The sequence below is a fragment of the Phoenix dactylifera genome, chromosome 7, assembly GCF_051530095.1.
Source record: "Phoenix dactylifera cultivar Ajwa chromosome 7, Ajwa_hap1_PhDact_Kaust_v1.1, whole genome shotgun sequence".
Taxonomy (NCBI): Eukaryota; Viridiplantae; Streptophyta; class Magnoliopsida; order Arecales; family Arecaceae; genus Phoenix; species Phoenix dactylifera.
In genome coordinates, this window is record NC_143196.1 from 21,525,861 (window position 1) to 21,597,949 (window position 72,089).

General features: G+C 41.9%; 2 protein-coding genes and 1 pseudogene across 3 annotated transcripts; all 3 read left to right on the forward strand.

Moving 5' to 3' along the window:
• Positions 1-32,805: 32,805 nt before the first annotated feature.
• Positions 32,806-43,662, forward strand: SCO2 (protein disulfide isomerase). Of its 2 annotated transcripts, XM_088701282.2 has the most exons (4): positions 32,806-33,353; positions 33,435-33,561; positions 43,259-43,381; positions 43,524-43,662. In XM_088701282.2, exons 1-3 carry the CDS (start codon positions 32,961-32,963, stop codon positions 43,330-43,332), a joined length of 594 nt encoding a protein of 197 aa, XP_088557408.2. In that variant the 5' UTR covers positions 32,806-32,960; the 3' UTR covers positions 43,333-43,381; positions 43,524-43,662. The 2 variants fall into 2 exon arrangements, with proteins under 2 accessions (XP_088557408.2, XP_089780439.1); XM_089924313.1 differs by having other exon boundaries at positions 32,808-33,353; positions 43,259-43,662.
• A 321-nt stretch (positions 43,663-43,983) lies between these two features.
• On the forward strand, positions 43,984-44,529 carry LOC103718387 (calmodulin-like protein 30 pseudogene; annotated as a pseudogene).
• An 11,859-nt stretch (positions 44,530-56,388) lies between these two features.
• Positions 56,389-57,348, forward strand: LOC148702961 (uncharacterized). The gene has a single exon (XM_088724336.2). It carries the CDS (start codon positions 56,389-56,391, stop codon positions 57,346-57,348), a length of 960 nt encoding a protein of 319 aa, XP_088580462.2.
• Positions 57,349-72,089: the final 14,741 nt, after the last annotated feature.

Sequence of the window (72,089 nt, forward strand, 5' to 3'; positions counted from 1 at the left end):
ATATTCGGAGATTAGCTGAATCCTACACAAGAACAAATTGACAGATTTTCCCTCTAAATACAAAAAATTCAGTTCAAAAACTTCAAAGCATTAAAAGAAAATTCAGAGAATCAAAACATAGTTGAATGCATATGTTGAGGGGGAGAATCTGAATTTTAATCAAACTAAATCATTAATGACATATAAGCCAAACAATTGATTGCATAATATGAAGGCTTATATAATTCCAAATGAAAGGGGGAGCTTTAACTCCGAAATTTATTGTTTCACTCCTTTCAAGCTTGGATAAATTGAATTACCAGACATTTGAATTCATTTATGGATTTTATTTCATTATTTATTGAGCAATTCATTTTACATATACTCAAAGTTTTGTCATCATCAAAAAGGGGGAGATTGTGGAGTGATTGATTAAAACCCCATTTGATTTTGATGAGCTCAAAGCATTTGAGTATATCTTTTGATTACTAATGAATTCAATTGAGTGTTTCAGTGAAAATCCTGTCTAAGTGTCCCAAGACTTGGTTCATAATTTTTGGATAAGTTAAGGAGTCTGTTTGAACCAATGTCTGAGACTCGAGTCGACTCCCGAGTATCACGAGTCGACTCCAAGCGTATCAAGTTCACTGGCACGAGCTCGAGTCGACTCCAGATAAGTACGAGTCGACTCCGACTGAGAACAGACAGAAGGACAGAAAGCTTCAACTCAGAACCTGTCAGCGAGTCGACTCCCGAAGTGCGCAAGTCGACTCCGATGTTTACCGAGTCGACTCCAAGGAAGTAAGAGTCGACTCCAAGCAGTCACAGGCAGAAAAGTCAGAGAACAGTTTTCGGGTCTGAGATTCGAGTCGACTCCAGTGGAACGCGAGTCGACTCCGATAGGTGGCAAGTCGACTCCAGAGAAAGCAAGAGTCGACTCTTAGCGGTACACAAAGAAAAAGTCAGAGAGCATTTTATGGACTCTGAGATTCGAGTCGACTCCCGCAATACGCGAGTCGACTCTAAGACACCGCGACCCCAAGACAGACAGAAAACCAAGTTACTGCCTCTGAGATTCGAGTCGACTCCCAGACAGCTCGAGTCGACTCCAAGACAGCTTCACGTCAAAAGGCAGAAGACCATCTTTCGGAAACTGAGAGCCGAGTCGACTCCAAGGAAGTTCGAGTCGACTCCAAGACTGGACGAGCCAAAAGACAGAGGATCGGAAGTTCGGGCTCTGAGATTCGAGTCGACTCCCAGGACAGTCGAGTCGACTCGAGTGGACAAAATTCAAAATTGGATCCACGGACTTCAGTGGATGAGCCGACTCCAAAATTGCCAAGTCAGCTCCAGAAGTTGACGAGTCGACTCCAGGTCAAGACGAGTCGACTCCCAGTCGTGAAGGCAACTTTAATTCAAATTTAGAACAGTTGCCGAGTCGACTCCGGAAAAGCTTGAGTCGACTCCCGCTACAGCCGAGTCGACTCCTGATCGCGCGAGTCGACTCCAACCCACCAACGGTCATATTGTCAGGCTGCGCAGAGTGTTCAGAACGAGCAGAAAAAGTACTCTAACGGCTAGTTTCCGTGGGGGTTGGCTTAAATAGCCACAGAGGACTGTAGCAAAGCAGAGAACAACCATTCCACTCCAACTAATCAAGCATTCAAGCTCTGCAACGTGCTCTTCAACGAAAAAGAGGAAGATCTGCATTTACTGCTTCCAACTACATCTTCCCAGCAATTAAAGCCTCCTTCTCCTGCATTCAAGTCGACTACTCTTTCAAGAGGAGACCAGAAGTTTAAGAAGCCATTCCTCATCTCCAATCTAAAAGCGTTTGAGGCTTCTTAACTTCATTTATTGTTCATATTGTTTTCATCTGCTTTTTGAGAAGCTCATTTTCTGTTTTCTTTCTACAACTTGTATTTACTTGGTTCAATCGGGGATTGAATCAAGGGGATTGAGGTTGGTTGGTGAGCCGAGTTAAAACCAACGTGTGTAAGGGTTTGATTGTGATCCCGGAAAAACAATCGGGGCGGTTCTAGTCGGTGAGCCTGGGAAAACCGACCGAGTTCGTTGTGAGCTCGTAAAACAACAAGTTTGGTTGTGAGCTTGGAAAACAACCGGCTGTAATCCAAGGGGGTTATAGTGAATTTCCAAGTGAGACTTGGGGAGTGGACGTAGGAGCAAGGGTTAGCTCCGAACCACTATAAAACCTTGTGTTTGTGTTGGATTGTCTCTCTTCTTCTTCCCCTCACATCACTCACAGCACTTAGCATTAATTAAATAACTTGCAATAGTTTTTAATTAGTCAACCACATCGTTTTAATTATTCATATTATTTTAAAACCCAATTCACCCCCCCCCCCCTCTTGGGTTGTCTATCTGGGCAACAAAGAGAATGTTGAGGAATCATGACCATGCATCCTTTTACTCTTATATGCTTAGCAATGCTAAAGATTACCTTTAGATTGATTAGATTTCTTGGAATTTGTGTATAACCTATGGTAGAAATTTTAATTTTATAATGATTGGCATTAATAAAATCTACATTACTAGGTTTGACATAATATGGGATGAAAAAACTTTGTGCCTAGTAAAATGGCATTAATTTTAAATAAATGGTGGACCCTTAAATTGAGATTATGCTTTTTCTTGATAGATCAGGGTTAAATGGTACATTCAGTTCCTTTAAAATCTCTAAGTCTCTAGAACCTTAATTGAACCAACTTTATATTGTTTGATGTAGCCTTTTGGATAAATATAATAATAAATTATTATTGTAATTAGGTGATGAATTTTATATAGCATTAGGTTGGTTTACAGTAGTGTAGGTTTTGTTAGACCTTAGTCAAGGATCTTGGATAATCCTCTGTAACATTTAAAATCTTCTAGAGGCTCAAATAGATTTGGTAAAGTGAATTGAAGTACAAGATTTTAGAAATTTATCCTCGAAAAATGATGTAGCACTATGATAATATACGTGTGATTTTGGACTATTAGGCTCTAGAGGGATTCTTATGAAGTAGTTAAATCCATCCAACTATTGGTGTTTGTAAGGAAAGTAATCTCAACCTAAGTAGAGTATTTTAATTATATATTTTTAGATATATAATTATGATAATTATTATAAAATTCTTTGAAAATTTTATAATTTGTATTATATTCTTTATTTACATGTAAATTGGATTAAGAAAGGGATTGTCCTATTATTGAAACTCTTTGATTCTTATGTATAATCAAGGATTTTATAAACTACTGAGCTATCTACGTAAACTGGAAATGATATTAGCTAGACTCTCATCTAGCTACATAGTGGACCATACCAATGGGTGTTATATGGTAGAACTTTAATTGTTCCAAAGCTTAATTATAGTAGATATATTCCATAAGGATTAAATGTTGTATATTGGATTTTGTCACAAGGATAATGTGACCATAGTCTCATAGACTGATGAGTTGTTAAATAATGATTTTAAAAATAATGTATGAATTGCTTAATGGAATTATATATCAAATATTGATTTAGAACATTGTTTATTATTCATTAGAAATATTTGCATAAGTATTATGTAGATTTTGGAAATTGATTTATAAATTATCCTTAGAATTCATATGTGGAATATTGCTTGCAGAAAATAATTTGTATATAGTTATTTGGAAATAATTATGCATGAGATATTGGTCATAAAATCCCACCTTTGCTAATGACATTATATGTTTTATGCATCAATAATTTGTTAATATAAGATATTGATAAGCTTTTTTATATTGCACTTGTTCGATCCCACTAGCTATGGCTTTTGGTTACTTTTTAGGCTTTTTAACTCACCCTCCTTCTTTATCTTTTTCATAGCCCAAAGTTTAGGAGATGATTGGTTTTGATTGGGATGTGAGCATAAAGTTTTATATTTAACCTCTTCATACTATGGTTTTGTTAGAATTATTGGAACTTGAAGAATTTGATTGTTTAGTAGGGTTATTTGTAAATTGCCTTATTGAGTTGTTGTGGTATTGTGAGTTGTTGTGGTATTGTCAGTTGTTATTGTTTTGATACTAGCATGTTGTAAGTTCAACCTTTGAAAAATTTAGTGAGTTGTACAAAAGCTTATTTTGATTGTATTAAATTTATTTGTTTGAGTGATTGATAAGTTGTCGCCTTTATAGTCGTGGAGCCTAGCCTTACATGTGTATGGTGGTTCGCCACATCGTGTGGCATGTGCTTTTGGGTTAGAAGTGTAACAAAAAAATTAGGAAAGTAGAAAAAAAGGTAAAAGTAGGGAGAGCAGCCTCGTATTCGATCTCTTCATAAGAACTTTAGGATAGGAGAAATATTTAGAATAGATGACAACTTTATTTTTTATTAGCAAAAGGAGAAACAACCCAATCCATTTGGGACCTTCAAAGAAATAAAAAACAAACTTTTAATGTATCTCACTTTTTCAAAATATGTGCATAATCTCCGATAAATATCATCCACCATCTACCATTGATGGTTATGGATAGTGTTGTATCGGGGTCAATATCATTCGTATGAGCAATGATAGATATAGTTGGTGATGGTGGCTGGTGTAAAGATCATTGACACTGGTGGATATATTGGAGATTGTTATCGGTGGTAGGTGGTGGTAGAAATCATTATTGGGTGTGGTAGTAATCATCAATGTTAGTGGTTGTAGTAGACATCAAAATAATAATGTGCCTAAATATTTTATTTGTTTCTTCAAGAAAGTGAATATCTCTATAAAAGATTTGTGATTCAATACATGTACATTGGCAATTTAGAATATTTGCATTGCATATTTAAAATATGTGCATCATCCTTGATGGCAAGTATCCACCACCCACCATTGATGGATATGAATGGTGGCAAAGATCTTGGTAGTTGCGAGTACTGGTGTGGTGAGCGGTGCTAAAGATTGTTGGCAATGCTGGATAGTAATAAATATTATCGGTAGTGGTGGGTACTAGTCGTATCATTAATATGAGTAATGTGGCTAGAGAGAAGAGGGTTCTCTTTCTCTTTTCCTTTCTTCTCTTTTAAGCAATCCTTTTCCTCATATATAGTGTATATTTTTGTTCCACTTTCTCCCTTTCTTTTCATATATTAAAATAAATGTTGAGGGGTATTTTGATAAAAAAAGTATAAAAAGCCATTTCTATAAATATGAAAATTATCTAAACCAATTATGGGTGAAAATTCGATAGTTATCTTTGCAAAATACCCACTCTACTAACTCCAAGTAAAATTGATCATCTCACTGATTGCTAGTTCTATTTTAGGATTCAGATTTTCTGCGGTACATAATTTGCACGACAAAGTGTTGTGCTATAGTTGATTGGTACTACATGAAATCTTTTTGATCCAACGATTTTGATAATAAGAACTAATTCGAGCCCACTAAGAAAGTAACAAAGTTAATCTTAGCAAGTTCCATCCCTCTTGCCTCCTCCCTTTCTTTTTTGAGTTCTCCAATAGTCCGAGCTATATTCTTCTCAACTGTCCTCCCCCCGATCTTTCTTTCTCTCTTAATGGTGCTCCTTATCCATAGCTTCCTAGAAAAGTTTGGATCCAAGCTACGTCTGTATCTTCTTCCCGTCTTTGAATCTCTCCGCCTCCAATTCTAAAAAGAGTCCAACAAATCCAAGCCCAAATCCTTATCAACCCTCAACCAAGCCACCTTCACCACCCTTCATCATTACTTACCTGCTCTCTCTAAATTCCACTATAAACTTATATTGCCAAATCATCAAACTAAACTGTGATACAGATCAATTCTAACTCACTAGTTTGTTGATTTATACTCTAAAGTTGGCTGCTTCAATGATAGAGGGCAACTATTTGTAGAGATGCTTGAGAGGGATGCCACTATATATAGCAACAACAGTCTGATTTAAATGGAGGATTGAAGATTTTAAATCATGTACGATGTGCCCTTGTTTATTATGACATTCTTGGTATGAAGTGGGAGCCGAGTGTGATATTCTTCTTTTTCAGATGGGTTAGCTGCTGGGAGTAGGGATTTGGCCGTTCTGCACTAGCAAAACAAAGCCAACATCAATGAAAGAAGATATATGATAAATTGATGGAGGCTTTTTAAGGAGTTTAGTGGTGTCAAAAATGGTAGCTTTTTGGTGTTTTTTGAGATTTTTTAGAAATTTGACCTTCGTGGCGTTGCACAATAGTGCCCGAAAGTGGAGCAAGTTTCCTCCGTGGTAACTGTTGGAACAAGATTTAAAGTTGATGGGATAGGGTCATGAATGAAGTAAGAGATATTTTTCATTCATAGTTTTCTTATGCCTCTTACAATCTTGCTAAAGCCATTCTTATATAGAACGACACTTTAAGTAACATTTAATGCCCTTGGAATACTAAAATGACTCTTTGAAATACAAGTACTTCTGAGATTTCCAAAGTGACACTTTGGATTACAAAATGACTCTTTGGATTACTAAGTTGACTCTTTGGAATAACAGAGTTGTATCAACACCGAAGAGTCATGTGCATTGATTGCAAATTACTTCCTAATACTCCTCCTTAATTTGCAATTGATTCTTAACCTTTCTGAATTTTTCTATGGTGACAGCTTTGGTAAGAAAATCTGCAGCTTGCTCATACATACTTCAAAATAATTTCTTCTTTGTTGACCAAATCCCGAATGAAATGATGTCGAAGTTCAATATGCTTAGACCTTGCATGGAAGATTGGATTTTTAGACAAAGCAATTGCTGACATGTTGTCACAATAAATGATAGTTGGTTGAACTTGAGTTTGTTGTAGGTCTAAGAGAACTCTTCTTAACCAAACTGCTTCACATGCAGCATCTGTAGTTGCGATGTACTCTGCTTCTGCTAAAGATAAAGCAATTGATTTTTGTTTCTTTGAACTCCATGAAATCATCTTTGAACCAAGACAAAAAATATAGCCAGACGTGTTTTTTCTATCATCAATTGAACCAGCCCAATCACTATCGGAATAACCAACAAGATTGTTATTTTCTTCTTTAGCATATTTTATGCCTTGCCTTTGACTTCCTTAAAGATATCTCAGTATGCGTTTTGCAGCAGCATAATGTAGTTTGCTTGGTTTTTGCATAAATCTTGAAACAACATTCACAGCATAAATAATGTCAGGCCGTGTGTTGGCTAGATATATTAATGAACCGACTAGACTTCTATAGAGCTGTGCATTAGCTTTTTTAGCATCATTATCTTGTTTTAACTTTTCATTCAATGCCATTGGAGTTGAAACTGGTTTGCTCTTGTCCATTTGAAATTTCTGTAACATATCTTTAATGTATTTCTCTTGTGAGATAAAAATTTCTCCTTTGGCTTGCTTTACTTGGATTCCAAGAAAATACTTCACTAATCCGAGATCTGTCATCTCGAATTCCTTCATTATGCTTTGCTTGAATTCTTCTACAACTTGTATGTTAGTACCCATGTAGATAAGATCATCAACATAGATACATGCAACAAGAAAGTTAGTAGCATCAGATCTCTTTACATAAAGAAATGGTTCACTTGGGCTTCTTTGGAATCCATTTAAACAAAAATATTTATCAATCATGTTGTTCCAAGCTCATGGAGCTTGCTTCAAGCCATATAGAGCTTTATGAAGTTTATAGACTTTGTGTTCCATACTTGCCACTTCATAGCCTTGAGGTTGTTTGACGTATACCTCCTCCTTCAGTTCGCCATTGAGGAAAGCAGATTTGACGTCAAGTTGGAGGACTTGAAGCTCAAGTTGTGCAGCAATAGCAAGAACAATACGGATTGTCTCCATTCTTGCAACCGGTGCAAATGTTTCGGTAAAATCGATGCCAGGCTGCTGTGAGTATCCCTTGGCGACAAGTCAAGATTTATGCTTTTGAATAGATCCATCTTCTTTATACTTGATTTTGTAGATCCATTTTAGTCCGATCACATCCTTCCCTTTTGGCAGGTTGACGAGCTCCCAAGTTTTATTCCTTTGAATTGTTGCAATCTCATCATCTATTGCCTTTTTCCATTCTTCCTTTACGACAGCTTCCTCAAAATTCTGAGGTTCATAACCAAAGAAAGCAAAGTGAGAAGTGTTATAAATATCTTGCACAGATCGAACTTTCTTTGGTAAAGAATCTGTATCCATGGTTTCTGAGGGAGAATGGATTGAACTTGATGAAGAAGAGGAAGTTTGTGAAATAGATGGTGAAGTTTGTATTGGTGATGAAGGAGGAGAATGAATTGAACTTGGTGAAGAAATTGATGTTGGTGTAGAAGGAGGTTGTTGATGCTCTTCTTGTTTAGCTTGTGGCTCCATGAATTCATATGAGTTTGGCATTTGAGATGAGTTCTGTGTCCAATTCCAGTTAGATGCTTCATAAAAAATTACATCTCTTGAGACGACAAGCTTCTTGGTTTTTGGATTGAACAACTTGTAACCTTTGGATTCATCACTGTAACCAATAAATATTAGTTTTTCTCCTTTTTCATCAAATTTCTTCTGGTATCGTGATGGAATGTGAGAATAGGCAATACAACCAAATACTTTAAGATGATGTACTGTTGGTTTTCTTTTGTGCCATGCTTCAAATGGAGTTTTGTTAAACACTGCTTTTGTAGGAGATATATTAAGAATGTAAATAGCAGTATGCACACCTTCAGCCCAAAAAATATTTGGTAAGCCTTTTCCTTTCAACATGCTTCAGGCCATTTCAACAATGGTGCGATTCCTTCTTTCAGCAACTCCGTTTTGTTGAGGATTCATACGAACTGTGAGTTGTCTTTGGATACCATTATGTTTGCAATACTCCATAAATGGTTTGTAGATAAACTCTCCTCCTCGATCAGTTCGAAGAGTCTTGATTTAGAATCCACTTTGTTTCTCAACTAGTGCTTTGAATTGTAGAAACATAGAGAAGGCTTCGGACTTGGCATGCAAGAAGTAAACCCACATCATTCTAGTATAATCATCAACAAACAGAATGAAGTACCTTCGGTTGTTGTGTGATGGAGTTGCTGTGGGTCCACATATATCAGCATGAACAAGTTCAAGAGGTGCTTTGGTTCTCCATGAAGACTTTGGAAATGGTAGCTTATGCATTTTTCCATATATGCAGCCTTCACATACTTGACTTCTTCCTTCGATTGAAGGGAGACCAATCATCATATTTTTCTGCTTGAGTAGATGCAACCCCTTCATATTCAAATGTCCATATCGAAGATGCCATAAAGTTGACATATTGATAGTTTCACTTTTGAATACGACATCTTGTGATAACATGGTTAGAGGAAAAACCTTGTTTGTGCTTATAGGAATAGTAGCAACTAGATAGTTATTCTTTTTATCAAAAATTTTGCTGCTACTGTTATTGAAGTTGATAGCATATCCTTTTTGAGTAAGTTGCCCAACGCTTAGAAGGTTATGAGATAAATTTGGCACATAAAGAACATCATTAATAAGCCTTTTGTTACCTCCTTTGGTGAGAACTTCAATAGATCCTTTGCCTTCAATAGTTTGGAGTTTACTGTCTCCGAGCATAACTTGAGAAGAATAATTTTTGTCAAGTTGGATGAAAATCTTTTGGTTCGCCGTCATGTGGTTGCTACACCCACTATCCAAATACCATACATTTTGAGAATCTTCTTGAACATTCATGCAAGAGAAGAGTTGTTGAGTTTCTGCTTCATTTTTAGTGAAGTTGGCTTCTTCATTTCCATTCTTCTTTTGGTACCAACAGTCCCTTTGTGAATGGTTGGGGATCTTGCACTTATTGCATCTGTATCGACAATCTTTTGAGTCATGGTTTTTCTTCTTGCAAACTCGGCATCGAGGATTGAAACCACCTGATTGTTGTTGGTTTGCTCCTCCTTGATAGTTGCCTTTTTCCTTCTTTTGGAATGGTCCTCCTCTGTATTTCTGTTTAAAATTCTTTTTCTCTGAGGTGTTGAGCTTGGTTTGAAAAGCTTGCTCAAGAGGTTGAGTAGAAGACCTATTCATTCTTTCCTCATGAACTTGTAAAGAACTCATTAGTTCATTAAGACTGTAGATAAAGAGATCTTTTGATTCTTCTATTGCAGTGATAATATGATCATAATTTGTAGGAAGACTTCTAAGAACCTTTTGAACAACTTTTCTATCTTCAATAGTATCTCCAAGACTTCTAATTTGATTAACAACTTCAACGACTTTGGTAAGAAAACTTTGCATACCTTGGCCTTCTTTCATTTGCATGTTGTCAAAATCTCTCCACAGTGATTGTAACTTTAATGAGATGACTTTCTCATTATCTTGGAAACCTTTTTTGAGTATTTCCCATGCTTGCTTGGCTTTGCTTGCTCCAAAAATTCTGGGATAGATAGTTTTGCTTATTCCTTGTTGAATGTATCGAAGAGCACATGCATCTTTCTTCACATTCTCCTTGTACTCTCCTTGTTGTTCTGTTGTCCAATTTTTTGTAACTTCTTGTGGTTGAGGTGGCTCTGCATATGAACCTTCGACTATGTCCCAAAGGTCTTGGAAGATAAATATGGTTTGCATTTGACTACTCCAATAGTCATAATGCTCACCATCAAAGATGGGAACTTGGTTTGAAGTGTAGGAGAACATGGTAGTTGATGAAGATGCCATCTTGACAAGTATTTTTTTTCAGGCTCTGATACCAAATTTGTTGGAACAAGATGTAAAGTTGATGGGATAGGGTTATGAATGAAGCAAGAGATATTTTTCATTCATAGTTTTCTTCTGCCTTTTACAATCTTGTTAAAGCCATTCTTATATAGAACGACACTTTAAGTAACATTTAATGCCCTTGGAATACTAAAATGACTCTTTGAAATACAAGTACTTCTGAGATTTCCAAAGTGACACTTTGGATTACAAAATGACTCTTTGGATTACTAAGTTGACTCTTTGGAATAACAGAGTTGTATCAACACCGAAGAGTCATGTGCATTGATTGCAAATTACTTCCTAATAGAAAGGAGTTTGCTTTTTAAGGAGTTTGGTGGTGTCAACAATGGTAGCTTTTTGGTGTTTTCTGAGATTTTTTAGAAATTTGACCTTCGTGGCATTGCAGAATAGTGCCTGGAAGTGGAGCAAGCTTCCTCCGTGGTAACATACTGAAGTGAGTTTCTTACTTTGATTAAATTATAATATATTTTGGTATAGCATTTGCTTTCTATTTTGTTTTCAAAAATAACTTATAAAAGGTAATATAAAATAGTATCTATGAGGGCTATGCATCCTATGTAGAACAATAATCATTGTCGTATAAACTATAAGATCGTCTTGCATATGTCTGGGATATACTCACTTTTGTTGCTTGCCATTACTAATATTTAATTAATTTATGGTGATATGTAGGAAGTTTCTTATGGTAGAGAATCAAGTTGATGAAAGCATAGTTGATTCTCATGATTTCATTAGCATATTTTAAGAGGTTATCGAATTTAAATTTGGAAATGATGCATATGATCGTTTCAATCGTTATGGATGGAGAACTGGATTTAGTATTTGAAGAGACTATATGAACAAACACTACCAGAAGACTGGTCAAGTAACTTCAAAGAAAAATGTAATGATCAAGTAAAGACTTATCGTGCTAAAACGGGGACAGATTGTAAGGCACACATAATTATTAAGTTTGACAAGAGTAGTGAAAATTTTCAGATTGATAGCTTTGTAGGGGAGTATAACCATCGTCTTCACATTCCATCATGCATCCATATGATGCCATCCCAATGCAAATTCTTAAAAGCCAAATGTATGAAATTGAGCTAGGAGATGATGCCGGCAATGCGTTCATGAGTTCGCATGCAATCATGAGCAAGCATGCTGGCGATAGGGTAAATATAGGATACACTGAATATGATCATAAAATATCCTTTGGACTAGATGCCAAATGGAACATGGAGAAGCAAGAGCACTAATGAAGTAATTTCAAGAGCAATTGTTGAAGAATCAACTAAAATTTAGGTTATATTATGTAGATAATGTTGTTATTCTAATTTTTCATATAAGGTAAGAAGTATTGGAAACTATCAACTGCCAAGGAGTTCAAGTACTCAATTCTGAGAAGAATGACAATTTAAAAGATCTTTTGACATGAGCTAAAAGACCTTTAATTATTTCTTCATCACAAGTTTAGGTTGCTTAACAACTCGTTCAAGTGAAGTTTTTTTTCATCAAGGAACTCATCTGAACCATATTTGTAGTCAAAATATTTTGTAGGATAGTCGTCTGAGTAAAATCTTTTCTCATATATCTACAGGAATTATAAGTGGACATAAGGAACGGGTCACAAGCAGTTAAGGAGGTCTTGATAGTGGCTGAGGTCAAGTTATTTTTAGATGACAAGTACAGGTTATCCATGATCATCACTTGAATCTCAATCACTTGGTGGTTATGGGTCATCTAAATTGGGAGGGTATGGTGCATATAAGCTTTAAACTGAGACAATCCTCTTGTTTTACCGTTAGACGTTATGCTACTTTTTGAGTGTATCAATAGGCAAACTACATCAGATCTAAAATTTGCTTTCGTAAGAGAATGACAAAAATTTGAAGAAATTTCATTGGTTGATGGATGTAATATGACCAAGGATACCTACCTATTCTCTATCAAAAACAGAAACCTAGACCACTTTGGAGTTTGTAGTGAGTAGGTTCTATATTTGTAGACTCCGGTCCACTAATCAAGGCATCAAAATTTGTTCAAAAGCCTGTTAATTCTATACCGTGATGCTTGATCCTTCATAACTCTAGAAAAATCTTATTGAATTTAACATCAATTTTTTCTCAAGAGAGGAATGTGAATTTTATTTCGGACTAGTCTAGGATCCATGCTCTCTAGGAGCTTCAGCTCATTCCAGCTGTTGCAGCTTTGCCATCAAGAGCATGTGTTGTTTAAAGAGCGTGCAAATGATCGCAATTATGAGTAATTTTTTTAGAAGCAATCCAACCCCCACTCCCATTTGACCCACTGAAAAAGAATATCACACTCAGCTCCCACTTCATATCAGATGTATCATGATAAACAAGAGCCCATTGTACCTGATCTAAAAACTTTGATTCTCCATTCAAATCAGACTATTGTTGTTATATACGATAACTTCTTTTTTTTGCATATGCTTGCACCAATTATCTCATGAACAAACGCATTTAGAGGCAACATCAAGTTTAACATCATTATCAAATGCCCAAATGTTAGAATTGTATGGAAACAGCTGCAATATCATTTCAAATTGTGGAATGTTTATCATAGATATGGAAATGGAAGTGAATAAAACCCACATATAGTTAATGATATTGAAAACCGAAGAATAATAACGATGATATTAATAATAATTTTATATTACATCAATAATAGGTAGATATGGATTCTTGGATTATTGTTGATAATGTTCAAGTTGTATTATCAGTAACAATTCTTTTAGGAATTTTCACAAAAAAATTGATCTATAGCATTCAAGTAGCCCAGCTTTAGGCCCCGTTTGGGAGAGCTTTTGAAGGGCCAAGAAGCACTTTGTAGCTCTCCAAAAGTATTTTTGGATGAAAAAGGGTGTTTGGTAAAAATTTCGGAAAGCTGCTTTAGCTTTTTCAGAAAACCAAAAACAACTTTTTATAAGAATCTCTATTTTGGAGCTTTTCGAAAAAGCTATTTTGAGCTTTGTCGGAAAACTGTTTTTTTACCAAAATATCCATAATAAGATGTAACAATTACATACTTTTTCTCTTTATAAATCTAAAAATCTGCTGGAGCCCTAACAAAGAATCATAACCATGGATCAGACTCCCTTCCGTGCAAAAAAAGCTATTCTTGTTTTCTATTATTATTTTATACCTTTATTATTATATTATACTATAAATATAATATTATATTATACTATAAATATAATATTATATTATATTTTATCATAATACATTAATATGTTATGTTAAATAATTTAATATTATGTTATATTATGAAAAATTAATTTACATTAATAATTGTAATATTTTATACCTTTATTACTTTATTATACTATAAATATAATATTATATTACATTATATCATAATACATTAATATATTATGTTAAATAATTTAATATTATGTTATCTTATAAAAAATTAATGTACACTAATAATTATAATATTTTATACATTTATTATTGTATTATACTATAAATATATTATTATATTACATTATATCATAATACATTGATATGTTATGTTTAATAATTTAATATTATATTAAATTATTATGCTATAGCATACAATGTTTATTACTATATTATGATAATATTATATTATATATATTACTGTTGCTGGAAATTGGACCCGGGGGTGATCGCTCGGCTGAGGAGGAGGAGTTCTGGTGCGGATGGTACGTCGGTGGGCTGCGTTCTCTGGAGGACCTACAAAAAGCCGATGGCTGAGATTTTCGGTGCCGGCTCTCCGATGCTTAAGTCAGAAGAGGGCTTAATTTGGAGAAGGAGATGTACTATATGCCGGAGTGAAAAGTCCGACCCCCATCAGGATGAGAGTCTTTTTCTTTTATAGGAGGGATACAGGGTTACCTGTGATGTGACCGGTTGAATTAAATGGGTTACCGTCATGATTGAGCACGATCGTGTGAATCAATGCACTGCTGTGGAGGGCTAGACTGAAGCCAATAAGTTGTTGTGGGTGACCGGACGTGGTTGAGTGAGTCAACAGATTCCTGTGGCGGGCCTGAGATTCGTGGAGGCCATGCGCATTAATTGTTGAGTAAGCCGGAGATCTGTGGAGGCCATGCGTATTAATTATTGAGTAAGCCAGAGATCGGTGGAGGCTATGCGCATTAATTGCTGACAGTCGCTCAGGGCATGGCCCCCAGTTGACATGTCGTGGCATGGCTGGTGAGCGGAGCATGATGCGGTGAGGTTGCAGCAAGGCGTGGCCACAGCATGTGGACGACAAGGTCGGCCTTCTGAGGTCGGCTCGACGTTTTGAAGTCGGGGATGCCGAGACCGAGTATCCTGAGGTCGGGCGCCCCTGGAGGCCGGGTGCCTTGAGGTCGGGCATCTAAAGGTCGGCACCTCTAAGGTCGGCGCCTTTGAGGTAAGCGCCTGGAGGTCGGGCGCATGGAGGTCGGCGCCTTTGAGGTCGGTGCTTGGTTGGGCGCCTTGGAGTCGGGCACCTATTGTCACGTGCCGGCAGTGTGCCCACGTGCTTCGGGGCAATCCAATTTTCCTCCAACACTACCCCCCGACTTCCGAGTTCGAGCCGCTTACGAGCTCAGGTGAAGGAAGTAGTTGCTTTTATTGCACTGGTGGGGGCCGGATAGCTTTAAATCGTTTTGCCGCTTTGCGCACTTCGGGGCACCTTTAATGGAAGACGACGGGGCGACGCCCTTCAGCTTTTCGAGGTTGCTCCGGGCCGCGGGCTCATGATGAGGCTCCGAGATCCGACGGAACGCCGCCTTGATTCTGCTTTTAAAGCGTTGATCCAGGTTGATACGCCGCTTCGATTTTCGGAGCTGACACGTGGTGCAACCCGAGCGGATGACGGGATCTGGTCCTACCGATCCAGGCCATCGGGAGGGTCTATATAAACCCCTAACATAGCCCTAAAAGTTTCTATTTGGCTGCCGCTGCTATCATCTTCCTCGTTTATGGTCTTCCTCTTCTCTTCTCCCAATAGTTGCTTAGATTCTCTCGGGGGCGCTCCAAGGCGACTTCCGGCGACCGTTTTTGCCCTTATCTTCCGGCTGTTGGCGTTCTCGGTGAAACTCACAGTAGGTTTTCTACCCACATTTGCTCGGAGGGCCTCTGTTTTTCTCTTTCTTTCTTTTCTTTTCTTTTCTTCTTCTTTCTTCTTCATCTTCTCCTTTCTAAGGATGGGTCATGGTCCGAACGATGTTGGGTCCAGTCTGACCGAAGAGGAGCTGGAATTGATCCGCTCCCAGTTCTTCCTCCGAAGCAGATTTTGTCTTGAGCCCGCAGGGTCGGAGGACTGGATAACGAGACCTCCTCCAGGTCGGATCAGAGTGTACGTAGAGACACTCTAGGCCGGCCTGTGGTTCTCTCTTCACGAGTTCGTGAATGAGCTTCTGGTTGCGTATCAGCTCATCCCAGCATAGCTCGCTCCGAACTCGTGGAGAACCATTATCGGGTTCCTGTCCCTCTACCTCGCGCACGGGATACCAGCCTCGGTGAATGTCTTCCGCCGATGCTTCATGCCAAAGTCCAGTTCGGTGGACAGGAATGGCTCTACTTCGCCCTTCGGGGTGGAGGCCGTTCTTCCGAGGTGCCCCTTCCTCCATTCATGGGTGAAAGGAAAAAATTTTCTTTCTTTCCTCCAAGCGTTCTTGGGGATTTGAACCGAGATGGGGGCATCCCCGACTTAGGGCCATTAACCAGCTCCCCACACTTTCGACGGACGAGCAGAGGGTCGTCGACGCTCTTCACGGCCTTGGGGGAGACATTCTTCTGAACGACCTCCTGAGCGAGGAGACCATGGCGAATGTCGGTCTGAGCTCGGCACACTCCGAGGGTAAGGGCAGCTGCACTGCTCCTCGTCTGTTTCGTCTTACTTATTCCTTCTCTCTCTCTCTCTCTTTTTTATCACTTTTGGTGCCGATATGACATTTAGGATTTTCTTCTTTTCAGATATTGCCTACATGGTGACTGGCAACACGGCTCTCTTCGCTCGACTCAAAAAGAAGGTGGCCGAGGCCGGCGGGGCTCATCCCGAGCTGAGGAAGAAGGCCAGGCCGGCCTCGACTTCCACCTTCGCCGAGGCGAGGGGCCTTAAGGCCGGAACTTCCGGATTCATCCGGAAGGAGACTCCACCTGCCAAGCATGTGAGCTCGGGCTCTAGGGGGCAAGGGATTCAGCGCCCCCGGCTTGCCCGGCCCCCATCTCCCAATGGTCGGGTCGGCGAGTTGTCTCCCTGTGGTGCTCGGGCCCCAAGCCGAGCCGCGGCCTTGGTGTTCTGAGCGCCTCACATTCTTTAGCTCCGAGCCCAGGCAGGCCGAGCTCGTTGAGGGTCGACGTCCCAAGCTCATCTGGGGTCGGAGGCCGTTCCGAGAGCAGGCCTGATGGCTCGGAATCTTCGACTGGAAAGGGCAATTCGGCCCTCTGTGATAGCAATATTGCGCGCGATGTATTTCACCGCGCGTTGCTCCCAGCTGACCGGGTCGAGTTTGAAACCATCGACCCCGGCAGCCTTGTCGATCAGACCTACTGCACCGCCATCCGAGTAAATCATCTCCTTGCTTTTGTCTTCTTGCCTCGATTGTTGGCATCTCCTTGACTTTTATTCATTGTCGACTTCTCTCTCTTTTTTTTTTTGCAGCATCTTCACCATATCGATATGCTGGTGTTCATAGCGTCTGAGTGCCAGGATGATGCTCGGAGGCGCTAGAGGCAACAGGAGGAGGCCGAGAAGAGGCTCGCCAAATCCAAGGCCGTGCGGAGGGAGGCTACCACAAAGATGGAAGCCGCCGAGGCCGAGCAAAGTTCGGTGGTCGAGCAGCTCGAAGAAGAAAGGCCTCGCATGCTTTGGCGAGGTCTGAGCTACGCGCCTCCGAGCCGCATCTGGTTGAGGCCCGCTCCACGATTGCCGGCCATCAATACGAGGCGAAGGTCGCCCGGTTAAAGATCGAGCAACTGGAAGCTCGAGAAAGAAGGACGCTGGAGCAGGCCCGAGACGCGGTGCAACTCTTCCAGGAGTCGGAAGAGTTCCGCGACTTGATGGAGGAGGAGGCCGCGGATGGATTCCTCCGCGGTTTCGAGAATTTCCGGAGGCAAATGCAAAGGTTTTGCCCCCAGCTCGACCACAAGGGCATTCGGCCAAGGATGGAAATTGGCGAAGATGAGGGCGAGCCCGGAAGCTCCGACAATGGGGCCGCTGCCCCTTAGGGCTTGGCCTTCTTTTCCCTTTTTTTTTCCTTTTTCTTTTGTAAACGAGGTCGGCCTCTGCGGCCACTATCTGGCCAGGTGAGTCGACCTCAGTGTCAAGTTTTGTACTCGGCCCTTGGGCTTTAATCAATGGAATATCTTCTTTTCAAATTCTGTGAGTATTTGTGTCTGCTTCTGTTTGCATAGTTGATAAATTTTTGTCTTGGCTGCTTGAGTTGGATTTCTGTTTGGCGAATTTCGCCAAATCTTCGAGCTCGACTAAGTCTTTGGTTCCGGTAGAAGCTCCTAGAACTCGCTAAGTCTTTAAGCTCCACTTCTGGAGGAATTATGCTAAGGCTCTAGGTCCGAACTTTAGGAGAACTCGTTAAGTCCTTGAGCTCAGGCTCCAAAAAAGCCCTGCTAAGCCTTTGAGCTTATCTTCCGGGAAAGATTTTGCCAAGTCCTTGGGCTTGGATTCCGGAAGAACCTTATTGAAACTTCGAGGTTGGCTCAATGACAGCATAGGCCAAGGTTGGGCAGAGCTCGAGGTCGTCGTTGCAGGCCGTCTCGGCCTAAGTCGGCGTTCGGACTTGGCCGGGCTTTTGTTCCGAGAAGTTTGAAGTAGGTGAAGATTGAGCCGAAGATTGGCGGTACGAAACATTCCGAACTTGGTCGGAAGATCGCGCGCGAGGTCGAGGGAGCCTCGGCCCGTGGTCGATTGAGGAATGCATCCCGACCTTGGTCAGGGGGTCCCGAACCTGGTCGGGGCTTCGTTGACTGTTCTGTAATATAACCAAGTAAGTGTACAAAGGTGAGCGCCGAGTAGGATATACCTCGTCTAGTTGGAGCAGGGCATCTTGGGTCAGACTAAGCGACTCCACCCTGAGGTCGATCGTAGTGGCGATCCTTGGCCTATGGTCGACCCGGTGAGGTGTCCTCATCCAGGCTGGGGCGTCGATCAGCACCAAATGTCGTCGAAGGGTCGTGGAGATATCGTCGCGAGGTCGAGGGAGGCTTGTCCCGCTGTCGACTTCACGGTGCTTTCCGAGATCGAGGGAGCTTGAGCTCGCTGTCGACTCAGCGGGGCATCCCGATCTTAGTCGGAGGACCGTGCACGAGGTCGAAGGTGTTAGAGATCAACCCTACGCTTGCGGAATATATAGAATAATAGCAGAAAGCAGAACACAGCAAAGAACAATAGCAAATGCACAAGACACTCAAGTTTATGTGGTTCGGAGTTCCTTGATCCTACGTCCACAGCCGCACAGATCAATATTTCACTATATGATCAAAGAAAGTTACATAAATTCAAGAGAAGTGAACAAACTCTTTTTTTCACAGCAAATAATCTCTCTCAAGATGAGCAACACGTCGTCTTCCTGATGCACACCAAGGTTCTAGGGTTTCTCTAGGTTGCTACACACCTCTCGTGTCCCTCAAGAAGTCTATATATACCTCCCAATCTCTTACTTTGGTTAGGGCTCAAAAAACCTTGGCTTGGACCCGGTTCATAACTCGGCCTCACGTAAAAACGTGCTCGAGTCGACTCCTGCAATTTTGCGAGTCGACTCGGCAACAGTCTACAGAAAATGCCTCTCTGTCTGCCTGTGAGAGTCGACTCCTGGAGTTCTTGAGTCGACTCCAACACTGGTGAGTCGATTCCTATGGATCTGGAGTCTACTTCAAAAATTGTGCCAAGTCTGCCTGCGTGCCAGAGTCGACTCCAAGTCTGCTGGAGTCGACTCCGGACCTTGCTGAAGGTTTTTTCTTTGCTGATTCAACTCTGAATCTTCTCGAACTTTTTTCGGATTGTCTTCCCTTGATCCTCCACCACCATAGTGCACATAGGGATCTTGAAAAAAAAGGAAATGGATCAGGCTCCACAACCCAACAACTCTCCCACTTGGAGACTGATACATCCAGTCATGCATCTATCTAAAAATAAACAAACTTCCATATCTTGATCTGTATTCTCTGTACGGCACCTCCATTCAACTATCTTTGGAGGCCAATTGAGGCTATGCATCGCCTCAATTTCTCTGTAGTGACTGTCTTAGTCAACATATCAGCTGAATTTTTTGCTCCTTGAATCTTCTCAAGTAACAAACTGCCAACTTCTAGCAACTTCCTAATGAAGTGATATCTCAGCTGTATGTGCTTCGTTCTCACATGAAACATTAGGTTCTTAGCTAAGTGAATAGCACTCTGACTATCGCAGAATAGTACACTACAGTTCTGCTCTCTACCTAGCTCTTTCAGAAGGTTCTGTAGCCAAATCACTCCTTACTGGCTTCTGTAATGGCAACATATTCTGCCTCACTTGTCGAAAGAGCAACGATCTTTTGCAGCTGTGAGAACCAGCTCACTGTTGTCCCGCCAATGGTATAAACATACCCTGTGGTGCTTCTTCTAGTGTCAGTATCACCTCCTAGGTCTGCATCCACAATCTTGTAGTGTTTGACTGCCTTTTCTATAACACAAGCCTACATTTCTGGTACCTTTCAAATATCTTAGGATCCACTTGACAGCCTCCCAATGTTGTCTACCCGGATTGTCCATGTATCTGCTCACAGCTCCCACTGCATGTGCAATGTCGGGTCTCGTGCATATCATAGCATACATCAAGTTGCCTATGGCCGAAGCATATGGCACCTTGATATCTTCTTCAGCTCCTCATCATCCTTGGGTGATTGCTCTATTGAAAGTTTGAAGTGGCTCGCCAAAGGTGTCTTCACAAGATTTGCATTTGTCATATTGAATCTCTTCAACACCTTATCAATGTAGTTAGCTTGAGAAAGCTTCAGTGTTCCATCCACCTTATCCCTTTCAATCCTCAGCCCAAGCATCTGTTTTGCTGCACCCATGTCTTTCATTGCAAACTTCCTTGATAGCTCTTTCTTCCATCTTTCAATCTCTTTTAGGTTCGGTCCGGCTATCAACATGTCGTCAACATACAAGAGTAAGATGATAAAACTGCCATCAAGTATCTTGAGATAACAGCAATGATCTTCTTGACATCTTGCAAAACCATTGTTGAACATGAATCCATCGAACCTTTTGTACCACAACCTCGGGGCTTGTTTCAAACCATACAAACTTTTTTTCAGCTTGCATACAAAGTTTTCCTTGCCAGGGACTGCAAAACCGATAGGTTGCTGCATGTAGATGTCTTCATTAATCTCTCCATGGAGAAATGCAGTTGTAACATTCAACTGCTCCAAATATAGATTTTCTGCTGTGACAATACTCAGAATCACTCTGATTGTTGAATATTTGACTACCGGAGAAAAAATCTCAGTGTAGTCGATATCTTCCTTCTGTTGGAAGCCTTTCACAACTAATCTTGCTTTGTACCTCTTGCTGCCATCATGTTCCTCTTTAACTTTGTAGACCCACTTGTTCTGTAAAGCCTTCTTACCTTCTGGTAGTGAACTAAGCTCCCAAGTTTGATTTCTATCCAAGGATTTCATCTCGTCCTTCATGGCTAACTCCCACTTCACCGAATCTCGCTTTCCATGGCTTCTTCATAACACTCGGGTTCACCTCCATCTGTCAATAGCAGATAATGTAAAGAGGATGAATATCCATCCGATTGTCTGGAGATTCTTGTAGATCTTCTTAGTTGCGGTATACTTGGTTGAGGTTGTGCCGCAACATTTTCTGAATTTTTAGAATTTTTCTGAACTCTTTTGGCAACGTCTTCTTCTGTAATCTCTTGCAACTCAACTTGCTGATTTTTCTTGCTTTGCTCCCCTGCACTCTCAAGATCTAAAGTATTCTTGCCCGTATAGAGAATTCGCTCATTGAATATTACATCCTTGCTTCTGATGACCTTCTTGTTCTGCACATCCCAAAACTTGTAACCAAAATCATCTGTACCATATCCAATGAAGAAACACTTTTTGGACTTTGCATCTAGCTTGTCTCTTTTCTCTGCATTGATGTGCACAAATGAGACACACCCAAAGACCCTCAAGTGTGACAAATTTACTACTTTTCCTGTCCACTCTTCTTCAGGCAATTTGCAATCTAGGGGAACCGACGGGCCTCTGTTTATCTGATATGCTGTGGTGTTGACTGCCTCAGCCCAAAACATCTTGGGCAAACTAGCATGGATCCTCATACTATTGGCTCTCTCGTTCAGGGTTCTGTTCATTCGCTCAGCCACCCCATTTTGCTGCGGTGTGCTCGGTATTGTCTTCTCCATTCGGATTCCATTCACTGCATAGAATTTCTTAAACTCACTGCTGTCATACTCACCGCTATTGTCATACCATAGTTGTTTTATCTTTGCATCAGATTCATTCTCCACCAGACTTTTCCACTTCTTAAAGGTGACAAATACCTCTGATTTGTGCTTCATGAAATAAATCCAAATCTTTCTGGTAGAGTCATCGATGAACGTGACATAATAGTATGAGCCTCCAAGAGATGCAACCGGTGAAGGCCCCTACACATCTGTGTGTACAAGCTCTAGCTTTTCTGTCTTCGGTGTTCTTCCATCCTTTGAGAAACTGATCCTTTTCTGCTTTCCAAATATGCAGTCTTCACAGAGACCTACATCAACAGTTTTCAGACCTGCTAGCTTGTTCTTCTTCACCATCATCTTCATGCCTTTCTCACTCATATGTCCGAGTCTGTGATGCCAAAGAGAACTATCTGCACCTGTCTCTGCTAATGCCACCGTATCCTTGGTGTCATTGGTCATGTAGAGTGTCCCCAACTTGTTCCCACGTGCTATCATCATAGCTCCTTTGGTGATTTTTCCATAAACCACCTACGAAGGTAGTAACATACCCTTCGTTGTCAAGCTGCCCAATAGAAATCAAGTTTCTCTTCAAGCCTGGAACATGCCTCACATTCTTCAATTTCCACACTGATTGATTCAACATCCTGATATGAACTTCACCTTTCCCCACAATATTTAAAGGCTCATCATCAGCGAGATAGACCTTTCCAAAGTCTCCTGCAGTGTAATTTAGCATACACTCCTTCCATGAGGTAGAATGAAACGAAGCTCCAGAGTCTAGTATCCACGATTCCATAGAACTGTCCACGTTGAGAATCAAAGCATCATTGGCTTCATTTGTGGTTGCATTCACAAACTCCTCGTTCTGTCCCTTGCTTGGATTCTTCTTTCTGAGCCAACAATTCTTTCTCGTGTGGCCCTTCTTGCCACAATGCCAGCAGCCATCACCTTTCGATCTAGACTTGCTCCTCCTCTTAGACTTCGATCTGCCACGATTTTCACTGCGCTGCACAGTTCTTCCTCTGCCTTCAGATATGTTCAGGACCAAACCAGAGTTCACACCAGACTCTCTCCTTCTGATATCTTCGCTGAGTATCAGATTTCGGACCTCCTCAAGCTTTAGTTTGTTTGAGCCGCAGGAACTGCTTACAGCTGTCACCGTTGCACCCCAACTTTCTGGCAAGGAGGATAGAAGAATTAGAGCACGAACTTCATCCTCAAAACTGATTTCCACCGAGCTCAACTGGCTCGTAATCAGATTGAACTCATTGATGTGATCCGTAACTGAGAAACCTTCACTCATCTTCAGATTGAATAAATGGCGCATTAGGTACACCTTGTTGGAGGCCGAGGATTTTTCGTACATATTCGATAGTGCTTTCAGCAAACCTGCTGTTGTCTTCTCTTCCAAAACGTTGAACGCAACGTTTCTAGCCAACGTCAAGCGAACAACTCCCAAAGCCTGACGATCCATTAAATCCCAGTCGGCCTGTGACATGTCTTTCGGTTTCACACCTTTAAGAGGTAGATGAAGTTTCTTTTGATATAAATAATCTTCGATCTGCATCTTCCAGAAACCAAAATTTTTGCCGTCAAATCTGTCAATCTTGACCTTGCCTTCTTCAGCCGTCATTGCTCCGACTTTTTTCTTTGAACCCGAAAGCTCTTATACCAGTTATTAGAGATCAACCCTACGCTTGCGGAATATATAGAATAATAGGAGAAAGAAGAACACAGCAAAGAACAATAGCAAATGCACAAGATACTCAAGTTTATGTGGTTCGGACTCCCTTGCTCCTACGTCCACAGCCGCACAGATCAATATTTCACTATATGATCAAAGAAAGTTACAGAGATTCAAAAGAAGAGAACAAACTCTTTTTTTCGCAGCAAATAATCTCTCTCAAGACGAGCAACACGTCGTCTTCCTGATGCACACCAAGGATCTCCTTTTGAAATCTCTCGTTAATGAGTTCTAGGGTTTCTCTAGGTTGCCACACACCTCTCGTGTCCCTCAAGAAGTCTATATATACCTCCCAATCTTTTACTTTGATTAGGGCTCAAAAAACCTTGGCTTGGACCCGATTCATAACTCAGCCTCACGTAAAAACATGCTCGAGTCGACTTCCGCAATTCTGCAAGTCGACTCGGCAACAGTCCACAGAAAATGCCTCTCTATCTGCCTGTGGGAGTCGACTCCTGGAGTTCTCGAGTCGACTACAACACTGGAGAGTCGACTCCTATGGATTTGGAGTCGACTCCAAAAACTGTGCCAAGTCTGCCTGCATGCCAGAGTCGACTCCAAGTCTGCTGGAGTCGACTCCGGACCTTGCTGAAGGTTTTTTCTTTGCTGATTCAACTCTGAATCTTCTCGAACTCTTTTCGGATTGTCTTCCCTTGATCCTCCACCACCATAATGCACATAGGGGTCTTGAAAAAAAAGAGAATGGATCAGGCTCCACAACCCAACAGAAGGAGCTCAGGCTCGCTGTCGATTCAGCGGGGCATCCCGACCTTAGTCGGGGGACCGTGCATGAGGTCGAGGGAGCTCGGTCTCGCTGTCAACCCTGCGAGGCTTCCCGAGGTTGAGGAAGCTTGGGCTTGCTGTCGACTCAGTGGGGCATCCCGACCTTAGTTGGGGGACCGTGCACGAGGTCAAGAAAGCTCGGACTCGCTATCGACCCCGCGAGGCTTTCCGAGGTCAAGGGAGCTTGGGCTCGCTGTCGACTCAGCGGAGCATCCCGACCTTAGTCGGAGGACCATGCATGAGGTCGAGGGAGCTCGGGCTCGCTGTCGACCAAGCGAGGCTTTCCAAGGTCGAGGGAGCTTGGGCTTGCTGCCGACTCAGCGGGGCATCCCAACCTTAGTCGGAGGACCGTGCACGAGGTCGAGGGAACTTGGGCTCGCTGTCGACCTCGCGAGGCTTTCCGAGGTCGAGGGAGCTTGGGCTCGCTATCGACTCAGTGGGGCATCCCGAACTTAGTCTGGGGACCGTGCACGAGGTCAAGGAAGCTTAGGCTCCTGTCGACCCCACGAGGCTTTTCGAGGTCGAGGGAGCTTGGGCTCGCTGTCGACTCAGCGGGGCATCCCGACCTTAGTCGGGGGACCGTGCACGAGGTCAAGAAAGCTCGGGCTCGCTATCGACCCCATGAGGCTTTTCGAGGTCGAGGGAGCTTGGGCTTGCTGTCGACTCAGCGGGGCATCCCGACCTTGGTCAGGGTCTTTGATGGAGATCGAGATTGGGCTCGATGTTAGCACGATGAGGCATCCCAAACTAGGTCGGGGCATCCGAACTTAGCTGGGCGTCCGAGCTTGGTCAGGCATCCGAGTTTGGTCGGGCATCCGAGCTTGGTCGGGCATCCTGAAGCCCACAAGTGGATCAACATCAGGAAGAGTATTGACTGATTAAGGGAGAGTTGCAGATAAATTAACATAAGGGGGGAGCACCAGCTGTGTTTCCAAACATCGAGGACCCCTGAGGGCTTTACTGATAGTACATCCGAAGGTTTTCAGAGTTCCAGCTTCGGAGGATGAGAAGCCCTTCAAGAGACTCCAATTTGTATGCTCCGTGCCGCTAGACTCGGGCGATTCGGTATGCCCCTCCTAGTTTGGGGCGAGCTTCCCCTGCTCAGTAGGTTGAGAAGCTTCAGTTTTTCTCAGGATGAGGTCTCCCACTTTGAAGAGCTTGGCCTTTATCCTGGAGTTGTAGTATTGTGCCGCTTTCCGCTGGTATCTCGCCATGCAGACTCGGGCGGCCTCCTTGGTTTCCTCGACGAGGTCCAAGTTGTTCCTGAGCTGAGATGAGTTGGAGGCGGCATCATAGCTCTCCACTCTTAGTGAGGGGAGCCCGATCTCCATGGGGATAACAGCTTCCGTTCCGTATGCCAGGTTGAAAGGGGTCTCATCGGTTGGGAGTCAAAATGTAGTTCTGTAAGCCCAGAAAATATTGTAGAGATCTTCGACCCATTATCCTTTGGATCGATCAAGTCCAGCCTTGAGCCCCTGAAGAATGATACGATTTGTTATCTCAGCCTCTCCATTTGTCTATGGGTGGGCGACCGAAGTAAAACAGTGGTCGATACCGAGCTTGGAGAAGAATTTTCTGAAGCAGGCATTATCGAACTGACGGCCGGTCAGATATAAGGATGCGGGGGAGTCCAAATCTGCAGATTATTGACTTTCAGACAAAGTTCCGTATCTTTGGCTCGGAGATCCGGACCACCGATTCAGCTTCAACCCACTTGGTAAAGTAGTCGATGGAGACAACAAGGAACTTTCTTTGCCTGGTGGCTAGAGAAATGGCCCCAAGATGTCGATTTTCCATTGGATAAATGGCCAAGGAGCGCTAATCGAGGTCAGCAGGGTTGAGGGTTGGCGTTGAATGTTGGCGTTCCGTTGACACCGATCACACCTTCGAATGAAGTCTAATGCGTTCTTCTGAAGTGTGGGCCAATAATATCCTTGGCGCAGAATTTTGTTGGCCAAGGCTCGTCCCCCCAAATGGTTCCCGCAAATCCCTTCATGAACCTCGCGATGGCATAGTTTGCCTCTGACGGGCGGAGACACCTGAGAAGGGAAAGAGGTGAACGACCGCGGTAAAGCTTACCCTCATATAGAATGTATCGGGGGGCTTGATGCCTGATCCGACGGACCTCGAGCTCATCATCAGGGAGGACTTCGTTCTGCAGGTAGTTGACAAATACGTCCATCCAGTTCGGCTCGGACTCGATGTAGAGGGCTGGCTCGCGCTCCTCGGTGCTGGGCACTTGGAGATACTCAAGTGCTGTGGTCTTCGGGGGCTCGCTCATGCGAGAAGTCGCCAGCTTTGACAATTAGTCCACCCTTATGTTTTCTGCTTTGGGTATGTGTTGGATGTCAAAGGAGCCCAATATGGATGTGATGTCCCGCACCTTTCGAAGATACCTTTGCATTGATGGCTCTCTTGCTTCGAAGTCTTCCAAAATTTGGCTCACAACCAGTTGGGGGTCGCTAAATACCTTTAGATTTTCGACCTCCAGCTCCTTTGCCAGCTTCAGTCCGGCAATAAGCACCTCATACTCCGCCTCATTGTTCAAGGTGGGAAATTTGAAGTGTAAGGCCTATTCTGCAACTACTCCATCGGGGCTGGTGAGGATAAGACCCGCTCCGCTACCCCCCGAAGTCGAGGAGCCGTCAACATGTAGAACCCATGGCTGCCTTGGGGTCTCTATTGATGTGAGCTTGGGCCCACGATCATCCGGTAGAGTGCATTCCACAATGAAGTCGGCGAGCACTTGGGCCTTAATTGCCGGTCTCGGATGATATTCGAGGTCGAACTTTTCGAGCTCGACCGCCCACTTCGCGATCCTCCCCGCACGATCCGACCGCTGCAAAACATGCTTTATGGGCTGGTCGGTCAATATGGCCATGGTGTGAGCCTGGAAATATGGTCGGAGCCTTCGGGCCGAGATGACTAGTGCGTAGGTCATCTTCTCCAGCTTGGAGTATCGAGTCTCGGCATCCCTCAGGATCTGGCTGGTGTAATACACCGATTTTTGAAGCTTGTCCTCTTCTCGGACCAGGACTAAGCTTACTGCGACCGGAGAGACGGCCAAGTACAAATAGAGGAGCTCGCCTTGCTGGGGCTTTATGAGTAATAGAGGGGAGGGGAGGCAAGAAGACGCCTGAGCTCTTCGAAGGCTTGTTGACATTCCTCCGACCACAGGAAGTTCTTCGGCCGCTTGAGAATTTTGAATAACGGGAGGCACCGCTCGGCCGACCTAGAAACAAATCTTCCTAGGGCTGCGACTCGCCCAGTAAGTCATTGTACCTCCTTAACTGTCTTTGGCGGCATCATCTCTTACAGCGCTCGGATCTTGTCGGAATTCGCTTCAATTCTGCGTTAGGTTAGCATGAAACCGAGAAACTTACCCGAGGTGACTTCGAAAGCACACTTGGCGGGGTTGAGCTTCATTTGGTATTTCCTTAGGGTGGAGAATGCTTCGTGGAGGTCAGTTACGTGGTGCTCGGCCGTCCAGCTTTTCACCAGCATGTCATCTACATAGACTTCCATGTTGCGGCCTATCTGATCTTTAAAGACCTGGCTGACCAGCTTTTGGTATGTTGCTCCGACATTCTTCAATCCGAACGGCATCACTTTGTAGCAATAAAGGCCCTTGTCGGTGATGAAGGCTGTCTTCTCCTCGTCTTCTGGCGCCATTCGGATTTGATTATATTTCGAGAAGGCGTCCATAAAGGTCAGCAACTGATGTCCTGAGGTAGAGTCAACGAGCTGGTCGATGCTGGGGAGAGAAAAGCTGTCCTTTGGACAGGCTTTGTTTAGTCGGTGTAGTCCATGCACATGCCCCACTTTCTATTAGCTTTCTTCACGAGGACTACATTGGCGAGTCAATTTAGATAGGAGACCTCCCAGATGAACTTGGCCTTGAGAAGTTTGTCCACCTCCTCGGCCGCTGCTTGTTGTTATTCTGGCGCAGAGCTTCGTTTCTTCTGCCTTACAGGCTTGCAGGTCGGTTTCACCTGAAGTCGGTGAACCATGACCTCGGGGTCTATCCCCGGCATGTCTGCGAGCGACCAGGCGAAGACATCCATATTGGACTGAAGGAACTTGATCAGGTGGTCTCTTTCGTGAGAGCTCAGGCTGGAGCCGACCTGCATGGTTAGCTCTGAGCAGTTTTCTTTTAAGGAGATTTGGATGAGAAGCTCACCAGGTTCTACCCATTCTTTTTGGGGGGCGTCCCGCACTTCTAGGGTTTCGATGGGCAGCACCTGATCTGACGTTTGGGCTGGCGCCTCGGCTGGTTGTTCGGCTTGGCTTAGTGCTTCAGTCGGTTGCTTCGCTTTGAGGGTCGTCATATAGCATTGCTTAGCTGTAGTCTGGACCCTGCGAACCTTGCCTACTCCTTGGTCGGTGGGGAACCGCACGAGCAGGTGGTAGGTCGAGACCACAGCATGGAGGGCGTTAAGCCCTGGTCGTCCAAGAATGGCGTTGTAGACCGAGGGCAGGCAGACCACAAGGAAATCCGTCCTCACGGTGCTTTCTCGAGGGGCAAGCCCGATCGTGACCAGTAGGTTGATCTCACCCTCTACCGAGATCGAGTCTCTGGTGAATCCGACCAGCGGGGCATTCATTCTTCGGAGTCGGTCTTCCGTCATCCCCATTTTTCGAAAGGCATCGTAATGCAAAACATTTGCTGAGCTTCCATTATCAACCAGAACATGCTTTACATCAAATTTATTTATGATCATGGAGATGACCACAACGTCATCATGGGGGGTCTCAACTCCTTCTAAGTCCTCGTCCGAGAACAAGATTGCTTCAGAGGTGCGTGAACGCTTCAGAGGAGTTCTTCTCCTGGTTAGCTCTCTAGCCGAGCTTCCTTTGGCCGGGCCTCCTCCGATGGTGTTGATGGTGCCGACAATAGGTTTGTTGTCACTTGGATTTTCGGGCAGCACGACATTCTCTACTGGCCTCCTTTCCTCATGCCGGTTCCGTACGAACCGGTCGAGCACTTCACGGCGTATGAGTGCTTCGATCTCATCTCGGAGCTGGAAGCACTCCTCTGTGTCGTGGCCGTGGTCCTGGTGGAAGCGACAGTACTTTCTTGAATAGCGCTAGGCTCCTGTGTCCCACATCGAGGGCGGAGGTCGGAGGTAGTCTCGTCCTTCTATCTTCATAAGGATCTCCGCCTGAGGTGCATTGAGGGAAGTGTAGTTCTCGTACCTCCCCGGGGGCATCCGTGGCCGAGGTGGGGATCTCGGCCGAGGCGGGGATCTCGGCCGAGGCGGCGCTCGCTGTCAAGGTGGACTCCTCAATCGAGGCAAGTTCTTATCGCGACGAGGAGACCGGCTTCTCGGACGGCCGCGCTCCTCGCAGCTTCTTTTCTGCTTCTTTGGGGCCTGCTCGGCCGCACCTCGCCTGGAGGCGATAGCCTCCTCGGCCTTCGCGTACTTTCGATTTTGGGCCAGCATCTCGATGAAGTCAGCAGAAAAATTCTTCTCAATAGAGAAGAGGAACCTATATGATCGAGCTCCAGTCTTTAGCGCTGACATAGCTATCGACTGGTCGAGCTCGCGGACCTCTCAGGTTGCTGCAGTGAAGCGGTCGAGGTAGTCTTTGAGGGACTCTCCCTCTTTCTGCTTGATGTCGAGGAGGGAGTCCGACGTTCGCCGCTGGCGTCGGCTGGTAGCAAAGTTGGTGGCAAACTGCCTGCCGAGCTGCTCGAAAGAGGATACAGTGCTCGGCTTTCGCCCGGAGAACCAAAGCCGAGCCGTTCCTCGGAGAGTTGCTGGGAAGGCCTTGCAGAGCATGGCCTCCAAGGACCCTTGCAGTGCCATGAGGGTCCGGTAGCTTTTCAAGTGGTCGAGAGGGTCGGTAGTTCCATTATAGGGCTCCACTTGGGGCATCTTGAACATTAGTGGGACCGGTTCGTCCTCAATCTGGTGGGAGAAAGGCGACTTGGTGGTGAATTCAAATTAACCCTTGCGCCTTGCCTTTCGGCTGTGGAGCGCCTCGATCTGGCGCTCGAGCTTCTCAACCTTCTTGTCGAGCTCCCCGCCCTGGGGACCGCCATGGTAGTTTGCTCCAGTGCGGGTGACACGGAGCTGACTCGGCTTCCGAAGGCTGCGGCCTTCTGTTTAGACTCTTCCCCAGCGGTTCTCTCCGAAGAGACGCTTGAGTTGAGCCTTGATAGCAGCGTCGTTCTCCATTGTTGGCCCTCGAGGAGCCATGGAGATTTTGACCTGAGGGTGCCGATCCGTTTGGAGGGAGAATTGGCTAGGCCGGAGCCCATGGAGGTGGCATAGAGAAAGCCTCCACACGCTGCAGGCCTTGGACTGTTGTAGCCAAAGCTTGAATTTGCTGCATCAGAACGTTGAATTATTCCGGCTGGACTTGGGAGACTGGGTCCGCCGGAGGTCTTGGCGGCGAGTTCTGGACTGAGTGTTCAGGGCTTAATGTGGGATGCTGGGAGGCGTTGGAAGCTCCTTTGCTCCTTAGCTTTATGGCCGCGACTCGGAGCCCTTCCTCTAGCGCCAACTGTTGCTGGAAATTGGACCCGGGGGTGACCGCTCGGCTGAGGAGGAGGAGCTCTGGTGCGGATGGTACGTCGGCGGGCTGCGTCCTCTGGAGGATATGCAAAAAGCCGGTGGCCGGGGTTCCTGGTGCCAGCCCTCTAATGCTTAAGTCAGAGGGGGGCTTAATTTGGAGAAGGAGATGTATTGTATGCTGGAGTGAAAAGCCCGACCACCATCAGGATGAGAGTCTTTCCCTTTTAGGAGGGATACAGGGTTACCTATGATGTGACCAGTTGAATTAAATAGGTTACCATCATGATTGAGCACGATCGTGTGAATCAATGCATTGCCGTGGAGGGCTAGACTGAAGCCAATGAGTTGTTGTGGGTGACCGGACGTGGTTGAGTGAGTCAACTGGTTCCTGTGGCGGGCTTGAGATTCGTGGAGGCCATGCGCATTAATTGATGAGTAAGCCGGAGATCTGTGGAGGCCATGCGCATTAATTGTTGAGTAAGCCGGAGATCGGTGGAGGGCATGCGCATTAATTGTTGAGTAAGCCGGAGATCGGTGGAGACCATGCACATTAATTGTTGAGTAAGCCGAAGATCGGTGGAGGTCATGCGCATTAATTGTTGAGTAAGCCGAAGATCGGTGGAGGCCATGCACATTAATTGCTGACAGTCGCTCAGAGCATGGCCCTCGGTTGACATGTCGTGGCATGGCTAGTGAGCGGAGCACGGTGCGGTGAGGTTACCGCAGGGCGTGGCCACAGCATGTGGACGATAAGGTCGGCCTTCTGAGGTCGGCTCGACATTTTGAAGTCGGAGATGCCGAGACCGGGTATGCTGAGGTCGGGCACCCCTGGAGGCCGGGCGCCTTGAGGTTGGGCATCTGAAGGTCGGCGCCTTGAGGTCGGGCATCTGAAGGTCGGCGCCTTTGAGGTCGGCGCCTTTGAAGTCGACGCCTTTGTGGTCAGCGCCTCTGGCCGAGCGCATGGAGGTCGGCGCCTTTGAGGTCGGTGCCTGGTTGAGCGCCTTGGAGTCGAAAACATGTTGTTACGCGCCGGCGGTGTGCCTACGTGCTTCGGGGCAATCCATTTTTTTCCAATAATTACAGTAATATATCATATATTTATATATTAATACATGTTATATTTTATTATGCTCCGTCGTATAATACTATGCTCCTTTATAGTAATTTTATTATACAAAAGTATTTTATCAATTTGTTTACCAAATATATATATTAAAGTGTTACAATAGTTTAGAAATATAATTATTAAATAATAAATAGCTTTTAAGCTCTATTTTAAAAAATTCAATTTTTTCATCTCTATTTTAAAATATTTTTTTATTGATAGCTCTTCCAAATAGGGTCTTGAAATCAGTAAACTCAATCTCGTCGAGTTAGATGGTTTGTGATGGAGGTGGCTCGGTCGGGTATTTATGAGGATTTGAGTTTAGATTTGTTAGAATTTCCGAGATCGAAAGAAAGAGACGGACGTGCTTAAATTCGAACCCCATGGAAACCCGTGGATGAGGAGCCTCGTCGAGAGGTAAAAGCGAGATGTCAGAGAGAGACGTGAGAAAAGTACGGCTGAACCTTTCTGAGGATCGGAATGGGGGGGAGGAATTGGATCTAAACGAAATCACGTGGCATCAATCAAGAACTGTACAGCAAATGCGGTGCAAATATGCGGCGCATAGGATCTGACCCGTCCATTTTATCTACCACCCATCTCGCGGGCACCGCAGTCATTCCTCTCTTCTCCCTCCTCGTACCTGTCGATGAACTTTCGCGGATAGAGGGAGGTAGAGGGACATCGAGCGGGGGGAGGAGGATATGACCTCCCACCCCAAACCCTAACTCTAGAATGTTTCTTCCGAACCCCAATCCCCTCATCCCCGCCCCTCCCAAGCTCACCTTCCCCCCTCTCTCTTCCCCTTCCCAGCTCTCCCTCCTCCGCTGCCGCGCCGCCGCGGAGGCTTCCGACGCAGCCCCCTCGCCGGACTGGTTCCGCCCCCGGAGGCGGCAGGAGCCCGACGGGGGGGCCGCCGCCCGGGACCCCGGCATCAGGGTGAACGCCAAGGAGGATAGAAAGGACGGCAGCGGCAAGAAGAAGAAGTGGTGGTGGTGGTCCCGCGACCGGGAGAGCTATTTGGTCGACGATTCCGATGCCCTTCCCCTCCCCATGACCTATCCCAACTCCTCCCCGGCCACGCCTGAGGAGATCGATCGCCGCCTCCAGTGCGATCCCAATGTTGAGGTTCGTCTTCATGCTTTTCAACTCTTCTTGTTCTTCATTGTTCTGTTTTGATTCGCAAATGGTGTTTTTTATTTCTTGCAGGATTGCAAGGAAGTGGTGTATGAGTGGACGGGCAAGTGTAAGAGTTGCCAGGGGACGGGGTTCGTTAGCTATTATAACAAAAAGGGGCGCGAGATAATATGCAAGTGTGTTCCTTGTCTTGGAATTGGTAAGGAGTGGTTCCTTTTCTTTTGATATTTAATGAAAAAGGGAAAATCTGCAGAGAAACTTTCCTCTCATTTTTCTAAATAAAATCTATTTCTGTCTAGCATAGTAATACATGGACCTTTTCGCTATTTTGTGATTTTAGTATAAGTAAAAAGAGGGAAAAGGACTTGTTCTTCATAGATGAATCGATTATTCCATATTTTTATTTGTAAAATAAATGAATTACGACATCATAGGGGTGTTTTATCTAATGTTACATCAAACAGTTAACTTGTTCATCTCCTTTGATTCCTTTTACCAATAGAATAAGGTTTAAGCAGAGTCCCTCTCCACTTGTTTCCCCTGTGCATAACTCGTCCACACATTTAATAAAGGATCCTGTATTCCTTGTGCCTTGTCTTGTTATTGGTATATCAACCATGGCAATATGCAATGATTCTCTATATTTTCTGTCTTCGAAACTAGCCTCTTTAGCAGTACCAAAGACCAAATTCTCAATATTATGTCCTTCAAAAATCTTTCTACATGATTGTTTCCTTGATAAATCACTTGAAATTGGAAGATACTCTTGTATTTCTAGTCTGATAATGGAACTTGTTGGCTTCCTTTGTTAGATCACATAACAGGGTTCTTCAGATATGCCTATTTGGTATCCGCACATGAGATCCTTGTTAGCTCTTATAGATGTGCAATTCTTTAGCTTCTTCTACAATGATATGGCATTTGTTGGTAAAACGCATGTAGTGTTCAAGTATCCAGTCTTGCAACATCTAAAGATCATAAATTCTCTCTCTTTGGGCTTTTTTTTTCATTTCTTTATATCGTATTTTAGTGGGCATATTTTGAATACTTGGTGGTATAGTCGAGGGTTGATGTGGGTTAACTTGTGGAACTTGTTTTCCATTTTGTCAGACTATGTGTACGCTTGGTATATTGTTCATAATTAAAAATTCCACCATAACATCTTTTGCCAAAGTCTTGAATTTGCCTGGTTAACTACTGCCAATGCTTCTTCACATTCAAAGGAACCACTCCATTCAGTTTAACTCTCTTTCTTTTTTTTCCTTCCAATTTCTAATGGTTGTTTCTTAGTGTTCTTGCTTTTGCAACTTATGCTTAAGCCGAAGGCATTGTTCATGCATCCCAAGTGGAATAGAATTCTTATCTATTGGAATTATTTCTAGCTGATTTATATATCTGTAACCAATGTTTGCGTCCATCACATATATGTAGCTCTTTCAAACTTAGTAGGAGCAAACTGCACTTCTTATGCTTCTAGAAGTTGTGCTAATGAGATTGTATTCCCATTTGATAATAATCAGACCAAAAGATATGCTTGGATCCGTCCTACTGTGGGGTTTTTGAATGTCAAGCCTTTGCAATTTTGTTGCATTGTTATTGGTACTAGTTTGCTCAAGCAGACAGTTGTGCAACTTCATGTTCAATTACGAACCTTGAGTAGCTCAGAATTAAGCTATCTGGATATCATCCATATGAAATAAGAATAGCAGTATGCATATAGATAAATCTTCATAAATATTTGGTCCACCCACCCTTGCTTTTTCATGGATGACTGTGTTCATCGCAAAAATAGAGTTTGGGAGAGCAGATGTTGTTGCTATGGTTATTTTGGGAGAGTAGATATTGTTGCTATGGTTTTTCTAATTTTCTTGATGTAATTCTGTGAATAGAAGGCAAAATAATGCACTGAAGGGCTGTGAGGCATGTGGATCACTGACAGATTTGGTGGTAGATTGTTGATTTTCTGTCATTTTCTCTGATTGATTTTCAGTTTTAGTGTGTTGATTTAGCCAAGGGCTAAGATTAAAAGATCTCAGGCCAAAATTAGTGGTTAGCTGGGCAATGATATTGCATGGCCTAATCAGATAAGCCACATAAGCCTTAACATATTAGTTATGGGCCTAACTGACTGGGCCATTCCCTAAAGGGATGAGTGGAAGAGGAAAAGAGTGCACTGTCCTCCCTTTTCTCCTCTTGAGTATTCATATGTCCAAATAGGGATACCTCCTTCCTTCCCACTTATATGGGGCCAGGAAAATCTTATGGCTAATTTAGGGGTTTTCATATTAGATAGTTTTTCTTTTTTCTTTTTCACTTTTAATAAAGCAGTCCATGAGTATATTAAGATTAGAATCAAACAGGTTCTTTTTTCTTCTTTTCCAACAGCCATCTGGTGCCATCCCTCCTTTTAACTTCTCTTCTAAATACTTCCTTTTGTTCTCCTTTCTCTCCTTTGTTTTCTTATCATCATTTGCTAGAATTATGTTGCTTATGCTGAAAACTTTGATAAAACCTGCTGCTCCCTCAGTTTTATCTTTCTAATATAGCTGTGTTTATTGTATATGCTGAATTTTTAGTCGACATTTTCACATAGTAAGGCCCTTCCCTCTTCTTTTAGCCATGCCATAGAAATCTTATAAACTCCACTCTAAGGTTCTTCACACCTTGAACGGCTTCATTGTCTGTTGGATTTCTAGATGATGCACAGAAATCCCTTTGAAATCCTAGTATTTTCATCTAAAGGCCCTTTAAACTCACTGTTGTGTAGAGGTAAGCCTGGGGCTACATCAAATTGGTAAAAAGCATTCTGATCCTCTGATTTTCCCCTAATGCTAAACTTTTTTTTGCTATATCTTTTTTCCATGTCCAATATTTTACTTGAATTGAGGAGTGGGAAAAGTTATGACGTCATGGTTGACGACAAATCCTGTTTGGAGCTCATTAGAATGTTTGAGGCCCTTGATCTTTGCATCATAGCATAAGACAATTTATTGTTTGATGTAAGGCACTGTTTAATACTACTTTTTGGAAAGCCAAAAAGAACTTTTTGGAGGGTCAAAAGCTCTTTTGAATCATTTTGGGATGTTTGGAAAAAAATTGATGTAGCTTTCTACTTTCTTCAAAAGCTGAAAAAAGTCCACAAAGAAAAGCTCTAATTTGGAGCTTTTGAACAAAAGCTCTACTTGAGAAGCATCGAGGAGTTGCTTTCCAAAGTCTTACTCAAGAGAATCGGGTATGAGATTCTACAATGAATTTTAAAAAATTAATAAAAAATTCTTTTATTTCCATAATCATCTAGATTTGTTTTTTTAATAGTTGATAATCACCCATAAAAATAATTATATTATCTAGATTAGAATATGAAAAATTAATTTTTAAATTAAGAATACTTTATAATAATATACAATATAAAAAATAAAATATAATATAATATGGTAAAAATAATATTATGTTGTGATGATACTATATTATTATCATGATTATCATAATTTTATAATAATATTATTATATGATAATAATAAATAATATAATACCATTATAATACCATATTACATTAATAATATCATAATAATTAATAAATTAAAAATATTTTATAATCAGTTTTATAGTACAAATAATTATATAATTGAAAGTACGATGCGATATTCTTTATTATCATTTTCTAATACTAAAAGCACTTTTTTCAGTTTGGTTACCAAACAATTATTAGGGTTCTTCGACACTTAAGAAATATATTTACCAAACAATAAACAACTTTTTATTAAAAGTTCTATTAGTGAAAGCTCTACTTTCCAAAGCTCTATAGACAAGCTCTACTACCTATAAAAACACCAAACGGGGCCTAAGGAAGGAGAAGGTAAAGCATGTTGACAGGTTCCATGTATGACTAGATGGATGGTTCAAGCATTTGGAGCAAACCTGGAAGCTGATGCTTAATTCAAGAGAAAGTTACTTGGAAGGGAAAAGAGCCAACAATCATATCATATGATAGGAAGATTTGATACTTTTCAGGTATTGAAAAGGTCGCTCTTGATGCAAGATTCCTCCACCGATGGATGAAGTCAACAGTACTTTCTTTGATCCCCGTAAATGCCTCTGAGAAAGGTTAATTAACTCGATCAAGCACGGCGGACGATCTGCTTGGTGCAACTACTTTATGATGAATAAGTCCACCACATCCTCAAACGTTTGGATTACATGAATGGGGAGAGATAAGAACCATTGTGCGGCGCCTCCAACTTCTGAAAAAGGTAGATCATGTGAAATGGCTTTGAGTTCTCCACTGGTCGACTTGACCAGCTTCTGACTACCATGGAAAGCATAACATAGCAATCTTGATGAAGTAGACTAAATGGATGATAAATAAGGCCGGTGGTGCGAGGTCTAAGACTTCTACCAATCCAACATGCACATAAGTCACTACATTTCTTAGTAGAAAAGAATGAGAGGTTGGAGGTATCAAAATTTTGAGGAAACATATAGATGATATCTTCTTTCATTAGCATTAGCTGCTTCAGTTTAGGATTATTGTTTGTTTTCACTATTATGGAAAAATTCATCTTGATTAGGGTAATGCTTAGGAATATTGCCACAATATTTTGGTCATTTTAAAGCAATCAGATAAAAGCCTCTCTTTCAAAGCCCTAACAACCATATTTTTTCTTTAATGTACTCATAGTAAGACTGCAATGTAAAGATCAAACTGCTTGAACAACAATAGGAGGCTTTTCTGACCAGCTGCAACTAATTTACTACAGACAGCATGAATGACTTTTCTATTAACAAGAACCAGTCCATTATGGCTTTAATCTAACCAGTTTGCAGTGGGGCTTGTATATGTGTATAGCGGATTTGTTAACTTACATATCCACCTTGACCAGTGAAATCCTCGGTTATGACTTCTTTTGGGTCCTCATTTTCCAAAGCCAGACTTCCATCTCCCATGTAGTATTTGATAAGCACAAGATTGCTGGGTTCATTAATATTAGGAGTTGAAATTTTAAAAAAATGGAGTTGAGAGGAAGCTCTTGCCATAATAAACAAATAACCTTAGCCATGGACCTTTTATTTTTTGTCTATTCCTGGTCCCCAGTTCCTCTGTTTTCTCCTCACCAACTGGATGTTCCCCTTCCTTTTCTCATGCTTTGACTTGCATAAATAAATAACCTTATCCCTTGACCTTATATTGTTTGTCTATTCCTAGACCTGGTCCTCTGTTTTCTCCTCACCAAATGGATGTTCCCCTTCCTTTTCTCATGATTTGACTTTTAAACACAAGACCCCTCCCCACCTTGCTGTTTCTGGTTTGGCAATTGTTTTGTTGGGAAAAGAGTATAGAGTAAAGGTGTTTGTTTTGTAGTCTTGCATTCACGGACCTGAGAAATGAGCAAGAAAACCATATATTTTATGACACAAGGATTGCATAGTTTAGGAAAACAACAATCTCATGTGACTAATATTGATGGTATCTGCAATTTGTTTGGATCACGTATGTGGTTGACATCCTTTGCTGCTGCTAGTCTAATGGGCAGATAAATTCTTGGACTATGAAATACTAACATAGGCTGGAAAGGAAAACCCCGGCTTGATGAATTTTAGAAAAATGAGTTTCCAAGCAAAAGCGTGTTATAATTCATATAAGATAATTTTCTGAAAAATTGGTATTGAACTACTCATGTTCTTGTGATGATTCAGCATTTCATTTTTCTACAATGAGTTATGCTTCACATGTCAACCTTGACAGGCCTACCATCTATTTCTTGCTTCAGTTATTATCTATTACTACCATGATCTCATCATGATCAAATTTACCTTATTTAAATTTTGATACTGTAAAAATATGAATCCAAATCAGTCAACCTTGATGAAGTAAACTGGTGAATTCTTTTAAATTCATCTCTTTGTACTGAGACAAAACTTCAAAATACGACGATACAAGAAGTTGAAGCTAAAACTAGATTAAAAATAAAATGTAGCAAGCAAAATATCTCAATCAGCACCTTTGCATTCCTTTATTTTGAAAAGTAGTGTTGAAAAAGGAATTCTTCTATCAGAATACTTGTAAAACATAAGCATAACCATAAGGTTCTACAGTTAACCAGTTTTTATCGGTATCATACTTTTTTGTAATCTAAGAAAAAAAATAGAAAACCTGATTCTCACCGATTCTTATGTCTTCATAAGTTTTTCTCAAAGTAAAGATGGCTCCTCTTGAACCCACAAACTACCTCTAACACCTGAATATGAAATTAAATTTAAGACATATTATAATTTAATATATCATAATTTATCCATGTAGAAATTAAACATATTATCAAACTAATAGCGTGAGACCTTGCCTTGCTGATTTTCTTGATAGGAGAATCTTAATGAGGTTGACAATGTGTTGAATTGGATTAGATTTGGCTAGAAAAGTAATATTTGCAGTACTGACATGTTCCTGGTTGGACCCATTAGAGACTTTTCTATTGGAACTTCCCATGGGTCAGTTGCTATGATCTGCTTCCCACTTAATTGACCTGTAGCTTAATCTTTTTTCCTCTAAGCTGATCTGACCCACATGACCCGACCCAAAGTGTCTGTATTTTACTTGATTCCCAGTGTTCTGAAAGAGAACCAAACAACTAACAACAAGGCATCCAACCATGCCTAAAAAGGGCCTGTTTTGGCTATCTTGACCTAATAGGAAAGGCATGACCCAATCTGAACCTACCCCAGGGAAACTTTCATCTCAAGACTTGAATGGGTCAAAGCTACGTGCCAACCTTTGCAAAATGTGGATCATAAGTAGCTGACCTGAGCTGAGTGGTAAATGGCCCAAGCAAGTTAGGTCAGTCACAGGGTTGATCAGGTTAGTTTTTTGCCACACCTAATCCTACTATCTCTTCAAAACTTTGCAAATGTACTACTTTATAAAACATGCAAATGATGTGATCAAGGTTCTATTAGAAGTCAGGATGGAATGATGCCCGATGAGCTAGAGAGTACAAAATCTGACTAGGAAAGACAAAAAAGCGAAAACATGCACTCTTTTTGAAGCACATTTTGTAAAATACTGTTTTGCCCATCTCCTCTCATTTTCCTTTTGATGCCTTACAATTTGTTCTACTTGAGAATAGTATCAATCAATCCCCACCCATCTTCCTTTCCTGAACCTCTTCTCCCTTATTCATTTTTCCCTCTCTATCACCTTTTCCATGTGAGACCTTGAAGTAGATGAAACAAGAGGGATAAGAGAGGGAGGACACTAGTAAAACATGACTTGCTTAATTATTGCTACTGATTCCTATCTTTAAAGAATAGGCCTAATGCCAGGCCTTCTCAAGTGTGATTCTACCATATTTGTCAAGCTGTTCATATGTTCAAGGCACTATCACCTTTCGGATATTTCTTTTAATATTTGTACAAGGGATAGAACACCATGCAAGGACCACTTATCAAATGCCTATTGTAGGATTGAAATTTCTGATGGCTCTTTAGCTCATGGATATGCGAACCAGCTCAACACATGGTACACAAGTAGGGCTTTTATATCTTAATGGAGATCCAAGTTTTCTATGAAGAGAGATGGTAAGTTGACTATATGTCTTTTTGTCTCTTTTGGTTGAATCACTGTAGCTAAAAGCAAGGAAGTGCAGGGAAGGACTTGGATAGGATTGAAAACCCACCTTTTTTCATCTTTCTTGCTTGGAGACATTAACAATAGATAATAGGAAAGCATATTATACCAGAGATAGACTAACTCATCTGCATTTTTTGGGCAAAAAAATTATGGAGTTTCCTGTCATTGGTAGCATGCTCTATTTTGTTTTATTCAGCTGGATTGCACTGGATATAGACATGGACATATGATGTTTGTGGTCGAATGGATGAAAAGCAGTTGGGTTTTTGATGGTATATGGCAGTATAGATATGCATAACACTCTTGTAATGCTAATTAACTTCAATTTAGCTTTTACAGATTTTTTTTTTGGTTAGAAAAGGGGGAGAACCTTGTTATGAGCAAAGATAAAGGTACAACAAGCATTAGATTAAGCTAATAGTTTCTCTCCAAAGGGAAAGTTCTGGGACCAAAAGAGTTTCTCTTGGGCTATGATAGCAAGACTGGCATTTAGATTTTAAAGATTGGCAGAGTTGAGCCTATTAGATACTTGTCACTTATTGCTAGTATTGAGCTCATGCCATACGCGTGCTCAGGATGCCCTTTAAAGAAAAGTCAAAAGAGATGGATTCTCCTTGAGGGGGGAAGAGGGGGTTTGGACTGGACTCCCTTGGAAAAACACACACACAAACACACATAGGGCTCGTTTGGTTCGCGGGAAAAGAAGGGGGGAAAGTGTGGTCAACGGGAAAGTAATGAGATGCTTCTTGTTTGGTTGGAGTTTTCAAAGGAGAGAGATGGAAAAGTTGTATTCCTATGGGAATATGATTCTCACATTTCATGGGAAAGTCTTTCCCATGAGAAACATGGGAAAGTTACTTTCCCATGAGGCGGGAATCACTCCATCTTTATTTTTTCCAAAAAGGCCTTTTAGCATTAAAGAGGCATTAAAGACCTAATTTTTATTAAGGGTATAATAGGAATTACACAACTTTATTAGGAAAGTGGATGGTCAACCAAACATAAGCACTCTGTAAATCTGTCACTTTCCCATGTTTAACCAAACATGCTAAAAGTACATTCCCAGGCATTCTCTTCATAGGAATCTTTTTTCCAGGAATCATATTCCTAGGAGGGAAAATGCTTTCCGCGAACCAAACGAGCCCATAGAGAGGGGAGAGGGGAAGAGCGAGAACTTTGGGTTGGATTCCCTTGAAAAAAGAGAGAGAAGTTGAGTGAAAAAAAAAAAGAAAAGAACATTAACTGTGGAGTTAATAGTGTTGCACTCCTTGGTAGAGGGAACTCTGGTGGTGGTGAAGCACCTCCTCATATGTCTAGGAGTATACTGTTCTCTAAAGTAAAATCCCTGCTCTATAATGGTGATGTACCCCCATTGTACCAAAAAAAATTATATAGGAGTATAGATTTATGAAAGCGTCACTAATTGACTGGTATTTATTTGTTATATACACATCAAAGTAGGAAAATTTGGAACATTTTCAAGTCTCATTGTGAATTAGTTAATCATTTAAAACTTAGCAATTAACATCAAAAAATCACTGTCAATTTTCTATGGAAAATGAAACACGTTAATGAATATCATATTCTAGTATTTTAAATTTTACAATATAGAAAATAATATTAAGTATAAAATGAAATTATTTTTATCCTTTTTGTTGTTGTATCTTTTCCCCCACTTGTTATGACCACCAGATACACCAGAGTTGACTCTCTTGTTCATGTTTATGCATCACCATGATCCACTATGATTGTGTTGTTTTATTTGGACTGTGATGAATGCTTTCGCTGATTCTGATCAGCAGCATACATACCAAAGATGGAGTTGCAGAGAAAAGTAAAATTATTTTTACCCTGAATTTCAGCATTTTGGAAATTCCTTTGAAAATGGATATGTTTCACAGGGGATAAATTATTCCTTCTAAGACTGCTGTAATCTTATTTAAGAATGACCTTCTTCTGGTTTAGTGTGCTATCTTTGATTTTGTTATTATTGCCCATCTTTTCTTTAGCAAAAGCTGCATTTTTTTGATTAATGTGATCTCTCTGTTGAAGTTAGAAGGTGCAATAGCAGTTCATCTATTTCCTTTAAATTTGAATATATGGTGTTAGCAGTTGGAACATATTTTTCACTTTCTGGGCGGCGACATTTGGACTTTTGATATTTCCTTGTTTTGCATAGTTCAGTCATCTGTTATGAGAATAAAAACATACCTCCATTCTTAATGCTCACCAACAGTTTGATGTAACAATTTCTTATGTTTTGTTTGCTATTTAGGATATGTTCAGAAAATAACAGCCCGCAAGGACATTGATGTGATGGAGGATCTCGACAATGGAAAGCCACCTTAATACGTTCAGATGCTTTCCCAGGCAGTTTTAATCTGTTGCCCTTGGACGTGTAAATTTTGATCCATGATCTTTATGTTTCTTTACAAATGAATGCAAAAGTAATTTTTAATTTTGGTGCAGGCAGTTGAAATTATTCTGCTGCTGTTTTAGTTTAAAATCCTAGCATTTATGAATTTTTTCGACAATTTTAGATGCTGAAGTGATGATCCGGATGATTGCAATAAGCTTGGAACACATGTATCCTGAATCTTGATAAACTGATACAATTTCTGTCCTTCCTCAACCTTGCTTTATTGATATCTAATGGTAGAGAATTGTAAAAGTAAAGAATGCTTCCAACCTGTGAACGGTATTCCAGATTCTTATGCTTTTCTTTTAATGTCCCCACACTCCATCTTTTATCCCTTTTCTTGGTCGGTGATAAGATAAAGAATATTCAGATTTTTGAGTTTGAAGGAAACATGTCATCCCTTCAGCCAGTCTGTGGAATAAGAATTCCAAAACTTTATGCTTCCACAGAGAATTTCTAGCCAGGTGCAAAGTCACCTGGTAAATAACATTCTATAAATTTTGAGCAGCCAAATTCTCAAGGCTGCATCTCAGGGTGCTCATTTGTATGTGACCTCTTTGCATCATCCAACCCCACAGACAATGTCAAAATTGAGAATTCTAAATTTTCAGCTAGGCATATCCAGGAGACTCCCTCGGAAGCCCGTGAAGTGGCTCTCAATCAGAGACAGGCAAGTCTCTGATCTAATGCGCAGCTTCAAACCCAATGTCGAGGAGATGAAGCAGGTGTTTGACAAAATATCAGAAGGAAGTGGGAAGATTTCTGAGAACAATCTCAAGTCATTGCTGGAGAAGCTTGGGAAAAGGGATGCAGCCTGTAAGGCAAAGCGAATGATTGAAGCAGCTGACCTTGACAGAGATGGGTTCCTAGATTTTAAGGAGTTTATGGAAGTGCATAAGAACGGCATAAAGACTTGTGATATCAAAAGTGCATTTAGGATGTTTGATCAAGATGGGGATGAGCGAATCAGCGCAGATGAATTACAGAGTATGTTGGAGAAACTTGGGGAGTATCACAGCTTGGACCAGTGCAGGAGGATGATAAATCATGCGGACCAGAATGGTGATGGATTTGTGGACATGAATGAATTCCTGGCCATGATGACCCGCACCATGGAGCCGACATGAGGGATTTCTGGAGCCAAGGGATTGCTTAAATCACGTCCCCAACATTATAATATCTTCTGCAAGAAAATCTGATTGTGGTACGCATTAGTTCTGACCATTCTTAAGGTGTGGGCTTTGTAACGTGTTGGTCCCTTCTCATTTTCCCGTAGAAAATAAAGTGTGTGTTGGTTTGTCCATGATTTAATAATATTTTAAATAATGGACTTTGCACTCAAATCTACGTTAGTTTGATTGTTGCTTACCATGGTGAAAATAAAAGAAAAGATAACCTTACCCATGTTTTCCAAAATGTTCCACTCTTTTCATTTATAATCCAAGCGCGATTGCTATAATATATATTTCCTGCTCTCCTTCAAGACTGATCGGTCTTAAGACGATTATTGCCTGCTCCCTGGTGGCACATATGAATCCGGTATAGACACACACACACACACTCGATAAGGCCTTTCTTTGCATTATCATGTTTCAAGGCTACATAATACGAGCATTGAGGATGCTAGGTTTTTTCAAACAAAATCTCCTTGTAGATGTAAAAGCTTGGTATCATCACTTCGCATCATTATAATGGATACCGGAATCAAGTCTTACTTTTAAAAAAAAAACAGAGAAGAAAAGAAAAGGAAAAGAAAAAAATATTAGTGCCAAGGTTGGTGTTTCTGGAGTTGCATGATGAGAAATCTGAAGAAACTAGTCTGTTATAGTGAAACCATCTCCTCTCTTGGAAAGATTTCATCTGATATTTTTTGTGATGAGTGCGAACAAGCTGCAGTTTACCAGTCTCGAGAAATAAAAATTTACCAGTCCAAGAGTCATAAATCCGTTTTCATATTTATGAGTGCATTTACTAGTCTCGAGAAATAAAAATTTATTGAGACTCATTTATTTTTTTCTCTCTTCATGGTATTATGAACTTTTTTAAGGTATTATTAATTATGCTGTTTTAGTTGAAGGAGTGAGCAATATGACGGTATTTCATATTTGGGTTCCAAAGTGAAGTCCGGCTACAAACCTTATTTCACCATAATTGTACATATATTACTCAAAAAGATTCTTTTTGTGTCCCTTGGCTGTTTCATAAAAGTTTACCTTTTAATCAAATCTTAGGCATGAGTTTATAATGCTGGAAATGTCATGCTTTTAATCCATTTTAAGAAAGTTTTTCCAATTGTGGATTTGATGGGAAGTTGGGAACTTCCATAGAGATTCACCAGTTTTCGATAGAGCAATATACCACATGATTGCCACTGGTGGTGTGACATGCCGAGATTTTCTAGAAGGACAGGTGATAAAGAAAAACATGCTTTTTCCATGAAAATCTAGTTAAGAATGTGCTTGTATATTGTGAAAGATTCATTGGATCGCAGCCTTTGTTGGAATTATTGAAGGCAGCTGATTCAGATCAAAAAAAAAAAAAGATCTTTTTTTTTTTTTTGGCGATAGTAATGTATCGCGACCAATCGACAGAAGTCTTGTCAGAAAATGCTTCACTTAGGCTACCAGAGAAATTTTTTTCACACAACGAATGGTGATGCTAATAAGTGACATGGAGATCCGCTATTTGTTCAAAGAAGTGATGTTAGGGGTTGATTTTGATCAGCCATAAGGAAATTCCATGATTACATGAAGGAGAGATGTTTAGGCTGCCAGTTTTTTCACATGAAGAGTTTTTTTGGCCTTGGTGCAACTCAAGGGGTGAGGTGTGACAAACAGGACGCTTGGTTAAATCAAAGACTTAGTGTGTTAGACATTAGGTGGCCTGAGGAACATGTTGTGTTTGATAAGAAGGAACATGTTGTTCGACTGATTAGTGCCGTGGTATATTATGCTGTATAGTTCTAGGTCTTGGATGTTAGATGCCTTCTAACAGCTGCAGCTTGGATGATTGATAAGGATTTTATATCAAATCAAGCATGCCATTTTTGCCTTCGGAATAAGAATCAAGACAATTAACCCTTGCATTATGCATTTGTTTAGCAAGATTGGATTGTGGTAAGGAAAATGTTAATTTGAGTTTTGTATGTTGAGACCCTGAATCTATTTTCTATTAGCAAATCAGTACACGCAATGCATGTTGGAGAATTCCTTCTCAATGCCGTTTTGATCTATAGGTTTTTCTTTGCGATGTTGTTGGGGAAGACATTCACAACCTTGGAGGAGAGGTCCCCTCAAAAATGAAAAATAAAAATAAAAAACTTGGACGAGGTCTCTCGAATATTTGTGGAGATTAGTTTTTGGTATCTAGATTTTAAATGCCACCATTCTTAAATTTCAGGATTAAACTTTGAGATGTAGAGGATGATAGTTTTGTTAAAGTGAGACAAAGATAAATTATTAATGAAATATTTGTAAGGAACATTGCATCGAAAAATTGTGATCTTTCTTTCTTTTGGTAAGCAGATAGTTCTATAGGGAATTATAATAAAAGGCTTAGGACATTTTGGATAAAAAAAATAACAGGTGCAATTAAAAGAAAATACTTCTCAAATTCGAAGCTCATGTTTTCTGACATAGTATTCAGACGGTTGGAGCAGGATATCCATTTAGGATCTTGAGAAGCTAGTTTGGGTTGTGGCTTTGTTGTATAATCTGTGGTGCAGGAGGAATAAAATTATGCATGACTACATCCCACATCAATCTACTTGTTTGTCAGCTCTCTTACATACTTGGACTAAGCTACATTCCACCACACTCTAGTTCAAACAACAGCGCTCTACTGGAGCACATGGTAGAGGAGAAGGTTGGCAGTCTTGTTTCATTGATGTCACAAGATCCCATCTATCGGTAAAGCAAGTAGTTGATGTTTTCTTGTGAACAAGCATAGACATCCTATATGTGCTCGAGCTCATTACATGTCTACAGCACAGATCTTATTATAAATTTCTACAGAAATATTTTGGTAGATTAGCTTAAATTCTGTAGACGACCCCCATCTCATAGCATATTTTGAAATATTCACACTGTTGTGCAGTGAAAAAATCCATCAGCCTAATTTTTCCAAGTTAACCAGATGGTTCTAGTCAAGATTCGCCGTCTCGGTATTGGACTCCATACTGATGCTATATTAGCACTGTAGGAATGGTACAATACGGTACAAAATCTTTTCGGTGTATCAAGTATTGGTATGCTTTTCATAATACTGAATTAATATGGTATGGTATTCTCAACAATGCCTAGTTTGAGCTGGTATGGCGAAAAGATCCTAATGATCCTAATGATTAGCTGAGCTAATGATCACAGCTGCTGCTGCTGCGATCTGCCATGCATACTTATTGCGTTGAAACTTCGGCAGCTCAACCACAAACCGGGTGCAGAAAGAAGTATCCTCATTTATTTGGAGTTTTCTCTTTGGGGGAAGCCAGAAGTTTTTGAATTATATACAAGCTGCTGAAATGACATTTTTTTGTCAGGTCGCTCCAGGATGTGCAGAGAAAAGAACAAATTAAAAGTGCTTAAGAGACAAACAGATGATCTTTAAGACCTTGTACTTTAATCTATTTAAGCTTGATAATATATATAATTATATTTCACAATGATATCATATCCGGTAAACATTGTGAAGCAACCATTGTTAAGGATGGCAAAAGTTTACATGCATCGTAGGCTCCATCAGCGGACATTCCAGTGCTCCTTCGCATACTTAATCAATGACTTAAACTCCTGTTCACCATCAATGACATGGTTACCGTTGGTATCGATGCGTCTCATAGCGATCCACGCCCGCAGTCCAGCAAAATTGACGGCCGCCGACCTGAGAGCCTTGTGGAGCTCATGCCTGCTTATTTTCCCATCCTCGGTGGCGTCCGCTAGTTCCACCAACTTCTTGAACTCCTCTGCAGACATTCTATATGATGGCTTGTGAGCATGCAAGAAACGCAGTGGTATCTATAAAAAACTAACGATATACATAGAGGAGTGGAAGGAAGGAGCCACCTGTATACTTCTTATAAAGTTGAAGAATATATTCGTTTCTTATCTCGAAGGGTATCACAGAACTTTCTCAAAAAAAAAAAAAAAAAAAAAAACAGAATCGAACACTCAGACATCTCATCTAATAAAATATAATATTACCTGAGTGTTTGCTCTCCTTTCCGCGAGGGAGGGGAGAGAGAGATGGGCATGCTAAAAAAAGCTTGTAAACACCAGCTCTTGTTTTGACTATTTGGAGCGAAGTGACAAATCTAGTGGCTAGCTTGTGGTGGATGAGCAGGTATACCACCAGTGTTAGATTTGCTAAAAATAAAATGATCAAAGGATGATGATAAAATTAGCAGGTATCCACGTGTCTCGATTTTTAAAGATTTTTACTACCATCACACCGCTCGAAAGAGGAAGGATACGGTAGGATAGAGTATAGCCGGGGCTACGATTAAAGTATCATACTGCTACTCCTACAAGGAAATTAGAATCTTAATGGGAAACCAAGAGCAGAAAATTTAGAGATTAAAGAAAGATAATTAAATATAAAGCTAAATCGATTTTATTGATGTGTTCAAGGGGCTTTTCTATTTATCTTTTACCAACTTAGATGACTTGGATTATGAGAGAATTTACTAGAGCACCTGATCGGGACAAGTGTATCAATTTAAGTGGCTCAAGATGCAGCATAAGCCATCAGTTGATCAAGTCAACAATGGTTTTCCCCCTTTCTTTGGTGGAATGAACTTTGTTTAAGAACCCTTCTTGGCGACAAAGAATCCACTTTAACACTGATAATGATGTGAAATGTATTTTTGCGTCAGTAGCTTCGCCATTTGATTCGTAGAGAGGCGGTGGAAGAAAAAAACATGTTCTACTTCATTATGGCCGCACCCACTACGTACCTTTGACCCTTCAAAAAGTTGTTTATGCGCATTAATGAATTTTCAAAAGCAAAATCGACTGAGAATAGTATGTTCTATTACTTTTATTTTTGTAAATTTTGTAGACAATATCTGCCATCTACGTACTTAACTATTATTTAGATAAGAAAGTCTGAAGTTCAATCTTTTGTAGCTGAAATTTTTGAGTGATCTTTCTTTTTGTAGCTGGATTTCTTTTCCCCTTTGCTCAAGGGGACACGCGTTTGTTGTACTCCACGACACCTAAAAGTGCAGCAAAAGGAGACAAAAAGAAAGCCATCCATCCCAACCTTCCTTCAAAATAATTTTTGAGGATTTAATAGATGATGGATTTGGATCATTTTGTTCTATTTTTATTTGAGATAGATTTGTATGCAGATAATAATTGTTGGCTTTGTATTATTATGGATGGTACCTCTCGATAACTTGGCTGTGTTATATTCCGAATTTGGGATGTGGCATTTTATGGTATCAGAGCAATATAGGTTTGATCATAGCTAAAGCTTGAAACGCTACTAATAGATAGAACTTAAGCTTAGGTTTATGATTGTAAAATTAGGCATAGGATGAATAAAAAAAAGTTGGTTTAAATTAGAGTTACGCGGTGAAAGCATGATAGAGTATTAGATGAAGACTAAGTACCTCCATTTGTTTGAAAATAAAGGCACGTTAAGTTTTCTGAGAGACTATAATGGCCTGGTTAGGCCTAGTCTACTTAAATAGCCCAACCTAGATGTTAGACCAGTTTATGCATCACACGCGATGAGCAGCAGTAGACTTCCGATAGGAGTCCACTTTTTCATTAGAAGATGGCAACTCCTCCCTTTTTTTTCCTTCGAACTCGTCATTCCCTAGAATTGTGCCCATAAAAAATCGAGGACGAAGAATACCGTCAAAACCAAGGTTTAGCAGATTCGCCTAGTGAAATTTGAAAGTCTAAGGCAGAAGAGGTAAGTAAACCTTATATTTCTTACGAGTTTTTAAACTTATAAGTAACTTGACACTCTTTATTTTTTAATTTTTTACATATTTTCTATACTTATAATTTATATAAAAATAATATTAAATATTGATGATATCATGTTTTCTTAAAATTAAGGATCAAACATATGACATTATGAAAATCATGATTTATCATGAAAGATTGGTTTCATGAATATTTTAATACTAATGACTTCTTCATGAATTATGAACTTTAAATTATGAAATTTTGTATTTTTATTATGAAAAGAATAATTTGATGATTATTCTACTATTAAAGGTTTAATTATAAAATACAAACTCTTTATTGCCTTTTAGGGATTTATTCATGTATGATTCAAAATTTATAACTTAAGGAAATATGTCTTCAAAAAAAAAAATTAAGAAAAATACAACAAAAGACTCTTAAATAACTATGTATGACCGCTGAAAGTATGGTAGACCGACATTCAAAGCTAATTCCATATGATCCTGCTAGCGAGCAATAGTAGTTAGCATATGACTCTGCCAGCGGGTTGTAATAGTTGGCATACTACCCTTCCAGTAGGTAATAGTAGTTGGCATATAACCCTAACAGTCGTAATAGTAGTTGACATATGATCCTGTCAGTAGTAATAGTAGTTAACATTCGACCCTACCAATAGATAATGGTAGTTAGTATATTGTTGATTATGGCCTTCTCATGGGTAAAATAGTAACTTTAGTATTTAGTCTAAGAAAATGTTAGAAAGTATAATGTGGCAAAACAAGAAATGATTTATGACTTTATAAAGTTAGCATAATATATGATCTTATTTATGCACTTGAAACTATATCTATGTGATTTGCATAATTTATGCATATGTAAAAGCATGATTGATTTATGAATATATTGTTATTGTGACATTTCTATTTTATAATGGTAGTCATTTCTCTAAATGATTTATTGATGCATGTAAAAATTTATGCTTGATTTGGTAAGATAGTGTAAAGTTACTTACTTACTTGTGTAGCTCATATCTCTTTTTATTTTCTCTTTTTAGATGAATAGAATCACTAGGAATAAAGAATGGTCCAGGCTTGAAGTTCTGCTAACATACTTGGCAATTTTGTAGAAGAATTTTAGCATTTTTAATTGACTATAAATTTGTAGTTGATGACATTCTAAATTTTAAGATTATGGGTTTTGGATATTTAAATTTGGATTTAGTTGCTCTAAACCTGCTCTTATTTATTTATTTAATGGATGATGGATTTGGATCATTTTGTTATATTTTTATTTGAGTTGGATTTGTATATAAATAATGATTGTTGGCTTCATGTTATTGTGGGCAATACTTCTCGATAATATGGTCGTGTTATATCCTGGATTTGGAGCATGATATTTTATGGTATCAGACTAATAGTTTTGATAATGGGTAGAGCTTGAAAGTCTACTAATGGTAAAACTTAAGCTTAGGTTTATGATTCATAAAGTTAGGCATACGATGAGTATAGAAGGGTTAGTTTAGATCAGAATTGCATGGTGGAGTATTAGATGAAGACTCAGTTCCTCAATTTGTGTGAGAATGAAGGTATGTTAAGTTTCAAGAATGAAACTTTTTTTAAAGAGGGGAGAATGTGATGGCCTGGTCAATGCCCAATCCACTTAACTAGCCCAACTTGGATGTTAGACCCATCTATGCGTCGTATGTAATGAGCAGCAGTAGACTCCTGATAGGAGCCTGCTTTTCCATCCAAAGCTAGCGACTTCTAGTCGACATAGGAGACTTGGGACTGCTAGAACTCGCCTAGGGCTGCTAGAATAGCTCTATAAATAGGACCCCCTCCACTCTATGACCCTCCACAGGCAACCATCATGCCTCCTCTTATCTTTCTCCCTCTTTCTTTCTCTTCCTTCCTTCGAACCTGCCGTTCCCTAGCATTATGCCTGTCAAAAATTGAGGCCATAGAATGTCACCCGAACCGAGGTTTAGCATATTCGCCTAGTCAAGTTTGAAGAACTAAGGTGGAAGAGGTAAGTAAACCTTATACTTCTTACTAGTTTTCGAATTTGTAAGTAACTCTGACACTCCTCATTAGTTTCCAAATTTCATATATTTTCCATACCTATAATTTATATAAAAATATAAAAATAATATTAAATATTGATGATATCATATTTTCTTAAAATTAAGGATCGAGCATATGATATTATGAAATTTATGATTTGTTATGAAAGATTAGTTCCATGAATATTTTGATGCTAATGACTTCTTTATGAATTATGAACTCTAAATTATGAAAAATTATATTTTTATTATGAAAAGAATAATTTAACGATTGTTCTACTATTAAAAGTTTAATTATATACTATGAACTCTTTATAGCCTTTTAGAGATTTATTCACGTATGATTTAAAAAAATATGATTTTAAAAAAATATGACTTAAAAAAGATCTTAAAAAAATTATTTTTAAAAAAATATGGCAAAAGACTCTTAGATAGCTATATATGACCTCTGAAAGTATGATAGATTGACATTCGAAGTTAGTTCCATATGACTATATATATAACTTTGCTAGTGGATAATAGTAGTTAGCATACGACCCTGCCAGCGGATAACAGTAGTAGTTAGCATACGACCCTGCCGGCGGATAATAGTGGTTGACATACGACTTTGCCAACGTATAATAGTAGTTGGTATACGACTTTGCCAGCAGATAATAGAAGTTAGCATATATATAACTCTATTAGTAGTAATGGTAGTTGGCATACAACCCTACTAATGGGTAATATTAGTTGGTATTTTGTCGATTATGGCCTTGTTATGGGTATAATAGTGATCTTATCATTTAGTCTGAGATAATTATTAAGAAGTGTGATGTAGCAAAACAAGAAATAGTATATGACTTTAAAAAGTTAGCATGGTTTATGATTTTATCTATGCACTAGGAACCATATCTATGTAATTTGCACGATTTATGCATATGCAAGTTGCCCTTTGTTTGCTAAGCTAATGTTAAAGTATAACCTGTTGAATGAAATACTATATTTTCTAATCATAGTTATCTTCTTTAAACAATTTATTGATACATGTAAAAACTTATGCTTGATTCGATAATGTACTATAAGATTTACTTACTGAGCTATGTAGCTCATATTTTTTTGTCTTTTCAGATGCGTAAGTTCACTTGTCATGAAGGACGCTTTTGGTTTGGAGTTCGTGCTAGTAAGCTTGGTAATTTTGTAGAAAAATTTTAGTATTTTTAATTGACTATTAATTAGTATTAATTTGTAGTTGACTATTTATTTCTTTTATTTAATTATTGCAAGAATAATATACTTTGATCATTAATGGGTTGTTGTGCCCCCACCATTTGACCATCTATTAAGCCTAAAGGGCATAACAATTTAATACACTCCAAAATAATTATTCCTGCAACACCAAATTATAGGCCATTCATTTTTTGAAAATTAAAAGTAGTAATATTCTTACAAACTATTTTGTTACATTATTTTTTTTTGATAACTGATACACATGCTTCCTTTTATAATAGTCTGTATCCTTGGGTGTGGCCCGACCTAAAAGGGGCCAGGCCCAACTCCTCACATGCGCTGCATGTTAGGAAAGCGGGGAGGAAGACTCCAGCTAGGAGTCTTCTTACTCCTTGATCATGATGTGTTTGGTAAACAAACCAAGAAAGTATTTTTGATATGACAAAATGACCATAAATAACATTGCATAGTATTATACAATAGAGCATAATAAAATATCAGATGTATTAATTCATAAATATATGATATAGTATAATATTACTGTAATGTAATATTATATTATTATAATATAGTAATATAATATTGTATACTATAGTATAATAATTTAATATAATAGTAAATTATTTAATATAACAAATCAATGTGTTATGATATAATGTAATATAATATTATATGTATAGTATATACAATAATAAAGATATAAAATATTATAATTATTAGCATAAATTAATTTTTCATAATATAGCAAAGTTCTCAGCTAGGTGATAAAATTGGTTAAATAATTAGTAAAGAAATATTTTGTGTAATTGTTATATTTTATTACAGGTATTTTGATTAAAAAAATAGCTTTCTAATCGGTCCTAAAAGTGCTTTTCTGAAAAGCTACAAAATGGAGCTTTTTCTAAAAAGTTATTTTTAGCTTTATAGAAAAGCCAAAACAGCTTTCCGAAATTTTTATCAAACATCCATATTTTATCTAAAAGTACTTTTTGGCCCTCCAAAAGCTCTCTCAAATAGAGCCTTACTAGAAAGAACAAAAGGTCTTAGAAGATGTCTTCTATGTCAACAAGCTTGCGAAACAGTAGATCATCTATTCTCCAAGTGCGATTTCTTTGCTACTATTTGGAAAGCTGTTTGCTCCTTGGCGTGTTGCATTCTCAATTTTCCATTGAATCTATGTGCATACATTGGAGATTATTCTTGTGTCATTTGTAGCTATGACATGGGGTTGTTGAAAAGAGAGAAACGCAAGGATTTTTCTCGGCAAGAGATCATTAATTGTCTTGGTTGTTACTGCATCACTGCACAATTTCAATGAATGGTCCGCGCTCTATCATGCCACCTTCCTGTCTGCAATCACTGCTTTCGGATGCATAATTGAGTTTTCGTGGACAATGGTTTCGGTGGCACTCTCTACTCCTGCTCAGCTCTAAGACTGAAATCTCTTCTGCAAAAATGAGTGGATCTTAAGAGATCGGCTAAAGAATCATCGGACAAGAAGATGTGCTCGGACATGAAATTGAGTAGAAGATGGGCTCTCGATGGTTATATTGTGAACCGAATTGATGGATATAAAGCAAGCTAAGTGGCCTCTTGAATCAAATTCAGGACATTTTCTTGACCTTTAAGCCTAGGAAATTAAATGGACCTTACTCGAGAGCTATCATAGCCTCCTCTGCATACAAAGTCTGAAGACCTCTGGATAAGCTGGAGAGATTCTACTTGAATGGCACTGCAAGGTGGTTATAATGAGCTGGTGTTTATGGAAGGAACGAAAGTTGTATATTTTCAGCTTCAGAGCTTAGTCTCCAATTTTAGTTCTGAGCAGAATCATGTTTTTATTCAAGTACTGGATTTCCATGGCTTCTAGCAAGTATATAAAATCTGCTGTTTCCCTCACTATTCTCCTTGCCGATGTAGGAACTCTCTCCCTTTATTCCACCACTTTTCTCTCTTATTCTCTGACTCCTCTGCCATCTTCATCCATTCTCCTGTAATTTCCATACTTGCTCACTATTCCCATATTTTGGGTTACACATCCATTTATGTTCTCTCTTTCTCTCTCTCTCTCTCTAAAAAAAAAAAGGAAGAAAAAGAACTTAAATCGCAAATGAGTAGGAAAAATTTCGATTTGCCTAAGCTTTGTAGATATATGGATTTAAATTAATTTCCACAGGATATATGATTACACTGGCATACAGATGGAATCAATTCCCATAAGATGGTGGTCTAAAATCTCCCCGTTTAATTTCGAGAAAGAGCTTATCATTCCGTTTTACCATCAAAATTATTATCTAGTTGATTTTCCAAGAGAGCCCATTAGATGGGACTTTCCCAGAGTAAAAGTAATTACTTCCTCTGTCAAAACCATTGGAAACATTGGCATCCTTTTCCCATTATTGTACTCCGTAATCTTTACATTTTCCATTTTAATGTCAATGCAACTGAGGAGCTTATTATCTCAAAATTCTGGATCGTATAACTCTTCTCTCATATGCTGCTACAGTGAACAATAGCGTATCATGGCACGCCTGTGGCAAACTTGAAATTTCCCTTAAGTTGGCAACGGCTACTTTACCTTTGAAACATTCCGTTTGGCTGTTTTGATTTTTTGTCAGGATTAGTTATTTGATTCAGAATTTGATTTTCTTTTTGATACGGCTGTAAATCTATATATATGGGAATACACCCACTGTATAGAATCCATCAAATTCAAGGAGGATTATTCATTCTTTTAACTCTGAATACTCGCACTTCTCAGCTCTCCTTCTTCCTCATTTTCTTACATGGTATCAGAGCAGTAAATGGCTACAGCTTCCCATATCTCTTCCGCTTTAGCCACTTCACCAAATCATGTCTTCACTCCTTCTGAAGATCCGAATAGCCCATTCTTCCTTCATCGTACTGATAATGCCCAGACTGTGATCGTCACCCCTCCATTAATTGGTTCAAACTATTTGTCATGGAGCCGATCCTTCTCTCTTGCTATTTCCATTAAGAACAAACTTGGATTCCTTGATGGAAGCATACCTACTCCAGAAGTCACAGATCCCTTATATGTTCCTTGGTTACGATGCAACAATCTCATTCTTGCCTGGTTACTAAATTCGATTTCAAAGGAGATTGCGTCGAATGTCCTCTTCATCAAATCAACAAAGGAGGTATGGAACAAACTGAAATCCCGCTTTGCACAACCAGATAATGTCAGGATCTATCAACTGAAGCAGCAGCTCAGTTCAATAACTCAAGGAACTCTCTCTGTAAGTGAATATTTCACCCAGTTAAATGCTATATGGGAAGAATTACGAAATTATAGACCTCTGCCATACTGTTCTTGTGGCCATTGCATATGTGATGCACTCAAAGGAGTAGGAGAAAATCTGGAACTCGATTATATCTTTCAATTTTTAATGGAACTTAATAATACTTTTGACTCTGTTAGAGGTCAGATTATACTCATGAGTCCTTTACCAAGTTTGGACAAAACCTTTTCCTTGGTATTACAAGAGGAAAGACAGAGACAAGCTCGGGCTATAATCTTCCCTGCACCAAAATCATCTGCACTTGCAGCCATTCTTAACAAACCAAAGAACAAGGCAAAGATCACTTGCTATCACTGTGGAAAGCCTGGGCACACAAGGGAAAAGTGCTATAGACTTATTGGGTTCCCTCCTAATTTTAAGTTTACTAAGACTAAGTCCCCTTCTGTTAACAATAAATCTGTGGCATCTCATTCAGCAAACCAGGTCATCTCTCCAACTTAAGGAAAAGGCCTTGCGGCACCTCAACTGTCTCTCAGCCAGGCTCAGGTTCAGCAGCTCTTTGCCCTTGTCAACTCTGGAATTCCACAGCTGAACCTTAACTCTGCTTCATCACAACAAGAGCCGATTCCTCCCATGATGAAGCCAATTACAGAAACTGGCAGCAATTCAGCTTCTACAAATATGGCGGATATAGATCTTTGCTTATCTAGCATCACATGTGTCCTAGATACTTCTTTATGTTCAACTAAGCATCATTCACATCTTACATACCTTATGGATCATAGGCCACATAAAACTCATGAAGTGCCTTGGATTGTTGACACTAGTGCAACAGACCATATGGGCTGCTCTACAACATTTCTTACCTCTATAAATCATGAAGTGAAAGCATTGGTCCAACTACCTAATGGTTCACAAGCCAATGTTACACACATAGGCTCAGTCAAAATTTCAGAATCCCTGACTCTTGAGCATGTTCTTTGCGTTCCTTCTTTCACCTTCAACTTATTATCCGTTAGTAAACTTACACAACAATTCATCTCCCTGCCTTGTCTTCTTGGATAACCTCTATTTCATTCAGGTCTAGTCACCTTGGAAGATGATTGGTCTAGCTAAGATGCGTGGAGGACTATACTATTTGACTCATACTTTGCCGGAACACAAGACCAGCTCCAAAGCATACACAACCAAAGCAACAGAACCCTTTGATCTGTGGCACTGCAGATTGGGGCACTTGTCTGATCAAAGACTGAACTTACTTCAGTCCTATATTCCTCTTATGAAAAGCAATAGGCAAAATCATTGTACCACTTGTCATTTGGCAAAACAGAAAAGACAGCCTTTTCCTTTAAGCTCAATTTCTACCTCTTGTCCATTCGATCTTATCCACTATGATATATGGGGTCCCTATTCTCATCCTTCTACTCAAGGATTCCATTACTTTTTAACTATTGTGGATGATCACAGTCGTGTAACTTGGGTTTACCTTATGAAATTGAAGTCGGAAGTAAAATCTATCTTGCAGGCTTTCTTTCATATGGTGCAAACCCAATTCAAGGCTAATATCAAACAAATTCGAACAGACAATGGCATGGAATTTAACATGGTGGATTTCTACAAATCTGTAGGAATTCTTCATCAAAAAATTTGTGTCTACACTCCACAACAAAATGGAGTGGCTGAGAGGAAACAATAACACCTTCTCTCAGTTGCTAGAGCCTTGATATTTCAAGCTTCCCTTCCTATACATTTTTGGGGAGATGCAATCCTCACAGCCACATATATCATCAACAGAACACCAATTCCAATACTGCACAATAAATCACCATACAAAATTCTATTCTCATCAATTCCATCCTATACTCACTTAAAAGTATTTGGTTGTCTCTGTTTTGCCTCTACCATACAACACAATAGGTCCAAATTTCATCCTTGAGCCAGAAAATGTATTTTCCTTGGGTATCCAGCTGGTGTTAAAGGGTATAAGCTATATGACTTGGACAATCAAAGTACATTTATCTCTAGAGATGTCATCTTTCATGAGTCTACTTTTTCTTTTCACACTCCCAATTTTGTTACACGTATACAAATCCCCATCTCTAATGATCTAGTTATTCCGGCTTCCCTTCATGACACGGAATTGGCTTATAATTCCACCATACACACTACTTCCTTGCCTAGATCAGGAAGTGCTCATGAGTCAGAACCTGAAGATTCTATGACTGAGAACATTCCTCCTATTAATGACCAAACAACTCTATCGTACCACTTAAAAAGTCAAGCAGAATTAGAAAACCTCCCACCTATCTCCATGACTATCACTGTCAAGTTGCTACTTCAAATACCAAAGTCTTCTCCTCTCAGAATTCTACCAGTCACCTTTTGGCCGACTCCCTGTCCTACAGACATTTATCCCCACTTCATAAAGCTTACACCCTTTCACTTTCCCTCACAAATGAACCACAATCCTATGAAGAAGCTATGGCACATAAACATTAGCGTGATGCTATGAACTCAGAGCTGAATGCATTGGAGGAAAACGGCACTTGGATTGTCACTGAATTACCACCAGGAAAGAAAGTAGTGGGATGCAAATATGTTTACAAAGTTAAACTTACTTCCACTGGTGCCATCGACGGATACAAAGCACGCTTAGTTGCAAAAGGATATACTCAAAGGGAAGGGCTAGAATATCAAGAAACTTTCAGCCTGGTTGCCAAAATCAGCACAATCCGGGTCTTCCTTGCATTGGCAGCCATTCGTGGATGGTCTCTGTATCAAATGGATGTATACAATGCTTTTCTTCATGAAAATTTGAATGAGGAGATTTATATGGAACTGCTGCCAGGTTATCAGCTGAAGGGGGAGTCTCTACCGAATACTAAGATGGTTTGCAAACTACATAAATCTTTATATGGACTCAGACAGGCTTCACGGCAATGGTATTCCAAATTCTCATCCTCTCTTATTGCTTTTGGTTTCCAACAGTCTACATCAAATTATTCCCTTTTTACCAAATATGATGGCAATAATTTTACTGCACTCTTGGTCTATGTGGATGACATTATCGTGGGAGGTAACAGTATAACTTCCATTGATTCAGTTAAGATGTACTTACAATCTCAGTTCAAAATGAAGGATCTTGGACTTCTCAAATATTTCCTGGGACTTGAGATTGCAAGAACATCTGATGGAATTCATTTATGTCAAAGGAAGTATACCCTTGAAATTTTGGAGGATGCAAGACTGCTCGGTTGCAAGGCTGTTCATACACCCATAGAACTGAATCACAAATTATGTCATACATCTCAAGATATGTTACAAAATGTTATGAGTTACAGAAGATTAATCGGAAGATTAATCTATCTTACGATCAGTAGGCCGGACATAACTTATGTGGTTAATGTACTGAGCCAGTTCATGGATAAGCTATCACAGACATATTTAAAAGCCGCTCATAGGATCTTAAGGTATCTTAAAGGTACCATAGGTCAAGGAGTATTCTTCTCCTCCAAATCAGATGTACATTTGAAGGCTTACAGTGATTCGGATTGGGCAGCTTGTCCTGAAACCAGAAGATCCATCATAGGTTATTGCATTTTCATTGGTGATTCCTTAGTAAGTTGGAGATCTAAGAAGCAACCCACGGTTTCTAGATCCTCAACATAAGCTAAATATAGAGCCTTAGCCAACACAAGTTGTGAGATAGTTTGGTTGAAGAAACTGTTAAAGGACTTCAATGAGATGCATACTCGACCAACTCTTCTATTTTGTGATAATCAGTCGGCAATCTACCTCACCAAGAATCCCATCTTTCATGAAAGAACAAAACATATTGAATTGGATTGTCACTTTGTTAGAGAAAGAGTACTCAAAGGGATGATCATTCCACTGCATGTCCCTACAAAGATTCAGTTGGCTGATATATTTACAAAGGCTCTACCGGCTGACAGATTGAATTTCCTATTGTCCAAGATGGGTACTATGAATATCTATGCCCATCTTGAGGGGGAGTCTCAAAATTCTGGATCGTATAACTCTTCTCCCATATGCTGCTACAGTGAACAATAGCGTATCATGGCACTCCTTTGGCAAACTTGAAATTTCCCCTTAAGTTGGCAACGGCTACTTTACCTTTGAAACGTTCTGTTTGGCTGTTTCGATTCTTTGTCAGGATTAGTTATTTGATTCAGAATTTGATTTCCTTTTTGATATGGCTGTAAATCTATATATATGGGAATACACCCACTGTATAGAATCAATCAAATTCAAGGAGGATTATTCATTCTTTTAACTCTGAATACTCGCCCTTCTCAGCTCTCCTTCTTCCTCATTTTCTTACATGTTATTCTCTCTTTATTTTTTCCGAAAAATCATGATTCCTCAGAGCTATAAATTGATTTGATATTTAACCTTTAGCTTCCATTTAGGGCATGTAGCAGGAGAAAAAACAGCTTTCAGATTCTTTTCCGCAGCATGTTTATGTAGGACCAATAAGACCTTTTACCACTTTTGCCAAGGAACAAGATGGATCCATGAATCACTTGAAACTATCTGTATTCTAACTCAGGAGTCTGATAATCTTTTAAGCCTACTACCTTTTTACTGTTTATCCCCATAATAATCTTTGGTTAGTTATGTCATCCTCTTTTTCAGTTGCATGACTTTTAGTTCATTTGCATTTGGGGAATCATCAAAATCGATCTTAAAAGTGCCAACTCTCCAGTAGCTTTTAGTAAATGCAAGCATCAGAGATCGGCATTAATCATTATATTTTGGAAGTGTTCTCATGATATATGCAGAAGCAGGAAACAAGGGACAATTCATTCAACAGAGACCACTGGTTAAGGTTCAATCAAACTTTTGTTCCCAGAAAATCCCTTTGGAAAATTAACATCACTACTGGAACATGCTAAATCCACATAAACTCCATCTAATGTCAGTATAGACCATCATAAATCTGAACCAAACATTACAGATTGACATAAAAAGGCCTAAGTTCTGATTCTGCCTTGCATCTCTCACTATATAACTGACCACATACTTGACTTGTCTTCCCATCCTAACGTTGAATTTTATATGAGAATACATGCACAAAACTGGAGAGGCATATATCACACACTAATATTTGTATTCTGGCAAGCTCAGGCCTTCTTTTACCATCAAAAGGAATTTTCACCACCCTGTATTAAATCCTTGCAGTGTTCTCAATTTAAGCTTTACAGACACATGATATAGAATGAGCAAATACCGAATCACAGTCTTCAGTTTTTTTCTTTTTTCCCTTTTATTTGATGCCAGGGCTACAAGCCTCAGCAAAAGATTTGAAATCAATAAAGATGCATCCATAGGTATCAGCCAATTTAAGGCATTTTATCTGGTGTGGATATGGTCCCAAATATATCACCTAGACTTACCGGTTGTATCTTTTGCACCCAAAAGGCAATACTTTTCTCACTTTGTCAATGAATGAGATTCTCCGTCCACTTGTTGTGTCCTTCAAATCTTATCTCTTACCATGCAGCCTATTGTCATATCAAACAACATAATAAGATCTACTCATTACGGGGATTCACGTAGATATGTATTTAGTTCTATATTAGCTATGCACTTGATGAACCTTAGATGTTTATATAAGGCCAAGAAACCCGAATAGTACCTTTCACTTAGCAAATTTGGGTGAAATCCTGAGTTGTTACAAACGGTATTAAAGCAGATTGTTGGCGGAGGCCTGAGGGGCCGAGTCAATGTTGGCAGAGGCCTGATGGGCCGAGTCAATGTTGGCGGAGGCCGGGTTGGCCGAGTCAGTTCTGCCACTTGCCAGCGTGGATACTCCGGTTAGTAGGTGGGTTATACCCCAGGTGGGGTCCCTGAACCCATAGCTTGGTATCGTCCAGTAGCCGACTCGACGCGTTGGCTGGGTGCAATTTAAGGAAATAAAGTAGCGTCTTCACTATCAATGGTCGCTTTTGGTGTAATGGTCATTGCTTGATCATAACAACTGGTATCAGAGCCAGAGGTCTCGAGTTTGAAACTCGGGCATCATGCTGGGGGGGGAGAGAGATTGTTAGCGGAGGCCTAAGGGGCTGAGTCAACATTGGCGGAGGCCGGGTTGGTCGAGTCAGTCCTGCTGCCTACCAACGTGGATGCTTCACCAACTTTCAGAGCTGTAGACTTGATGTTGAATGCTTGCAATATGACTTTTAAGCTTTTCACTTGGTTGCTCTCCTTTAATCCATTTGGTTCCCTTATATTTATAGCTTAGAGAACATGTGGGAAACTTCTTCTAGACGTTAAAGACGAAATATAGAGCCGATGAAAAACTAGTAGTTGGAGTCATGAAAAACTAGCCGTTATGCCTCCCAGCAGTACTCGAGTCGACTCGTGCAGACCTTAAGTCGACTCGGCACTGTAACTTTTCCTGTAGAGTCGGCTCGAGTACTGTAGCGCTGAAAACTGCTCTCTGTCTTTTTCTGCTGGAGTCGGCTCGTGAACAGTAGGAGTCGGCTCGTGAACAGTAGGAGTCGGCTCGTGAACAGTAGGAGTCGACTCGAGCACTGTAGCGCTGAAAACTGTCTTTCTGTCCTGACTGAGAGAGAGTCGGCTCGAATAAAGTGGGAGTTAACTCGAGATCTGTGCCATGGAATTTCAAAGTTCCAGAGTCGACTCTAAGCTTCTAGGAGTCGACTCAAAGACTGTTCTTTTGAATTTTCTCCTTCAACTTGAATCCTTTAAACTTGAAACTTGGGCCAATGAAGTATGGCTTTCTTCCAACTTTTTTTGAAAACTTTTAAGGCCTTCTTGTATTCTTCCAACTTGCTATATTCTTTGCAAAATAAATCATCTTTTTTCTTGCAACACAAACATTAGTAATATACTTCAAGATTTTGTGATCATCAAAATCAATCTTTAGGTCAATACGGATCGGTCCATAGCCTATATGAAGTAAGAGACACTGCAACATGGGTCCTACTGAGGCTGATGTTTCCCCTTCCCCAAACCCCCTCCCCTTCCATTAATAAGGAACATTTCCTCCCCTGTTGTCCCTCCTCGAGGGGATGTTCGTGCAATATTTTTTATGATTAGATTTGATTGGATTTGGATCATCAACATAGCGAGGACATCAGAAATTAAATAGTGAGTGTGCGAGGACTCGTGTAGGCATGTTTTGAGTCTCACATCAGCTATGCAAGATGGTAAAACTTGGATACTCATATTAGGCCAAAAAACCTAAATAATACATTTTTGGCTAATCCTTTTAGGTGAGGGCCTAGGTTGTTATAGCTAAACTAATCTAGCTTCATGTTGGGCCCAAAATGAAAGCATGCTCAAAGACATGTATATCTATTCATAGCAGCACTGACACTAGTATACATTGGGACTACAGTATGGCAGCACTATCGGAATTGAGCAAGAGTACCAACTCTTAGTGGTTCATAGTTTATCTGAAATCATTGAAAAATTAAGGAGATCATAATTCTTTATATCATAGGAGTGCTCCAGTGATAAGCTGCAACCAAGTAATAAGATCATTCACCAATGACTTGTCTGGAAACCATCACCCATTAGAATCCATAATGCATTTCCCGTTAGAAAATCTGCCTTCAAAATTTGATCTTTGTGCTATGATAATTCGTTCTACAAGCAGACATGCAGCTGCCTAAGCGTTGCTAATTTTTTCGTCAATTGAAGTTTAACCAAAACCTAACATTTGGCCTTAAGCAATCATAAACTCCTTTATACTTGTACCATTATCTTCCACTTCAGAAAGTGACCTAACACTTTCAGTTTGATTCCCGCACTATCACTGGAATCAGGTAAATTGTGTCCATGCTTCTGGATACTCTATCTTGTCCAATGTGATAATATTATTAAATGTATCTTTGATTTCGAAAAGGGTGGCAATGGAGAGGCATCCAGAATTTTCAAGATGACCCCTACAAATTACAAATATCATAACAGTTGGAACATATCTTTCAAGATGACCTCAACCATATGTTTCATATGCGGAGATGTCCTTGACTCAAATTCATTTCAGCATCTTATTCTTTCCGGTTCTTCAATATTAGCTGCCATGCTTTGGAATCCCACACTTTGTGGTAGGTTTTCTCTTTGCTTTATACGATTCTCTTCTTACGACAGCATTTTCATGTTGGCAATTGGATATTGGTTTGTCTTAGCATTCAGCATTCCCATCTAACACATAAAATATTAGTGCTTATTATCATGGCCAATAAAATCTGAACTATGCCAATACATCTGCCTATACGTTCTACTGATAAGAGATTTCTTTTTTACTCTCTCTTACTATTATATATATATATATATATATATATATATATATATATATATATATATATATATATATATATATATATATATATATATATATATATATTGTTTACTATCTTATGACATTTTCTATGTCACCTCTTTCTAAAATCAAAAACAAAGAATTAGCTAGTGTTGCTGGAAATTGGACCCGGGGGCGATCGTCCGTCGAGGAGGGGGAGCTGTCGGCGGACGCGAGGGAGTGGTGATGCGTCGGCGGGCGGCGTCCTCTGTCGGGGTGCCTGCAGAAAAGCCGGTGGCCGGGTCTTCCGGCGCCGGCCCTCCGATGCTTAAGTCAAAGGGGGCAAAATAGTGTTCAAAGAAAATGGGAGCAGTAGTGTTTTTTCTCTCTCTCTCTGTTCCCCCCCCCCCGCCCTTGAGAAGCACGGTTCCCTTTTATAGGGGGGTTTACCTGCGATGTGACCGGACAAGGCCGTCGTACAGCTCGGCACGTTGCTTGATCTGGTGCACGGACAAGTAAATAATTACACTGATGTCAGAGGTAAGGCCGTCGTACGACCTGAGCCGTCACGCGATCGGGTGAATCATTGCATTGATGTCGGCGGTGAGGCTGAGGTCAGACTTATCATGGCGGACAGGACTCTGCCGAGCTGATTTGCCGTGGAGAGCTGAGGATCCGTAGATGAAAGGAGCCACGCGCATTAATTGTTGCGTAGGCTGGAGATTCACATTAATTGTTGCGTAGGCCGGAGATTCACATTAATTGTTGCGTGAACTGGGGATTTGCCGGGATCATGTGTAATAAATGCTGGGGCAGTGGCAGGATATGGCCCTTGGCCGGACCTCGGAGAGGTACGGCCGCGGCAGGTGGTTGACAAAGACAAGCCTTTGAGGTCGGAAGTCCTCTAGGTCGGATGATCCGGGATCGGACGTTCTGGGGTCGGGCGCCGACCTCAGTCGTCCGGGGTCGTCGACTGCGTAGTCTTCCGGTGGAAGGGTTATTGTATTACTGGGGGAAAACCGTATTCCCTCAACACTACCCCCCGACTTCCGAGTTCGAGCTGCAGGCTCGGACGTGGGAAGTAGAAGTTGTTATCGTGGTTATCGAGGTCGAAGGGGATCACGCCCGCACCCCTAAAGCTTCTGTAACGAAGTCCGCGCCTTTTGAACCTTCGAGGTCGCTTCATGTGGTGGATTTATGATGAGGTCCGCGCCCTTAGGCATTTCGAGGTAGTTATGGCGTGGGCTGCGCCCTTTGGCCCGTCGAGATCGCTTTATACAGTGGACTTATGACGGGGTCTGCACCCTTACGTATCTCGAAGCAGCCATGATGATGATTACGCCCTTTAGATCTCCGAGATCGCTTTGTACGGCGAGCTCATAACGAGGCTCCCTAGGCCCGATGAGGTGGCGCCTCGACCTTATAATCGAAGCCGCCTCCTTAAATAGGCACGCCGTTTCGCGCTTCGAAATGAGCACGTGGCATGATCTGAGGTCGGACGTTTCCGATTTCGTATTGGCGGAATAACGATCTGGGAGGCTGGGGTTATCTCGGCGCTCCACGTGTCCCTGAGGCTTATTAAATGAAGGGAGCGGAGGTGATGTCCGCTCGTCTTTTAAGGTGATCCGGTTCAGTGGGCCTATGATGAGGCCGTGAGATCCGATGGGACGGCGCCTCGGTTGCGTACCCGGAATATTGATCCGGAGTGAATGCGGTGCTTCGGGTTCCGAGGTTGACACCTGGCGCAATCTGGACGGGGGATGGAAACTAAGCCTGCCAATCCGGGCCGTTAGGGGGGTCTATATAAGCCCCTCGAGTCTGCCCTAATAGTCGTATTTGGTCGCCCTTTGCTTTTGTCGTCCCTACCTCCATTCTCTCTCCCAACAATACTTTGCCAACGGTCCCCGGAGCGGTTTCCGGCGACTCTTTCCGTAGGTTCTTGCCCCGTGTTATTTAGGGTTTCCCTTCTTCTCCTACCTACTCCTCTCATCTTTTAGTTTACTTCAATTTTCTGAAAAAATGGGTCTTGGTCCGGAGGAGGTAGGGTCAAGCTTATCGAGGGAGGAGCTGGAGTTAATCCGCTCCCGGTTCTTCTTCCAGCCCGGGTTTCGTCTCGAAACTGCAGGGCCAGGAAGACAGGGTGACGCGGCCGCCCCCAGGTCGGATCGCGATTTACCGCGAGACGCTCTGGGCCGGCCTGCAGTTCCCTGTTCACGAGTTCATGAACAACTTGCTGGTGGAGTATCAACTCGTCCCAGCACAGCTTGCTCCGAACTCGTGGAGAACTATCATCGGGTTCTTGTCCTTGTGCCTCGCGCACGGGATTCCGATCTCGGTGAGCATTTTCCGCCGGTGTTTTTTATTAAAGAAAAACCCGGCGGATGCAGAGTGGCTATACTTCGCCTTTCGGGGCGGTATGTCGCTCTTCCAGGGTGCCCCTTCCTCTATTCATGAGTGGAAGGGGAAATTTTTCTTTCTTGCATCCGAGGTGCCGTGGGGGTTCAACCCGAGGTGGGGGCATCCTCGGTTGAAGACTCTCAACAGGCTCTCCGATCCCTCGGGGAGGGAGCTGAGGGTCTTGGACTCCCTACGGGCCCTCGGGAAAGGATTCAACCTAACCGAGCTCCTACAGGAGGGCGCCTTGGCGAGCGTGGGCTTGAGCTCGGCGCGCCCCGAGGGTAAGAATAGTTGTCTCGTCCTATTTTTACCTATTTCTTCTTTTCGCTAACACTGGTCTGACACTCGAAAAATTTTTTGGTTTCAGACATCCCCCACATGCCGACTAGCAGCACATCCCTCTTTTCTCGGCTGAAGAGGCGGGAGGCCGAGGCCAGCGGGGCCATCCCTCAGCCCCGGAAGAAGTCGAAGTCGGCCGCTGCTTCCACCTCGGCCGGGACGGGAGGCCCGGAGGCGGGGGTCTCTGCGGGCGCCCAAAGGCGGGCGCCAGATACCGGCGATGCGGGCTCGGCAGCCCCACTCCGTCCTACCCCTGTCGCCCAGCGGAGAGGACCGATGGTGATCCGACTGCGGCCTTCAGAGCCCGGGCCGAGCAGGGGCCCCGAGGTCCCCAGCTCGGGCGAGTCGAGCTCCCCGAGGGATCAGGCGGGGAGGTCAGCCGAGCCGGGGTCCCCAATCCTTGAGGGGAGCTCGGCCTTCCACGATGCCGATACCGCGCGCGCTGTATGTCGGCACGCCATGCTTCCAGCGGACCGGGCCGAGTTCCGGAGGGCGTCGCTGGAAGAGATCGTCGACAGTACCTACTGTAATACTGTTCGGGTGAGCTATTGCCTCTCATTGGCTACTAACTTATGCATACACTGCCTGCTTTTTACTTATAGTTGCTTTCTTCTTCTTTTTTCCTCTTTTGCAGCGTATCCATGAAGTCGACTCCCTGGTGTTTATTGCCCAAAGTTGTCAGGCGGAGACTCGACGACTCAGCCGGCAGTTGGAGCCGGCCAAGAAGAGGGTCGCTGAGCTGGAGGCCGCACTGGCCGAAGCCGAAGCGCGAAGGGAAGCCACCGAGGCCGGGCGACTCGCCATGGTCGAGGTGCTCGAAGAGGAGAGGGCCGCCCATTCGTTGACGAAATCGGCCCTGCGTGTCTCGGAGGCGCGCCTGGGGGAGGCCCAGTCCGAGGTCGCGGGTCTGAAGTACGAGGCTGGGGTCTTCCGCCTCAAGATCGAGCAGCTCGAGGCCCGGGAGAAGAGGGCGCTCGAGCGGGCCGAGAACGCCGTGGAACTCTTCAAGGAGTCAGAAGAGTTCCGCGATATGTTAGAGGAGGAGACTGTGGACGGGTTCCTCCGGGGCTTTGACAACTTCCGGAAGCAGATGGCTCGGATATGCCCCCAGTTTGACCTCTCGACGGTCCGTCCGAGGATGAGGTTCGGGTACGGCTCCGACGACGACGACGATATCCCCGCTGCCCTCATGTCCGAGGAGGACCTTGCTGAGGCCGAAGCCGTGGCAGCTGAACCGGCGAGGGCGGAGGCCATACCTCGTGAAACCAGCGAGGTTGTTCCCGCGGTGCCGGCCGAGGCCCCTGCCGCAGACCCTGAGCCCGCGCCCGCTGCAGACCCTGAGCCCGCGCCTACTGAAGACCCGCAGGTCATTCCTGTAGACGACGAGGGCGATGCTAATGAAGCCGCCGCCTCGTAGGACTTCGGTTTTTTCTATGTTCATTGTAAACGAGGTCGGCCTACAACTTGGTAAAAGGCCGGCCTCTAGTTTTGTACTTAGCCTTTTGGCGTTTCATCAATGAAAGCTTTTTCTTTCACTTCTACATTTATTCTTCTTCTCTGTCTTTTTCACTCGCAAATGAGGTCGGTACTTCTGCCGACTCTCGACTTCGTATCCGAGCCTTCGGATAATATTAATAAAGACATGTTCTTTGGCCATGTCTTACCTTTCTTCTGGTGCGTATAAGTGTCCGAACTCTGATTATGCTAGCTAGGGGGGCTCCGAGCTTAGACTTTAGGAAATTTCACCAAGTCTTGTAGCTCGGATTCGTAGGTCGCAGAGGTTGCCAAGTTTGGCTTTTAGGTTCTCATGGCACCGGGTTCGGGCTTCGGGCCCCCAAGTGGGGCCGCGCTAGACCTACATGGGTCGCTACCGAGGTGCTCGGCCAAGCTTTTGAGCCTGGCTCTTGGGGCGCAGGCCCGTAAGAAAGTTGTCCCCCAAAGGGGAGCTTAGGCCAATAGTCACATCGTCGCCAGGTTTTTCATAGTCATTGCCCTCGGACTCTGCCGAGATTCAGGCGAGCGGGGTTGGGGCCTGTAAGGAACACCTCGGCCTTTGAGGTTATCTTCACAAGTTGACATCGGAGTCTGGGCATGGGGGCTGAATTTGGCCCTTGCCCATAAGGGTTTATATGAGTTGTGGTGGAGATCGTCGGTAGACGAAGCACGCACAAGGTCAACGGGAGATTAATCTTACACCGACTTGTAGAAGCAATCCGACCTTGGCCAGATTAAGGTCCCGATTTCAATCGGGGTTTCACTGTCAATACGTAGATAAATATAACAAGGCGAGCATCAAATAGGATGTACCTTTTGTGTCTCCAAAATTGCGCCCCTCGTATCAGAGTAGGTGGCCTTATTTCCTCGCCAACTTCCGGAGTCATTCTTTGACTTTTGAGGAGCTCGGGCTTCTCATGAGCCCTATGGCGCCCGCCGAGGTTGAAGGGGTTTGGAGATGCTCCATCAATCTGTGACGCTTCCCGAGGTCGGGGGAGTTTGGGACTCTACGGCCGACCCTCGGGGCATCTCGGCCTTAGTCGAAGGATCGTGCGCCAGGTCGATGGGTCTGGGAACGCGCTACCGACCTGCGACGCTTCCCGAGGTCGAGGGAGTTTGGGACTCTACGGTCGACCCTCGGGGCATCTCGACCTTAGTCGAGGGATCGTGCGCCAGGTCGATGGGTCTGGAAACGCGCTACCGACCTGCGACCCTTTCCGAGGTCGAGGGAGTTTGGGACTCTACGGTCGACCCTCGGGGCATCTCGACCTTAGTCGAGGGATCGTGCGCCAGGTCGGTGGGTCTGGGAATGCGCTACCGACCTGCGACGCTTCCCGAGGTCGAGGGAGTTTGGTACTCTACGGTTGACCCTCGGGGCATCTCGACCTTAGTCGAGGGATCGTGCGCCAGGTCGGTGGGTCTGGGAACGCGCCACCGACCTGCGACGCTTCCCGAGGTCGAGGGAGTTTGGGACTCTACGGTCGACCCTCGGGGCATCTCGACCTTAGTCGAGGGATCGTGCGCCAGGTCGGTGGGTCTGGGAACGCGCTACCGACCTGCGACGCTTCCCGAGGTCGAGGGAGTTTGGGACTCTACGGTCGACCCTCGGGGCATCTCGACCTTAGTCGAGGGATCGTGCGCCAGGTCGATGGGTCTGGGAACGCGCTACCGACCTGCGACGCTTCCCGAGGTCGAGGGAGTTTGGGACTCTACGGTCGACCCTCGGGGCATCTCGACCTTAGTCAAGGGATCGTGCGCCAGGTCGGTAGGTCTAGGAACGCGCTACCGACCTGCGACGCTTCCCGAGGTCGAGGGAGTTTGGTACTCTACGGTCGACCCTCGGGGCATCTCGACCTTAGTCGAGGGATCGTGCGCCAGGTCGGTGGGTCTGGGAACGCGCTACCGACCTGCGACGCTTCCCGAGGTCGAGGGAGTTTGGTACTCTACGGTCGACCCTCGGGGCATCTCGACCTTGGCCGAGGAATCTGAGGATCACAAACGACTCGACGTTAGAAGAAATAATCATAATTATTGGAATGGTCGGATCATATGTAAAAAGGAGACCGAGTCCGCATTTTGGATTGTCTTGAACCCCTAGGGGTTTCATTGGTAGTACATTCGTAGATTATCGGAATTCCAGCTTCGCGGAATGGGAGTCCCTTCGAGGGATTTCAACTTGTATGCCCCGGGTCGTTGTACTCGGGCGATTTGATACGGCCCTTCCCAATTTGGGGCGAGCTTTCCCTGCTCAGTTGGCTGAGAAGCCTCGGCCCTCCTGAGGACGAGGTCCCCTACTTTGAAGAGCTTGGGCTTGACCCTAGAGCTGTAGTATTGGGCCGTTTTCTGTTGGTATCTTGCCATACGGACCCGGGCGACCTCTCGTGTCTCTTCGACGAGGTCCAGGTTGTTTCTGAGCCGAGAAGAGTTGAAGCCAGGGTCATAATGCTCTACTCTTGGAGAGGGGAGGCCGATTTCCAGTGGGATGACAGCCTCCGTGTCGTACGCCAGGTTAAAAGGGGTCTCGCCGGTGGGCAATCGGAACGTAGTCCGGTAAGCCCAGAGGACGTTGTACAGGTCCTCGATCCACTGTCCTTTGGACCGATCAAGCCTGGCCTTGAGTCCCTGCAAAATTGTACGATTTGTTACCTCAGTTTCTCCGTTTGTCTGGGGATGGGCGACCGAGGTGAAGCGGTGGTCGATGCCGAGCTCAGAGCAAAAT

Excerpts from the sequence above, each read along its gene's own strand:
- SCO2 (XM_088701282.2), top strand. The coding sequence starts at position 32,961 with ATGTTTCTTCCGAACCCCAATCCCCTCATCCCCGCCCCTCCCAAGCTC. Across the intron at positions 33,354-33,434 it reads AGTGCGATCCCAATGTTGAG|GATTGCAAGGAAGTGGTGTA; the intron begins GTTCGTCTTCAT and ends TATTTCTTGCAG. Across the intron at positions 33,562-43,258 it reads TGTTCCTTGTCTTGGAATTG|GATATGTTCAGAAAATAACA; the intron begins GTAAGGAGTGGT and ends TTTGCTATTTAG.
- LOC148702961 (XM_088724336.2), top strand. The coding sequence starts at position 56,389 with ATGGCTACAGCTTCCCATATCTCTTCCGCTTTAGCCACTTCACCAAAT.